This window comes from Gorilla gorilla, chromosome 6 (genome assembly GCF_029281585.2).
Source record: "Gorilla gorilla gorilla isolate KB3781 chromosome 6, NHGRI_mGorGor1-v2.1_pri, whole genome shotgun sequence".
In the NCBI taxonomy this organism is placed as follows: Eukaryota; Metazoa; Chordata; class Mammalia; order Primates; family Hominidae; genus Gorilla; species Gorilla gorilla.
Genome location: NC_073230.2, coordinates 74116159 through 74188247, shown reverse-complemented (window position 1 = coordinate 74188247; position 72089 = coordinate 74116159). Strand labels below are relative to the sequence as shown.

Sequence of the window (72089 nt, the reverse complement as noted above, 5' to 3'; positions counted from 1 at the left end):
AGATGAGGGATGAGTTGAGAAAATCAAAGCCCAGCAACACATTTCTTATTTTTTATCATAGATAAAATCTGTAAACTTCTAAAAAAAAAAAACCAAAACCTTCAGAGAAATTGAATGTAACAGAGTCTAAATTAACAAAGAATGATTTGCAAATCAGGCAGCCTGTGGGCCCAGAATAGGCTCAGAGAGACTCCAGCACAGCAACATAGTAAAAAACTTGATGAACAGAAAAAGCAAAGTGGCATACAGAAAATGAAATTGAGGTACAGAAACAGCCAAATTGATTACAGCTTGGGATTTGCCTTATTTGAACATGGTTTGAAGAGTTGATGTCCTTTTATTGGCAAAATCACAGTGGCTGGTACAGGAATGGGTTATAATCTATTTACATATCCAGTTAGGTTTCAGTTTACTATGTACCAAAAAAAAAAAAAGAAAAACAAACAGGAAACCTACTGACCAAAATTAAACATGAAAACAGAGAGCTTCAGGCTATAATTTAACAATTTCTCCTTTTTGGTTATCTTCTCAATTTTGAGAGATAGACCAAGTTATCAGCTAAATAAATGGTCTCCTCATTTCAACCAAGCAGCCTGTTTCTTAAACCCCTGTAACTGAATCTCTGTAATACGTGTAATATATTTCTGTATAATCTCTATATTTCTCCATGTGCAACTATGCATATTAGCAACTACACAGATACTTTTCTGTTTATGCAATAAGTAATCTCAAGAAATTCCATTATTTAGCACAACTTTAGTAAAAAAAAGTCTATTGTGTAACCATAGCCTTTGCAGTAGAATCTGCTATAGAGACTATTATGAAGGATAAATGTCTAACCAATGCCTGATTTTTTTACCCTGAACCATGGAAAAAAAAAGACCTAACAAATGATGCTTATTTAGAAGAGTAACGGCCAGGCAATGCTCTGAAACTTATTGTGAATGAGTTCTTTTTAACTTCTGAAGTAGGTTAAGAGCAGTGGACCTATATTCTGTGTTTCTGATATTATGAGGCAACAAATGTCCCATTAGAACTTCTCACCCACATTGACCCTTCATCTTGTACCTATCAAGGCATAAGTTTGTTCATATATAAAGTTGGCTGCAAAATTCTCTAGAGAATTAGAGAATTAGTAGAGACGGGGTTTCACCATGTTGGCCAGGCTGGTTTCAAATGCCTGACCTCAAGTGATCCAACCGTCTCATCCTCCCAAAATGCTGGGATTACAAGCACGAGCCACCGTACCCAACCTAATCCCAGCACTTTAAAAAGCCAAGAAACAAAGACTGTTTAAGCCTAGGAATACAAGTCCAGCCTGGGCAACATGGCAAAACCCTATGTTTACAAATAATACAAACATTAGCTGGGTATGGTGGCCCGCACCTGTAGTACCAGCTATTTAGGAGGCTGAGGAAGGCGAATTGCCTGAGCCCAAAAGGTCAAGGCTGCAGTAAGCCGTGATCAAGCCACCGTACTTCATTCTCGGTGACAGAGGGAGACCCTTTCTAAAAAAAATAAAATGCCAAAGCATATAAACTTAAATTTATGGAGTTTTCTGTGTTTTTTGTTTTTATCATTATTATTTCAATAGTTTTGGGGGTACAGGTGGTGTTTGGTTACACGAATAAGTTCTTTAGCAGTGGTGTGTGAGATTTTGGTGCACCCATCTACAGAGCAGTGTACGCTGTACCCAATGTGTAGTCTTTTATCCCTCAACCCCACACTGCCCTTTCCCCCAAGTTTCTAGAGTCCATTATGTGACATAATTCTTATGCCTTTATATCCTCATAGTTTAGCTCTCACTAAAAAGTGACAACATGCCATGCTTGGTTTTCCGTTTCTGGGTTACTTTACTTAGAATAATGATCTCCAACTTTATCCAGGTTGCTCTGAGTGCCATTATTTTGGTTTTTTGTTTGTTTTGAGACAGAGTCTTGCTTCGTCGCCCAGGCTGGAGTGCAATGGCGCGATCTTGGGTCACTGCAACCTCCACCTCCCAGGATCAAGTGATTCTCCAGCCTCAGCCTCCCAAGTATCTGGGACTACAGTCATGTGCCACCACGCCCAGCTAATTTTTTGTATTTTAGTAGAGACAGGGTTTCACCGTGTTGGCCAGGCTAGTCTCCAACTCCTGACCTCGTGATCTGCCCGCCTTGGCCTCCCAAATTGCTGGGATTACAGGCATGAGCCACCGCACCTGGCCTATTTTTTTATTTTTTAATTATAGCCATTCTTGAAGGAGTAAGGTGGTATCACATTGTGGTTTTAATTTGCATTTCGCGATAATTAGAAATGTTGAGCATTTTTTTCATACTTTTTTTGGCCATATGTATATCTTCTCTTGAGAATTGTCTATTCATGTGCTTAGCCCACTTTTTGATGAGATTATTTGTTTTATTCTTGCTGACTTGAGTTTCTTTTTTTTGAAACAGGGTCTTGCTCTTGTCACCCAGGCTGGAGTGCAGTGGTGAGATCTTGGCTCACTGCAACCTCCGCCTCCCGGGTTCAAGTGATTCTCCTGCTTCAGCCTACTGAGTAGCTGGGATTACAGGCACCTGCCACTACACCCAGCTAACTTTTGTATTTTTAGTAGAGACAGGGTTTCACCATGTTGAACAGGCTGGTCTTGAACTCCTGACCTCAGGTGATCCACCCGCCTTGGCCTCCCAAAGTGCTGGGATTACAGGCGTGAGCCACCACACCCGGCCTGAGTTTCTTGCAGATTCTGAATATAAGTCCTTTGTTGGAAGCGTGGTTTGTGAACCTTTCTTCTCACTCTGTGGGTTATCTATTTACTGCTTGAATTATCTCTTTTGCTGTGCAGAAACTTTTTCGTGTAATTAAGTCACGTTTATTTATCTTTTTTTGTCGCATTTGGTTTTGGGTACTTGGTCACAAACTTTTTGACTAAGCCAATGTGTAGAGGAGTTTTTTCTATATTATCTGCTAAAATTTTTATAATTTCAGGACTTAGACTTAAGTCTTTGATCCATCTTTTGTTGATTTTTTAAATCTTTTTTTGTTTGTTTGTTTGTTTGAGGCAGAGTCTCGCTCTTTTGCCCAGGCTGGAGTGAAGTGGAACAATCTCAGCTCACTGCAATCTTTGCCCCCCAGGTTCAAGCGATTCCCCTGCCTCAACCTCCCAAGTAGCTATGTAGCAGGATAAGCCGCAGACAAAACTCCTCAGACACCAGATTAAAGATGGAAGAGTTTTTTATTTGGCCGGGAGCGTCGGCAGACTCACGTCTTAAAAGCCAAGCTCCCTGAAAGAGAAATTCTTGGCCTTTTTAAAGGCTTGCAACTTTAAGGGGTCCATGTGAAAGGGTCGTGATACATCAAGCAAGCATGGGAAACGTGACTGGGGGCTACATGCATCAGCTAACAGAACAAAAAGTTTTACAATGCTTTTTTCATACAGTGTCTGGAATTTACAGATAACACAAGTAGTTTAGGTCAGGGGTTGATGTCATTATTGTTACTTTTTTTAACTCCTAGGGCTGGGTGGTGGTGCCAAGGTTGTCTGGCTATTTATCTTACTTTTGTTTTTTTTTCCAACTTTTTGCTTTTTCTCTCCTCCTGTCTTGTGAACTAGGCAAAGTGTGGGGAGGAGGGCAGCAGGAGTAGTAGTGGTCTCCTTCCTTAGCTGGAATTACAGGCACTGGCCACCACACCCGGGCTAATTTTTGTATTTTTGTATTTTCTTATTTTTTTGAGACGCAGTCTCGCTCTGTTGCCCAGGCTGGAGTGTAGTGGTGTGATTTGGGCTCACAGCAATCTTCGCCCCTGGGGCTCAAGCGATTCTCCTGCCTCAGCCTCCCAAGTAGCTGGAATTATAGGTGTGGCCACCATGGCCAGGTGAATTTTTGTATTTTTGTATTTTTTTTATTTTTTTGAGATGAAGTCTCACTCTGTTGCCCAGGCTGGAGTGCAGTGGCACGATCTCAGCTCACTGCAACCTCCATCTCCTGGGTTCAAGCAATTCTCTTGCCTCAGCCTGCCGAGTAGCTGGGATTACAGGCACGCACCACCACACCCAGCTAATTTTTGTATTTTTAGTAGAGACGGGGTTTCTCCATGTTGGTCAGGCTGATCTCGAACTCCAGACCTCATGATCTGCCCGCCTCAGCTTCCCAAAGTGCTGGGATTACAGGCGTGAGCCACCCCAGCCAATTTTTGCATTTTTAGTAGTGACAGTGTTTCGCCATGTTAGCCAGGCTGGTCTGGAACTGCTGGTCTCAGGTTATCTGCCTGCCTTGGCTTCCCAAAGTGCTGGGATTACAGGTGTGAGCCACTGCACCCCACCTTGAATCATTTTTTTTTTAGACAGTCTTGCTCTGTCACCCAGGCTGAAGTGCAGTGGCAGGATCTCAGTTCACTGCAATCTCTGCCTCCAGGGTTCAAACAATTCTCATGCCTCAGCCTTCTGAATAGTTAAGATTACAGACATGTGGCACCATGCCCAAATAAATTTTGTGTTTTCTAGTAGAAAACGGGGTTTCACCATGTTGGCCAGGCTGGTCTCGAACTCCGGACCTCAACTGATCTGCCTGCCTCAGTCTCCCAAAGTGCTGGGATTACAAGCATGAACCATCGTGCCTGGCCTTGAGTTAATTTTTTTATAAAGTGAGAGATAAAAATTCAGTTTTATTCTACTACATGTGGCTTTCCAATTATTTCAGCACCATTCATTTAATAGAGTGTTCTTTCCCCACTTTGTGTTTTTGTTTACTTTGTTAAAGATCAGTTAGCTGAAAGTATTTGGCTTTATATCTGGTTTTGCTATTCTGTTCCATTGGTCTATATGCCTATTTTTATACCAGTACCATGTTGCTTTGGTAACTATAGTCTTGTAGTGTAGTTTGGAGTCAGATAATGTGATGCTTCCAGATTTGTTCTTTTTGCTTAGTCTTTTTTTTTTTTTTTTATTGATCATTCTTGGGTGTTTCTCACAGAGGGGGATTTGGCAGGGTCATAGGACAATAGTGGAGGGAAGGTCAGCAGATAAACAAGTGAACAAAGGTCTCTGGTTTTCCTAGGCAGAGGGCCCTGCGGCCTTCCACAGTGTTTGTGTCCCTGGGTACTTGAGATTAGGGAGTGGTGATGACTCTTAACGAGCATGCTGCCTTCAAGCATCTGTTTAACAAAGCACATCTTGCACCGCCCTTAATCCATTCAACCCTGAGTGGACACAGCACATGTTTCAGAGAGCACAGGGTTGGGGGTAAGGTCACAGATCAACAGGATCCCAAGGCAGAAGAATTTTTCTTAGTACAGAACAAAATGAAAAGTCTCCCATGTCTACCTCTTTCTACACAGACACGGCAACCATCCGATTTCTCAATCTTTTCCCCACCTTTCCCCCCTTTCTATTCCACAAAACCGCCATTGTCATCATGGCCCATTCTCAATGAGCTGTTGGGTACACCTCCCAGACGGGGTGGTGGCCGGGCAGAGGGGCTCCTCACTTCCCAGTAGGGGTGGCCGGGCAGAGGCGCCCCTCACCTCCCAGACGGGGTGGCTGGCCGGGCAGGGGGTGACCCCCCCCACCTCCCTCCTGGACGGGGCGGCTGGCCGGGCAGAGGGGCTCCTCACTTCCCAGTAGGGGCGGCCGGGCAGAGGCGCCCCTCACCTCCCGGATGGGGCGGCTGGCCAGGCGGGGGGCTGACCCCCCCACCTCCCTCCCGGACGGGGCGGCTGGCTGGGCGGGGGGCTGATCCCCCCACCTCCCTCCCGGACGGGGCGCCTGGCTGGGCAGAGGGGCTCCTCACTTCCCAGTAGGGGCGGCCGGGCAGATGTGCCCCTCACCTCCCGGACGGGGCAGCTGGCCAGGCGGGGGGCTAACCCCCCCACCTCCCTCCCGGACGGGGCGGCTGGCCGGGCGGGGGGCTGACCCCCCCACCTCCCTCCCGGACGAGGTGGCTGCCGGGCGGAGATGCTCCTCACCTCCCAGACGGGGCGGTTGCCAGGCAGAGGGTCTCCTCACTTCTCAGATGGGGCGGCCGGGCAGAGACGCTCCTCACATCCCGGACGGGGCGGCAGGGCAGAGGTGCTCCCCACATCTCAGACGATGGGCGGCTGGGCAGAGACACTCCTCACTTCCAGGATGTGATGGCGGCCAGGAAGAGGTGCTCCTCACCTCCCAGATGGGATGGCGGCCGGGCAGAGACGCTCCTCACTTTCCAGACTGGGCAGCCAGGCAGAGGGGCTCCTCACATCCCAGACGACGGGCGGCCAGGCAGAGACGCTCCTCACTTCCCAGACGGGGTGGCGGCCGGGCAGAGGCTGCAATCTCCGCACTTTGGGAGGCCAAGGCAGGCGGCTGGGAGGTGGTTGTAGCGAGCCGAGATCACGCCACTGCACTCCAGCCTGGGCGCCATTGAGCACTGAGTTAACGAGACTCTGTCTGCAATCCCGGCACCTCGGGAGGCCGAGGCTGGCGATCACTCGCGGTTAGGAGCTGGAGACCAGCCCCGCCGACACAGCGAAACCCCGTCTCCACCAAAAAAATATGAAAAACAGTCAGGCGTGGCAGCGCGCACCTGCAATCGCAGGCACTCGGCAGGCTGAGGCAGGAGAATCAGGCAGGGAGGTTGCAGTGAGCTGAGATGGCAGCAGTACTGTCCAGCTTCGGCTCGGCATCAGAGGGAGACCGTGGAAAGAGAGGGAGAGGGAGACCATGGGGAGAGGGAGAGGGAGAGGGAGAGGGACAGGGAGAGGGAGAGGGAGAGGGAGAGGGAGAGGGAGAAGGAGAGCCAGAGCCTTTTTGCTTAGTCTTGCTTTTGCCATGCATGCTCTTTTTGGTTCCATATAATTTTAGGGTTTTTTTTTTTCTAGTTCTGTGAAGAATGATGATGTTATTCTGATGGAAATTGCCTTGAATTTGTAGATTGCTTTTGGCATTATGGTCACATTCACAATATTGAGTCTACCAATCCATGAGCATAACATGTGTTTCTATAATTTCTTTCAGCAGTCTTTTGTAGTTTTCTTTGCAGATATCTTTCACTTTCTTGGTTAGGTATATTTCTATTTATTTATTTATTTGCAGCTGTTGTTAAAGGGGTTGAGTTCTTGATTTTATTCCCAGCTTGGTTACTATTGGTGTATAACAGTGCTGCTAATTTGTATATTTATTTTGTATTCTAAAACTTTGCTGAATTCATTTATCATATCCAGGAGGATTTTGAACTAGTCTTCAGGCTTTTCTAGATATACAATCTTATCACTGAACACTGACAGTTTGACTTCCTCTTTACCAATCTGAATGCACTTTATTTCTTTCTCTTGTCTATTGTTCTGGCTAGGACTTCCAGTACCATGTTGAGTAGAAATGGTGAAAGTAGGCATTCTTGTGTTTTTCCAGTTCTTAGGAGACATGGCTTCAACTTTTCCCCATTCAGTATAATGTTGGCTGTGGGTCTGTCATAAATTGCTTTTATTATCTTAAGTTCTGTCTACTCTATGCCAATTTTGCTGAGGGTTTTAATTATAAGGGGATGCTGGATTTTGTCAAATACCTTTCCTGCATCTATTGAGATGATCATATGATTTTTGTTTTTAATTCTGTTTCTGTGGTGTATCACATTTTTAAACCATTCCTGAATCCCTGGTGGTAAAATGCACTTGGTAATTGTGTATTTTTCTGATATGCTATTGTATTTGGTTATCTAGCATTTTGTTGACAATTTTTGCATCTATGTTAATCAAGAATATTGATGTGTAGGGTTTTTTTGTTATATCCTTTCCTAGTTTTTGTATTAGGGTGATATTGGCTTCATAGAATCATTTAGGCAGGATTCCCTCTTTCTCTATTTTTTGGAATAGTTTTGGTAGAATTGATACCAATTTTCCTTTAAATGTCTGATAGAATTCAGCTGTGAATCCATCTGGTCCTGAATTCTTTGTTGTCAACAATTTTTTTTTTTTTTTTTTTTTTTTTGAGACAGAGTCTCACTTCTTCACCCAGGCTGGAGTGCAATGGAGCTATCTTGGCTCACTGCAACCTCCACCTCCATGGTTCAAGCAATTCTCCTGCCTCAGCCTTCCAAGTAGTTGGAATTACAGACATGTGCCAGCACACCCGGCTAATTTTTGTATTTTTAGTAGAGACAGGGTTTCATCATATTGGTCAGGCTGGTCTTGAACTCCTGACCTCAAGTGATCTGCTCACCTTGGCCTCCCAAAGTGCTGGGATTACAGGCGTGAGCCACTGTGCCCAGCCATCAGCAATTTTTTATTACTGTTTCAATCTTGCTACTTGTTATTGGTCTGTTCAGAGTTTATATTTCTACCTGGTCTAATCTCCGAGAATTGTGTACTTCCAGAAATTTATCCATCTCCTCTAGGTTTTCTAGTTTTGTATGTAAAGGTGTTCATAGTAGTCTTGAATAATCTTTTGTATTTTTGCGGCATTGTTTGTAATATATCCTGTTTGTTTCGAATTGAGCTTATTTGGATCTTCTCTCTGCCTATATTGGTTAATCTCACTAGTGGTCTATCAATTTTATCTTTTCAAATAACCAGCAATTCTCTCATTTATCTTTTGTAATTTTTGTTTTACTTAGTTGTGTGCGATACTTGTAACATATTTTCTCCTGCTAAGTTTGGGTTTGCTTTCTCCTTGGTTTTCTAGTTCCTTGAGGTATGAGCTCAGATGTTTTATTTGAGCTCTTTCAGACTTTTTGATGCAGGCATTTAATGCTATGAACTTTTCTCTTAGCACTGCTTTTGCTGTATCCTAGAGGTGTTAATAATTTGTGTCACTATTATCATTAAGTTCAAAAATTTTTTTTAATTTTCATCTTGATTTCATTGTTGACCCAAAGATCATTCAGGAAAAGATTATTTAATTTTCTGGTATGTGTATTTTTGTTTGTTTGTTTTGTTTTTTTCTCTGTGCTCTTATAATCACATACAGACATTGCATATATACGTAGACAAATACAAGACGTTTTAGTCGTTTCATAAAGTGGGATCATACCATACATACCTTCTTTTTTTTTTTTATTGATCATTCTTGGGTGTTTCTCACAGAGGGGGATTTGGCAGGGTCATAGGACAGTAGTGGAGGGAAGGTCAGCAGATAAACAAGTGAACAAAGGTCTCTGGTTTTCCTAGGCAGAGGACCCTGCGGCCTTCCGCAGTGTTTGTGTCCCTGGGTACTTGAGATTACGGAGTGGTGATGACTCTTAACGAGCATGCTGCCTTCAAGCATCTGTTTAACAAAGCACATCTTGCACCGCCCTTAATCCATTTAACCCTGAGTGGACACAGCACATGTTTCAGAGAGCACAGGGTTGGGGGTAAGGTCACAGATCAACAGGATCCCAAGGCAGAAGAATTTTTCTTAGTACAGAACAAAATGAAAAGTCTCCCAAGTCTACTTCTTTCTACACAGACACAGCAACCATCCAATTTCTCAATGCCTTCCCCACCTTTGCCTGCTTTCTACTCCACAAAACCGCCACCGTCATGATGGCCCGTTCTCAATGAGCTGTTGGGCACACCTCCCAGACGGGGTGGTGGCCGGGCAGAGGGGCTCCTCAATTCCCAGTAGAGGCAGCCGGGCAGAGGCGCCCCTCACCTCCCGGATGGGGCGGCTGGCCGGGTGGGGGGCTGACCCCCCCACCTCCCTCCCTGACAGGGCGGCTGGCCGGGCAGGGGGCTGACCACCACCTCCCTCCGGGATGGGGTGGCTGCCGGTCGGAGACGCTCCTCACTTCCCAGATGGGGTGGCTGCCAGGCAGAGGGGCTCCTCACTTCTCAGACGGGGCGGTTGCCAGGCAGAGGGTCTCCTCACTTCTCAGATGGGGCAGCCGGACAGAGACGCTCCTCACCTCCCAGACAGGGTCACGGCCGGGCAGAGGCGCTCCTCACACCCCAGGTGGGGCGGCGGGGCAGAGGCGCTCCCCACATCTCAGATGATGGGTGGCCGGGCAGAGATGCTCCTCACTTCCTAGATGGGATGGCGGCCGGGCAGAGATGCTCCTCACTTTCCAGACTGGGCAGCCAGGCAGAGGGGCTCCTCACATCCCAGACGACGGGCGGCCAGGCAGAGATGCTCCTCACTTCCCAGACGGGGTGGCGGCCGGGCAGAGGCTGCAATCTCGGCACTTTGGGAGGCCAAGGCAGGCGGCTGGGAGGTGGAGGTTATAGCGAGCAGAGATCACGCCACTGCACTCCAGCCTGGGCACCATTGAGCACTGGGTGAACGAGACTCCGTCTGCAATCCTGGCACCTCGGGAGGCCGAGGCTGGCGGATCACTCGCGGTTAGGAGCTGGAGACCAGCCCGGCCAACACAGCAAAACCCCGTCTCCACCAAAAAAATACGAAAACCAGTCAGGCGTGGCGGCGTGTGCCTGCAATTGCAGGCACTCGGCAGGCTGAGGCAGGAGAATCAGGCAGGGAGGTTGCAGTGAGCCGAGATGGCAGCAGTACAGTCCAGCTTCGGCTGGGCATCAGAGGGAGACCGTGGAAAGAGAGGGAGAGGGAGAGGGACAGGGAGAGGGAGAGGATGTATTTTTTTGTATCAGAACCATGTTATATTGGTTACTGTAGCATGTAGTACAGTTTGAAGTCATCTAATATTAGGCTTCCAGGTTTATTCTTTTTAAGAATACCTTGGCTATATGGGCTCTTTTATTCTTTAATATGAATTTCAAAGTTTTTTTTTCTAGGTTCACCAAAAATGGCATTGATAGTTTGATAGAAATAACACTTAATCTGTGTGGGTTGCTTTAGGGAGCATGGACACTTTAATTATATTGATTCTTCAAATTCATGAGGATGGAATGTTTTCCTTTTTTCTTTTTCTTTTTTTTTTTTTTTTTTTTGAGACAGAGTCTCGCTCTGTTGCCAGGCTGGAGTGCAGTGGCACAATCTCGGCTCACTGCAACCTCTGCCTCCTGGGTTCAAGCGATTCTCCTGCCTCAGCCTCCCAAGTAGCTGGGATTACAGACACGCGCCACCATGCCCAACTAATTTTTGTATTTTTAGTAGAGATGGGGTTTCACCATGTTAGCCAGGCTGGTCTTGAACTCCTGACCTCATGATCCACACACCTGGGCCTCCCAAAGTGCTGGGATTACAGGCATAAGCCACCGCACCCAGCCATGTTTTCCATTTCTATGTGTTGTCTCTGATTTGTTTCAGTAGTGTTTTGTAGTTCTCCCTGTGGAGATATTTTACCTCCATGACTTAATGCATTCCTAGGTATGTTAATTTTTTGGCGTGGCTATTTTAAATAAAGCTGTGCTCTTGATTTTATTGTCAGCTTGAATGTTATTGGTGTACAGAAATGCTACTAATTTGTGTATGTTAATTTTGTATCTTGAAACTTTGCTGAAGTCATTTTTTAGACTTAGGAGTCTTTTGGTGAAATCTCTAAAGTTTCCCTGGTAGAGAATTAAATTGACTTTCTTTTCTCCTATTTGGATGACTTTTATTTCTTTATCTTGTTGGATTGCTCTGGCTAGGACTTCCAAAACTATGTTGAATAGGAGTGTTTAGAGTGGATATTCTTATTTTTATTCTTATGAAGAATGCATCCAGCTTTCACCTGTTCAGTATGATGTTGGCTGAGAATTTGTCATAGATGGCTCTTATTATTGTGAGATATGTTTCTTCAATGCCCAGTTTGTTGAGGATTTTTGAACGAATATTGGATTTTCTTGAGTGCTTTTTCTGCATCTATTGTTATAATCATCTGATCTTATGAGTTTAATTATCTTCACATGGTGAATCACACTTATTGACTTGCATATAATGAAATATCTTTGCAGTCATAAAATAATACTCACATGATTGTGGCAAAATAACTTTTTGATTTGTTTATGAACTCAGCTTGCTAGTATTTCAGGAAGGATTTCTGTTTCAATGTTCACCAGGAATATTGGCCTGTAGATTTTTTTGTTGTGTCTTAAGCAGCTTTTGGTATCAAGATGATACTGATTTCATATAACAAGTTAGTAAGGAAACCCACTTTCATTTTTGGAATACATTCAGTAGAATTAGTACCAGATCATATTTGTATTTGTGGTAAAATTAGGCTGCAAATTCATCTGATCCAGGGCTTGTTTTATTTTGTAGGGTTTTTTTAATTACAAATTAAATTTTATAATACATTTAATACATTTTTGCTCTGTTTAAGACTTCTCTTTTTTCCTGATTAAATCATGGGAAGTTGTGTATATTGACACATAGGCCAATGGAGCAGAAAAGAGAGACCAGAAGTATATTCATGTATTTACAGTTAACTAATTTTAGATGTAGGTGAACATTTTCTAGGGAAAAAACAGTATCTTCAACAAATGGTGTCAAGAAAACTTTATATCCACATGCAGAGAAATAAAATGGGACCATATTACACTATATATAAAAATCAACTCAAAATAAATTAGATACTTAAATGTAAGGCCTGAAACTCTGAAACTACTATGAAAAATATAGAGTGAAATCCCCATAACATTGGTCTAGGCAGTGACTTTTTTAACTTAACCTCAAAATCTCAGGGAATCAAAGAAAAAATAGATAAGTCAGACTATTTCAAATTAAAAAGCTGCTGCACAGAATCTGATACGACCAACAGGATAAGACAACTAAAAAATGAGAGAAAATGCTTGCAAATCACATGTGACAAGGGGTTAATATTAAAAAAAAGCTTAAATGACTGTACAACAAAAGACAAATAACCATTAAAAATGAGCAAAAGGCTTAAATATTTTTCAAGGAAAGACATACATATGGCTAAGAGATATTAAAAAAATGCCAACATCAATTATCAGAGAAAAGAAACCAAAACTCTTTGAGGTATCAACTCACTCCTGTGAGAATTACTCTTATTACAAAGAAAATACGTTGTGAAGAAAACGGAATGCTTGCACACTGGTTTGAATGTGAATGAGGACAGCCATTATAAAAAACTAAATAAGATTTCTCAAAAAAAAAAATTAAACTACCATATAATACAGCAATTTCAGCCAGGTACAGTGGCTCATGCCTGTAATCCTAGCACTTTGGGAGACTGAGGTGGGTGGATCACGAGGTCAGGAGATCAAGACCATCCTGGCCAACATCGTGAAACCCCGTCTCTACTAAAAATACAAAAATTAGCTGGGCGTGGTGGTGCATGCCTGTAATCCCAGCTACTCGGGAGGCTGAGGCAGAAGAATCACTTGAACCGGGGAGGTGGAGGTTGCAGTGAGCCAAGATCGCACCACTGCACTCCAGCCTGGCAACAGACCTAGACTCTGTCTCAAAAAAAAAAAAAAAAAAAAAAAAAATTTCACTATTGTTTATATATCCCAAACAAATGAAATCAGAATGAAGAAATAATTGCACTTCTACACTGCTTGCAACACTCCACAATTCCCAAAATATGGAATCAACAGTTCAACATTTAACGAATAAAGACAATGTGGTACATACTATGGAATACTATTCATCTTCAAAAAAGAAAATTCTATTATTTTCCATCACATAAATTAAACTGGAGGACATTATATTTGTTGAAATGAGCCAGGTACAGAAAGATGACCATTTCATGATTTCACGTACACATGGATTCTAAAAAACATAATCTCGGCCAGGTGTGGCGGCTCATGCCTGTAATCCTAGCACTTTGGGAAGCCAAGAGGGGTGGATTGCCTAAGCTCAGGAGTTCGAGCCAGTCTGGGCAATGTGGCAAATCCCTGTCTCTACTAAAAATACAAAAATTTAGCCAGAGGTGGTGGTGAATGCCTGTAATCTCAACTACTCAGGAGGCTGAGGCAGGAGAACCAATTGAACCTGGGAGGCGGAGGCAGGAGAACCACTTGAACCTGGGAGGCGGAGGCTGCAGTGAGCTGAGATCGCACCATTGCACTCTAGCCTGGGTGACAGAGTGAGGCTCTGTCTCGTAAATAAATAAATACATAAATAAACAAAATGTAATCTCACTGAAGTAGAGAGTAAACTGGTGACCACCAGAAGCCAGCGTATTTAGAAAAAAGGGAGGGTGGAAAGATGTCAAAGAATACATAATTATAGTTGGATAGAAAGAAGTTCAGGAGGTTTTTTTTTTTAAAGCATGGTGACTATAGATTATAATAATATATTAGTATTTTTGGAAAATGCTGACAATGTCATCTGCTCTCACCACAAAAATGTTAACTCTGTGAGGTAAAACTTTAATGACCTAAAATTAAGCATTTGACAATGTATATATACTTCCAAACATAATGTTTTACAGAACAAATACACATTTATTTATTGCAGACAGTAATGGTATGAAAGACACTGAAAAAGAGGTGTTTCTTATGGTCTCATGACTAACTACTCTGTTAACACAGTAAACAAGTTTGCATGCAAAATAACAGAAAACGTTTTAATCCAAAAGCTGCCATTATCTCCAAAAGTTTTCCATAGAAAATAAGAAGTTGGCTAGTTAGGTGACTAAGAATAAAAACTGTAGACTAAACTTCACTTATTAAAATAATTATATAAAGTAAGAGTGAGAAATTTTTCTGAATTGTACCTATCAATATAGAAAAGACATAGTATTCCAAATATTGAATCAACAGAGGTCATATTACTTTGCAACCTTGAATATTCACACTTTAAAATAGAAGATTCTGAAAAAAAAAGTATGCTGTGCTATATCATGGAAAATTAAATTTAAAATTCTTCACTTACCATTAGTTCTCTTAAAAATTTAATTTCTAAGATCTATTTTCTAGTAAATTTAATATTTGCCACACTTTATGTAAGAATTTAATAAGATGCTCCTTTTAAAAACAGGGGAAAACAATGCTGATTTAATCCTCTCACCTGTGGACATTACATGCCTTTTATCTTAACTAATCTGAAAGTTATATTGATAAGCAAACTCTCTAGTTATAACCAATTTTTCAGTGCATTAAAAAATACCAACTTTCTCATCAAAGCCTACAAAGTACCATGTGAATTGACATGGCATGAAGACAACAGTGAGAAAACTGTGGCAATAACACAGAAAAAGAAGGACTGTGTTGAATACACTGAAGACACATAAGATAAACAAAACTGAAGATAATTAGGAAATTTAAAAAAAAACAGAGCAAAGATTCAGCTTTGCAGCCTGAAAAAAAAGTTCTCTCCACATAAAAAATCAATGTTAGTTCTTCACTATTAATATTTTCCATCTCTGACTTGAAGTTAGTCAGAAATACATATGGCTCATTATGGAGCATCTGTTACACCATAAGCAATGTCATGTTTGTTTGCTACCATCTATATATAAAAACATTTTCATGACTTATGAAGTCTTTCTAGTTCTTACCTGAACTGACTCAATAAATAAACTTATGTCATCTATAACAAGACAAAAGAATACTAACTAAGGAAAAGTAGGCTTATATAGGATTCTGCAATGGAAAGAAGAAATAGAATGTTCTAACTAAATAAAATATAATACACAAATTTTGGAAACACATCTAGAAGTTATTTTGTGTGTACTCCTAAACTTTATAAAAATCATTCTTATAATCCATGACCAGCTCACATGATGAATACCTGATAAATTATAAAAGAAAAAAGCATAAGTAACAAGAAAATTAAAGGTGTAGCATGAGTATCACGCAAGTATAAACAAAAACTCTGCATGGGGAGATTCTAAATCGTAAGCCAGATTTTACAGAAATGAATTCAATGCAAAGCAGAGGGTATAGATTTGCTTTCAGCATTTTTGAGGTTTTCAGTTGTCTAGTAAATTAGTCACCTTTTAAAAATTATTAGTTTTGGCCGGGCGCGGTGGCTCACGCCTGTAATCCCAGCACTTTGGGTGGCCGAGGCGGGCGGATCACGAGGTCAGGAGATTAAGACCATCCTGGCTAATGCGGTGAAACCCTGTCTCTACTAAAAAATACAAAAAAATTAGCCGGGTGTGGTGCTGGGCGCCTGTAGTCCCAGCAACTCGGGAGGCTGAGGCAGGAGAATGGCGTGAACCCGGGAAGCGGAGCTTGCAGTGAGCCGAGATCGCACCACTGCACTCCAAGCCTGGGCGACAGAGCAAGACTCCGTCTCGAAAAAAAAAAAGATTAGTTTTGTTCCAATATTGCTCTTGTCCTCTGAAAATAGGTACAAGCTAATACACAAACACACTTACTTGCTCCATAATTTTCTCATACCTAAGGTTCATTTTTAGAGTAATATATGTGTATAGTTAAGTGTATGTAAATCAAAACTAAAATGCTGTATGTTTGCAGGCAGAGAGGTCACATGTTCAAAGAAAAATATATAACATTTTTTAAATGTTTATTCAGAACTCAGAATTTTCTCATGATTTATTTATACTTGTATATAATTTTTATTATAACCATAAAATGACCCTGTAGTAACGACTGTACATTCTAAAGTATCTAAAAGTGCAGAATTGGTTTGTAATACAAAGGAGAAATGCTGGAGTTGATGGATACATCTTTTGCCCTGATGTGATTAATACATAAAATTATATGCCTGTATCAAAATATGCCATACATGGCATGAAGATATACACATACTATGTATCCACAAAAATTAAGAGAAATGTTTAAATTTTAAAAAGAATAAAAATCTAACCTATGGGAACAATATTCTTTATTAGCAGTTTAAAGCCACTAGCAAAAATAATTATTAGAGATGTTAGCCCATTATGGTATCAAGTAGTATACTGTTACCCTCTTTTACCTAAACCCTTGAGTAATGTGGGATAGGTAAAGTCAGCGGCATGAAAACACTTCATTGAATGCACAATAGTTTTAACATGTTAAAAAAAGTTTAATTAAAAAACTAAGTTCACACATAATCCAAAAATTTTTAAACACATTGCATTTTATTACATAAAAGTACAAATAGTAAAATGATATACTACTAATTCACTTTAATTTTAACTAAGATTAAAAATGGTTTTCTCTTACTATAATGCAGAATATCGCTCTGAAAACCTACTTCATGGATCACTCAATATTATAAGTTAAACACAAACAGCCTCTTCACTCAGGTTTTCATCATGCATCTTACACTTTAATGTCCTTATTCTTTCATAGAAAGTGTCATAAATACCGACCTAACAGAAATGATTTCTCATATCTTTGATGCATGAAAAATTAATCACATGCTTTCACATGTGAATACAATAGGAATGAAGAGCATGAAGTAATTTGAGAGTTGAATTACATCATTTGCTTTTCAAAAAACTAATTTTTTAAGAAAAAATATAATTTGAATGTAATTATACATCTACAAAAAAATTCTACTTCTTTTAAAGTTATAGACACATTATTTACCTACCAACTTTAGTTTTAAATTATTTTCTATACTCAGCATTCTGATTTAGTGCAATGTCTGAAGTGTCAGTACCTTAGATATTTCTACTGTGAATTCTCTGATATTTATATAGACTTAATTTTGGATTAAATTATTTTTATATTTACTGCACTTGCAAAAATATATTTTAGTATGAGGCCTCTGGTATTTTCTAAGCTGTAGTTTTTTTAAAAATGTTTTCACAAATGCATTACATTTACAGTGTTTTTCTCCAATATAAATTTTCTGGTGTTGAACAACATTTGAGCAACTGCTTCATGGTTTTCCTCTAGTGCAAAATGGGTACAAAAGTATCTGTGATACAAGTAAAGGTACTACAACCCTCTTTGTATTTGTATTGTTTGTTCTCAAAATGAATACTCTTTTTTTGTTTTGTTTTTGAGACGAAGTTTTTGCTCTTGTTGCCTTGGCTGGAGTGTAGTGGTGTGATTTCAGCTCACTGCAATCTTCGCCTCCCAGGTTTGAGCAATTCTCCTGCTTCAGCCTCCCAAGTAGCTGGGATTACAGGGGCCTGCCACCACACGCAGCTAATTTTTGTAAAATTTTTAATAGAGATGGGGTTTTGCTATGTTGGCCAGGCTGGTCTCAGACTCCTGCCCTCAGGTGATCCACCCACCTTGGCCTCCCAAAGTGCTGGCATTACAGATGTGAGCCAGCACACCTGGCTCCTCTTCTTCACTTTAAAGGCTTATATTTTCTGAAAGATCTCTTGACAAAAATTGCATTTATAATGCTTTTATTACGTACTAACTCTCTAATGTTGAGTAAAATCTGAGCAGATAATAATGGCTTTTCCACATTCCTTGTATTTGTACAATCTTTCTGAAGTATAAATGCTTTCCTGTGCAATAAGGGGTGAGCATTTATTAAAAGTGTTGCCACATTTTTTACACTTCCAGGAGTTTTCTTCAGTATGGATTATCTTACCTACAATCAAGCGTGACAACCATTTAAAGGCTTTGTGATATTTTTCACATTTCTAGGATTTTTCACCAGTATGATTTATGTTAGAAAGTTCGAGGTGTTGTCAAAATTATTGTCACATCATTCAGGTTTGTAAAGTTTTCAGTATTATCTTACGTTTAGTGAGGTTTGAGGATTGGTTTAAAGTATTGCCACATTATTCACATTTGCAGGGTTTCTCTCAAAGTATAAACTGTCTTATGTGTAGCAAGGTGTGAGGACCAGTTAAAGGCATTGCCACGTTTTTTACATTTGTAGGGTTTCTTTCCAGTATAAATACTCTTACATGTAGTAAAAGTTGAGAATCAGTTAAAAGCTTTGCCACAGACTTCACATTTGTAGGGTTTCTTTCCAGTATGAATTTTCTTATCTACAGTTAAGGGTTAAGGAAGGTTAAAAGCTTTGCCACATTCTTCACAATTGTAGGCTTTCTCTCCAGTATGAATTTCTGTATAGTAAGGTATGAGGATTGGTTAAAAGCTTTGCCACATTCTTCACAATATAGAGTTCCTCTCCAGTATAAATTATCTTATGTGTAGAAAGGTGTGAGGACTGATTAAAGTCATTGCCACATTCTTCTCATTTGTATGGCTTTTCTCCAGTATGAATTACCTTATGTTTAGTAAAAGTTGAGGACCAGTTAAAGGCTTTGCCACATTTTTCACATTTGTAGGATTCCCTCCAGTACGAATTTTCTCAACGTTCAGTAAGGTTTGAAGATTAGTTAAAAGCTTTGCCACATTCTTTACATTGTAAGGTTTCTCACCAGTATAAAATACCTTGTGTGTGTAGAAAAAGTTGAAGACTTGTTAAAGGCTTTAACACATTCTTCACATTTGTAGAGTTTCTCTCCAGTATGAATTTTCTTATGTGTAGTAAGCTTGCAGGATCAATTAAGTTTTGCCATATTCTTCACATTTGTAGGGTTTCTCTCCAGTATGAATTTTCTTATGTGTAGTAAGATTTGAGGATAGGTTGAAAGCTCTGCCATAATCTCCACATTTGTAGGGTTTCTCTCCAGTATGAATTATCTTATGTATATTAAGAGATGAGAACTGGTTAAAGGATTTGCCACATTCTTCACATTTGTAGGGTTTCTCTGAAGTATGAATTTTCTTATGTGTAGCAAGGTTTGAGGATTGGTTAAAAGCTTTGCCACATTCTTCACATTTATAGGGTTTCTCTCCAGTATGAATTTTCTTATGTGCAGTAAGGGTTGAGGATAGGTTAAAAGCTTTGCCACATTCTTTACATTTGTAAGGTTTCTCTCCAGTATGAATTATCTTATGTCTATTAAGGGTTGAGGAGCAGTTAAAGGCTTTGCCACATTCTGCACATTGGTAAGGTTTCTCTCCCGTATGAATTCTCTTATGTATAGTTAGGTTTGAGAATCGGTTATAAGCTTTTCCACATTCTTCACATTTGTGGGGTTTCTCTCCAGTATAAATTATCTTATGGTTAGTAATGTTTGAGAATAGGTTAAAAGCTTTTCCGTGTTCTTCAAATTTGTAGAGGTTCTCTCCAGTATGAATTATCTTTTGTGTAGTAAGGTTTGAGGACTGGTTAAAAACTTTGCCATGTTCTTCACATTTGTAGGGTTTCTCTCCAGTATGAATAATTTTATGTATAGTACGGTGTGAGGACTGTTTAAAGGCCTTGCCAAATTCTTCACATTTGTTGAGTTTCTCTTTAGTATGAACTATCTTATGTCTAGTAAGTTGATAGGATTGATTAAAGGCTTTTCCACATTCTTCACATTTATAGGGTTTTTCTCCAGTATGAATTCTCTTATGTTTAGTAAGGGTTGAGAATCGGTTAAAAGCTTTGCCACATTCCTCACATTTATAGGGTTTCTCTCCAGTATGAATTTTCTTATGTTCAGTAAGGTTTGAAGACTGGCTAAAAGCTCTGCCACATTCTTCACATTTGTAGGGTTTCTCTCCAGTATGAATTTTCTTATGTCTAGTAAGGGTTGAGGATCGAGTAAAAGCTTTTCCACATTCTTCACATTTGTATGGCTTCTCTCCAGAATAAATTTTCCTATGGTTAATTAGGTTTGAGTGTTGGTTAAAAGCTTTGCCACATTCTTCACATTTATAGGATTTCTCTGCAGTATGAATTTTCTTATGTTCAGTAAGGTTTGAAGATTGGTTAAAAGCTTTGCCACATTCTTTACATTTGTAGGGTTTCTCTCCAGTATGAATTATCTTATGTCTAGTAAGAGTTGAGAACTGGTTAAAGACTTTGCCACATTCTTCACATTTGTAGGGTTTCTCTTCCATTAGAATTTTCTTATGTGCAGTAAGTTTTAAGGATCGGTTAAAAGCTTTGTCACATTCTTCACATTTGTCGAGTTTCTCTCCAGTATGAATTTTCCCCTGTTTATTAAGGTTTGAGGATACGTTAAAAGCTCTGCCACATTCTTTACATTTGTAGGGTTTCTCCCCAGCATGAATTCTCTTATGGTTAGTAAGATTTGAGAATAGGTTAAAAGCTTTTCCACATTCTTTACATTTGTAGAGGTTCTCTCCAGTGTGAAGTATCTTTTGTGTAGTAAGGTGTGAGGACTGGCTAAAGACTTTGCCACATTCTTCATATTTGTAAGGTTTTTCTCCAGTATGAATTATTTTATGTATAGTAAGGTGTGAGGCCTGTTTAAAGGCCTTGCCACATTCTTCACATTTGTTGGGTTTCTCTTCAGTATGAATTATCTTATGCCTAGTAAGTTGTGAGGTCTGGTTAAAGGCTTTGCCACATTCTTCACATTTGTAGGGCTTTTCTCCAGTATGAATTCTCTTATGTTTAGTAAGAGTTGAGAACCAGTTAAAGGCTTTTCCACATTCTTCACATTTGTAGGAATTCACTCTAGTATGAATTCTTCTATGCTGAGTTAGTTGCGAAAGCACGCAAAATGATTTGCTACATTCTTTACATTTGAAGTGTTTGTTTCCTGTATGTCTTCTCTTATATCTATTTGAATTTGAAAATTTATCAAAGACTTTCACATATTTATTACACTGGAATATTTTGCTTGGGGTAGCTGTCAAACATTGGTTAACTGTATTATGACCTCCTTTGTGCCCCGTACACTCATCCACATGTTTACAGCCTTTTCTTAACTGTAAATTCTCATATTCACATTTTCCGTATCTTCTCAGTGTCACTTTCTGGAAAGAATCTTTTATGTTCTGCTCTGGCCAAAGGTCTTGGGCAAAATGAAAAGACATTACTGAAAGAAATAAAAATAATAAATTACTCCACTTGCTAGACTCAGACAAATGTACTTTACAAATCTAATCTATAAAATTATACAAACTACATAAGCCAGATTGCATAGCAAAATACCACAGGCTCTAATTTCTTCATAGACATATAAATGTAACAAAAACATAATGACCAAAATACATTTGTGGAAAATTTATAAATGAGTTCAGTGTGTGCAGTGCCCTAGGTGAGCACAACGCAAAGAGCCACATAGAAGAAAGAGACAAGTCTGTTTTATTTACCCAACAAAGCTCTTTCTGTACCCCAATATAACATAGTGCCTTTAGAAGTAAATTGCCAACTCTTAGTGTTTTTTTTTTAAAGACAAGAAAAATAATAACAAACATATACATCTTTATTTCTGGCTTCTACGTGCCTTTGCAGATATTGGTTTCGGTCTCCCATGACATAGAGGGCTGAAAGAAATGGTGGTATACTTTGGAATGACATTTTGAGTTGCTGAGATCAAAGGTAAATGTTACAGCAGTGAAGAGACTGCAGTACTACAGACAGGTAACAGTTGTAGCAAGTGATTACCGACTATCAAGAAGAAACATGAACAAACTCTTTTAACTGAAAAAAAAAAAAGCTAGAAAATTTCAGACAAGACACATCCTAAGAACATGTCTGAAAGACTCTCAGAATCACTACTCAAGACAAATGGTTTCCAACTATGCCAGGACAAAGCTACATTATAAAGATTGTGAGGGACAACTTGTTTTTAATTTCCAAATTTCAATTAAAGATTACAACATATAAAAAATATTAGGGCAATACAGCCCCGCAAAAATTATAAAATTTTCAGAAAGCAACCATTAAAAAATAAAAATATACAAATTAATTTTAAAATTTTAAAGTAATTTGAATAACACTCCATGAGTGAATAGGAACACAAACAGCTATTGAAAATCAGAAAAATGAGAATACCAACAAAAATATTAAAAATAGCAAAAAACAGAACTTGTGGAGGTAAAAATACAAAAACCTTAAAAATATAAAAGAAAAATTAATGTAAAAATAAAGACAACAAACTAGAATACACACGAAGATATTTATAAAACATATATAAGCAAAATTTCAAAAGTCACAGACAACAGAATCTTGCGAACTGCAAGATGAAAGTGATATGTCATTTATAATAATAGGCTTATAAGATAGCCAGTGAATACGTCAAGAAAATTTTGCAGGTCAGAAGGGAAGTATGATATAGTCTAAGTGCTGAAAACAACAGCTGTCAAGTGAGAATAATACCAACAAGTGTCCTGCCAAATAAAAGAAAAACACCTTCCAAAATAACAAAATTTGGCTGGGTGCGATGGCTCACGTCTGTAATCCCAGCACATTGGGAGACCAAGGCGAGTGGATCACTTGTGGCAGGAGTTCAAGACCAGCCTGATCAACATGGTGAAACCCCATCTGTACTAAAAATATAAAAAATAATTAGTGAGGCATGGTGGTGCACTCCTGTACTCCCAGCTACTTGGGAAGCTGAGGCAGAAGAATCGCTTGAACCCTGGAAGTGGAGGCTGCAGTGAGCCGAGGTCACACCACTACACTCCAGCCTGGGCAACAAGAGTGAAACTCCATCTCGAAATAAATAAACAAAAAACAAAATTCTGAAAATGTATTTTGGCGCTGCCTATGCCCTACATATCAAAGATACTGAAAGGAGTTCCTTCCACTGAAAATAACATGATGCAAGAAAACAGCACATAATCATATGAAAATATATGACTTTCAGCCAGGCGCGGTGTCTCGTGCCTGTAGTCCCAGCACTTTGGGAGGCTGAGGCGGGCAGATCACAAGGTCAAGAGATTGAGACCATCCTGGCAAACATGATGAAACCCTGTCTCTACTAAAAATACAAAAATTAGACAGGTGTGGTGGTGCATGCCTGTAATCCCAGCTACTCAGGAGGCTGAGGCAGGAGAATCACTTGAACCTGGGAAACGGAGGTTGCAGTGGGCCAAGATCACGCCACTGCACTCTAGCCTGGCGACAGAGTGAGACTCCATCTAAAAAAAATAAATAAATAACTTTCTGGGAAAGATATGCACATACACAAAAACAGAATTTCACAGCATTATCATAATGGCGCACAAAGCATTTTTAATTATTATCTAAAATGTGAAAAATAAAAGCACAGGAATTATTATAAACACCTGCTAATGAATATACAACATATAAATATGTAATTAACATCAATGACAAAGTTGAGGGCAGACGTAATGAATAAGAATTTTTGTATGCAAATAAAGTTGATTTTTTTTACTAGATTATAATATACTGTTTTATCTTGTAGAGGTTTTATGTAATCCCCAAGGAACCACAAAGAATATATCTGTGTAGATACACAAAACCAAATAAGAAAGAAAAGCATATAAATACAAAAATCAAAAGACACAAAGGAAGAAAGAAAGACAGAAAATAAGGGACAAAGATACAAGAATCAAACTAAACAATAATGTTAGCAAGTCTTTCTGTTTCAGAAGATTATTTAAATATATATATAATTCACTTTATTTAAATATCTATAAAATCAAGAGACAAACTTTTGGCCAGGCACGGTGGCTCAGACCTTTAATCCCAGCACTTTGCGAGGCTGAGGCAGGTGGATCACCTGAGGTCAGGAGTTCAAGACCAGCCTGGCCAACATGGTGAAACCCCATTCAATTGAAAATACAAAAATTAGCTGGGCATGGTGGTGGGTGCCTGTAATCCCAGCTACTCAGAAGGCTAAGATAGGAGAATTGCTTGAACCTGAGAGGTGGAGGTTACAGTGAGCTGAGATCATACCACTGCACTTTAGCCTTCAAATTATCTTTCAATCTAAACGTTTTGCTCCCACACAAAAATATGGATTCAAATATAACTAAATGTTGAAATTAGGAGAATTTTTATGACTGCTCACCTAGACAAAATTGAACAACCATTCACAACAAACCTGTGCCAAGAAAAATACAAATCATAAAAAAACAGGGATAATATTTATACAAACAGATAATTACATTGGCAGTAGACAATGAATATGGTTAATTCATAGTTGATTTTGCTCCACACTGTCTTAAATTGCAGAGTTAAATATTGTCATACACAATTAAAATATAAACTAAAATATCAAAATACAATTAACTGGTGTGAGGTGGCACATCCTAAAATATATAACACAAAAATATTAAATTGCAAAACAAAATTAAAGCATGGAATGTAAAACTTATCGAATGCCATCAAGTATGTCGATATATTCAAGAAAGAAATATTAGAAGAAGAATATAGAAGAAAATAGAAAGGTTACTTGAAGACATAAAAGGCGGATAACTTCCCAAATTTTGATGTAATAAAAAAATTTTAACCAGTAAGACTTGATTCAAAATTATTTTACTTCAAACACAAAATATAAATAAAGACTTCCCAAAAAAAGACGTAGGCTGGGTGCGGTGGCTCACGCCTATAATCCCAGCACTTTGGGAGGCTGAGGCAGACAAATCACCTGAGGTCGGGAGAGTTCGAGAACAGCCTGACCAACATGGAGAAACCCCGTCTCTACTAAAAATACAAAATTAGCTGGGTGTAGTGGCACATGTCTGTAATCCCAGCTACTCCGGAGGCTGAGGCAGGAGAATCGCTTGAATCTGGGAGGCAGAGGTTGTGGTGAGCCGAGATCGCACCATTGCACTTCAGCCTGAACAAGAGCGAAACTTTGTCTCAAGAAAAAAAAAAGTACATGAAAAATGAAATATTAATCTGTTAACAAATACACAATATAAAATAATTTGTAATATCAACAACTGAAAAATATAGAGGTTTAGTTTTTGTATTTAATTGAAGTTGTTAAGAGTTTAAAAATATTAGCCGGGTGTGGCGGCTCACGCCTGTAATCCCAGCACTTTGGGAGGTTGAGGCGGGTGGATCATGAGGTCAGGAGTTCAAGACCAGCCTGGCCAAGATGGTGAAACCCTGTCTCTACTAAAAGTACAAAAATTACAGTGTGCCTGTAATCCCAGCTACTTGGGAGGCTGAGGCAGGAGAATCACTTGAACCTAGGGGGGCGGAGGTTGCAGTGAGCCGAGATCATGCCACTGCACTCCAGCCTGGACGACAGAGCGAGACTCCGTCTCAAAAAAAAACAAAAAACTTTTAACTTTAAGATGTTTTATGTAATCTCCATTTTTCATGACCATTATGAAAATATTTATAGAATGTATGAAAAACATTTTATAAATAAAGTATGTCACTACACAATTAAAATTTAAATTGAAGAAAACAGAAGAAAAAACATATCTACAGGAAACACATAAAACAATAATAATAAAATGATAATAGTAGCTTCATTTATTTAAACAATCATTTTAAATATAAATTAACTAAACTACTTAATAAGAAGAAATGTAATCCCAATATTTTGGGAGGCCAAGGCGGGCTGAACACTTGATCCTAGGATTACAAGACCAGCCTAGGCAACATAACAAAACCCTGTCTCTACAAAAAATACAAAAAATCTAGCTGGGTGTGATGGCACTTACTTGTAGTAGAGATACTTGAGAGGCTGAAATAAGAAGATTATCTGAGTTTGGGAAGTTAAGGCTGCAGCGAGTTGTGATTACACCACTACAAGCCAGCCTGATTGACAGAGTGAAACCCTATCTTAAATATGAATGAGTAAGTAAATATATTTAAAAAAAAAAGAAAATACCTGAATGACTTAAGAAAAAAGCATACAATATGCTGCCTATAAGAGACTAATTTTAGGCCTGGCACAGTGGCTAACACTTGTAATCCCAGTACTTTGGGAGGCTAAGGCCAGCCTGGCCAACATGGTAAACCCTGTCTCTACTAGAAAAAAAAAAAATACAAAAATTAGCCAGGCATGGTGGCACACCCTTGTAATCCCAGCTACTCAGGAGGCTAAGGCAGGAGATCACGTGAACCTGGGAGGCAGGGGTTGCAGTGAGCCAGCCTCGGTGACAGAGCAAGACTGCATCTCAAAAAGAAAAAAAAAACGAAAACTCATATTAGCATTGAGTCAAATAGGTTGAAAATATCAGAATGGGGAAAATATCTTTATTCTATGCAAATAGTAACCACAATTGGGTGAGGTAGTCATAATTATATTAGACATAATATGCTTTAAGTGAAGTATTAGCATGAGACAAAGATTGATATTATATAATAGTAAAATGGGTTAATTCACCAGGAACATGTAACTATTATATTTATCTATATGTACATGTATATATAACAATAGGGCTTCAAAATATATAAAGAAAATACTGACAAAAATGAAGCAAGAAATACATAGCAACATAATTGTAGACATCAAGACCCTATTTTCAATAACAGTTCAGATAAAAGATCAATAACAGCAAACTTAGAAAACATTATAGACTGTATTAATTTTTTTACATATAGAATAATACCTGAGAGCGGATAACTTATAAAGAAAAAAATGGCCAGGCATGGTGGCTCACGGCTGTAATCCCAACACTTTGGGAGGCAAAGGCGGGTGGATCACCTGAGGTCAGGAGTTCAAGACCAGCCTGGCCAACATGGCAAAACCTCATCTCTACTAAAAATACAAAAATTAGCCAGGCATTGTGGCAGGCACCTGTAATCCCAGCTACTCCAGAGGCTGAGGCAGAAGAATCACTTGAACCCAGGAGGTGGAGGTTGCAGTGAGCTGGGATCACGCCACTGCACTCCAGCCTATGCCACTGCACTCCAGCCTGGGCAACAGAGGAAGACTCAGTCTCAAAAAAAAAAAAAAAAAGGTTTATTTGGCTTGGTTTGACAGACTGCACCTGTACAAGAAGTGCATGCCAGCATCTGCTTCTGGTGAGGATCTCAGGAAGCTTACGATCATGGTGGAAGGCAAAGAGTAACTGAACATACACATATCACATGGTAATAGACAGAGGAAGTATGAGGTGAAGGAGCTAGTTTATTTTAATGAATCAGCTCTCATTTGAATTAACAGAGTATAAACTTTTTGATTACCAAGAGGATGACGCCAAGCCATTCATGAGGAATTTGGCCCAATGGCCCAAATACCTGCCACCAGGTTTTACATCCAACATTGAGGAGTACATTGCAGCATGAGGTTTGCAGAACATGGACATGCAAACCATATTACAGACCAACTAAGCTTAACAGACATGTATAAAACTTTTCAGTCAAAAGCAAGAGAATGTACAATATTCTTTTTTTTTTTTTTTTTTTTTTTTTTTTATAGCCGCGGTGGCATGATCTCGGCTCACTGCAAGCTCCGCCTCCTGAGTTCACACCATTCTCTTGCCTCAGCCTCCCGAGTAGCTGGGACTACAGGCGCCCGCTACCAAGCCCGGCTAATTTTTGTATTTTTAGTAGAGACGGGATTTCACCATGTTAGCCAGGATGATCTCGATCTCCTGACCTAGTGATCTGCCCGCCTCGGCCTCCCAAAGTGCTGGGATTACAGGCGTGAGCCACCACGCCCGGCTGAGAATATACAATATTCTTATTTGCACCTGGCGTATTCTGTTAGGAATCATACCAAGTCTTATGAAATTTAAAAATACCAGTGAACTGCAGGAGCTCATGAGACCAACGTGGGAGGATTACTGGGGCCAGAAGTTTGAGACCAGCATGGACAACTTAGTGAGGCCCTGTTCCTACAAATAATAAAAATATTATCCAGACATGGTGGTCCCACAGTATGTCTGTAGTCCCAGCTACTCAGGAAACTGAGGTGGAAGAATCACTTGAGCCCAGCAAGCTGAGGCTGCAGTGAGCCAGTCATGCCATCATGCCACTGCACTTTAGCCTGGGTGACAGAGTAAGATCCTATCTCAAAACAATGACAACAACAAATAAATTTAAGAAGACCAAAATCATACATTCCATGTTTTCTGACAAAACTGAATAAACCTACTAATTAAAAGCAAAAGTAAAGCTGGAAAACTCAAAAATATATTAAAATAAAACACACTGTTCAACATATTCTTGCTCAAGAGTAAAAAAATTTAATTTTTAAAAGATGTCAATATAACATACAGTGGTGAACAAATTCAATATAATTTTTATAAAAATCTTAATAGCACAATTTTTTACAGAAATATTATTTAAAATTTTAAATTTTTATTATAAACTATAACACCCATGGAAAAAAACAAAGAGGCATTATACTTCCTGATTTCAAAACAATTAAAAGCTATAATAACAAAAACAATGTGGTACTGACACAGACAGATAAACAGATGAAAGAACAGAAGAGACCAGAAATGAACCCATCTGTATATAATCAAATGATCTTCTACAAAGTTGCCACGAGTACAAAAGAGAGAAAAGATAATCTTTTCAAAAAATAATGTTGAGAACTGGATATCAACACTGATGAAATAAAGTTGGATCATTTCTTTGAACCATTCTCTTTGAAAATACAAAAAATATTTTAAAAAAATACTTAGAAATAAAAAATAACAAATCTCTTAGAAAAGAATATAAAGAAAATACATGACATTGGTCTTGGCATTACTTTCTTAAATACAACATTAAATGCAAGAGCAACAAGCCAGGCATGGTAGCTCACGCCTGTAATTCCAGCACTTTGGGAGGCTGAGGTGGGCAGATCACCTGAGGTCAGAAGTTCAAGACCAGCCTGGGCAACATGGTGAAACCCTGTCTCTACCAAAAATACAAAAATTAGCTGGGCATGGTGGCAGGAGCCTGTAATCCCAGCTACTGCAGAGGCTGAGGCAGAATGCTTGAACCTGGGAGGCAGAGGTTGGAGTGAGCTGAGATCACATCACTGCACTCTAGCCTGGGCAACAAGAGCAAGACAGTCTCAAAGAAAAAAAAAAAACAGAAAAATTCAACTATACTATATTTAAAATTAATGCACATCACAGACAACATTCAACAGAGTGACAACACCTCTTAGGAAATGAGTGAAAATATTTGCAAATCACATGTGATAGAAGTTAATATTACGAATATACAAACAACTCTTAAAACTGAACAATAAAGTTGAATTACTTCATTTAGAAATGGACAAATAATTGAATTAAATTTTCATCAAAAAAGATACACAAATTAGAAAACACAACTGAAAGAACACAGTAAATTATCATTTGTAGAGAAATGCATAAAAATCACAGTGAAAAACAAAATCACCTCACACCAATTAGAATGGCCATTATCAATTTTTTAAAGACACCAAATCTGTTGATGATGCAATAAAAATGAAACCCATATTGACTTCTGGTGAAAAACAAGAATGCAGCCATTGTTTTAAAATGTTATGTTTTACCGGCAGGGCGCGGTGGCTCACGCTTGTAATCCCAGCACTTTGGGAGGCCGAGGCGGGTGGATCACGAGGTTAGGAGTTCGAGACCACGGTGAAACCCCGTCTCTACTAAAAAATACAAAAAATTAGCCGGGCGTGGTGGCGGGCGCCTGTAGTCCCAGCTACTCGGAGAGGCTGAGGCAAGAGAATGGCGTGAACCCGGGAGGCGGAGCTTGCAGTGAGCTGAGGTCGAGCCACTGCACTCCAGCCTGGGTGACAAAGCGAGACTCCATCTCAAAAAAAAAAAAAAAAAGTTATGTTTCTAAAATAATTAAAAATAAAATACTGTATCAAATAATAAATCCTATTTCTTAATCTATATCCAAAATATGCAAAACAGGACCTGAAAGACATATTTGAACATCTATGTTTATTGTACCAGTATTCACAAAAGCCAAAAGGCTGAAGGAACCCAGGTGTTCCTTTACTTATAAACACATCAAAAAATTTAACATATACATACAACAGGTGCTGGAGAGGATGTGGAGAAATAAGAACGCTTTTACACTGTTGGTGGGACTGTGAACTAGTTCAACCATTGTGGAAGTCGGTGTGGCAATTCCTCAGGGATCTGGAACTAGAAATACCATTTGACCCAGCCATCCCATTACTGGGTATATACCCAAAGGATTATAAATCATGCTGCTATAAAGACACATGCACATGTATGTTTATTGTGGCACTATTCACAATAGCAAAGACTTGGAACCAACCCAAATGTCCAACAATGATAGACTGGACTAAGAAAATGTGGCACATATACACCATGGAATACTATGCAGCCATAAAAAAGGATGAGTTCATGTCCTTTGTAGGGACATGGATGAAGCTGGAAACCATCATTCTCAGCAAACTATCGCAAGGACAAAAAACCAACACTGCATGTTCTCACTCATAGGTGGCAACTGAACAATGAGAACACTTGGACACAGGAAGGGGAACATCACACACTGGGGACTGTTGTGGGGTGGGGGCAGGGGGGAGGGATAGCATTAGGAGATATACCTAATGTAAATGACGAGTTACTGGGTGCAGCACACCAACATGGCACATGTACACATATGTAACAAACCTGCATGTTGTGCACATGTACCCTAAAACAAAGTATAATAAAAAATAAAAAATAAATAAATAAAAAAATCTTGTCACATTTTAAGACAAACTTTGAGAATATTATGTCACTAAAATAAGCTAGTAAAAAACTGATGGATACTACATGATTCCACTTACATGAGATAACTTAAGTAGTCACACTCATAAAAACCAAAAGTGGAAGGGTGTTTGTCAAGAGCTGGAAAAGGGGTAAAATGGGCAGTTGTTACTTAATGGGTATTGAATTTTAGTTTCACAAGATGTGAAATTTCTAGAAGTCTGTTAAATAACAATGTGAATATACTTAACATGCCTGAAATGAACAGTATATTTTTTTGAGACCAGGTCTCACTCTGTCACCCAAGCTGGAGTGCAGTGGCACAATTATCACTCACTGTAGCCACTAACTCCCAGGCTCAAGTAATCCTCCTCTCTCAATCTCCCAAAGAGCTGGGAAAACAGGTGCACACTACCATGCCTAGCTATTTTTTTAAAAAAACTGTAGGCTGGATGTGGTGGCTCATGCCTGTAATCCCAGCACTTCGAAAGGCCGAGGCGGGTGGATCAGGTCAGGAGTTCGAGACCAGCCTGGCCAGCATGGTGAAACCCCGTCTCTACTAAAAATACAAAAATTAGCCAGCCATGGTGGTGCACACCTGTAATCCCAGCTACTTGGGAGGCTGAGGCAGGAGAATCACTTGAACCTGGGAGGCGGAGGTTGCAATGAGCCAAGATCATGTTTAGCTGGGCAACAGAGCGAGACTCCATCTAAAAAAAAAAAAATTGTAGAGAGGGAATCTCCTTATGTTTTCCAAGCTGGTCTCAAACTTTTGGGCTCAAGCGATCCTTTTGTCTTGGCTTTCCAAAATCCTGGGATTATAGATGTGAGCCACCACCATGCCTGGCCTTGAAATGTACACTTCAATAGATTTAAAACTGTATATTTTATGTAATGAGTTTTTACAACAATATTTTAAAGAAAAACTGAAAAAAATATAGAATTATAAATCTTTTCAAAAATTGCCTCAAATCACAAAACTGTTTCTCTCACACAAAGGAAATATAAATTCATCGTTAAACACACAGTGAAAAGATGATTTCCATGACTACTTAGACAAGCTAAAACCACCATTTAAAATCAGCTAAGAAAGAATATAAACAAGATAAGCCATAACCAAAATTTGGGTCATATTTATATATAAAACACGCACATATATAATCTGATTGTAATAGACATATGGCTAATTTATTTTTTAAACCCCACATTGACTTAAAAGTGTACAAACAGAATTGCAAATTATCTAAAATTACATAAATAAAACAAAACACAATAATCTGATGTTAAGAAACCTACACTGAAAAACCACACTAATATGGAACTACAAAACAATAAGAAAAATGTTTATTCATGAAATCTTTTTTGCAATATTGATGTACTGTTAAGAAAGAATTTGTCTAGATAACTGCAATATTTAAGTGTATACTCATGGAAGACAGGTATTTTGAATCACTGGCATGTGTTGTGTGGCAGTAAAAGTTCAGAGAAAATGCAGTACAATCATAAATAGAAGATGCTAATGAGAAAATTTTAATAAATGAGTATTTAAAAGGAAGTGGAGATAATTCTGATATTTAAAATATATGCTATTCTTACACAAAATAAAACTTCTGTAACCTTACTTTAGAAGCAAAGAATACCCTTACATTGCTAAAGAGAAAATATATGTGTATGTATATATATATTTATTTGTGTATGTAATATATATTTATTTGTGTAAGTATGTGTGTGTGTGTGCACAGAATATGGTTAGAGTCTCTAATATATAAAAGTATTTGAGAATAAGTTATATTATTATTTAGATATAGGCTGAAGAAAGTGGGTGAAAATCCTATAATTTGTTTATAACGACAGCTAGCTCAAATTTGTAAGTAACTATTTTAGTAAATATAGAATGCCTACTAATTATCTAATTTATTTTAGGCATAACTTGTAAATTCTAGTACATTGCCCTAAATGTCTGAATCTGAAGTTATAGACAAATTTGAAGTAGAAAATAAAAAACAAAAATGTATACAGAGTGACATCAGTAAGATGGCAAAATAAAAGGTGCCCTATTTTCTTATATCCCAACAGCAAAAACATTTATCACCCATCCCTGACCAAAAAAAATGTGTTTATGAGAGAGCCAGGCATCATGTATCACACCTGCGATGACAGCTAAATGGTATATTCAGGTTGAAGAATTGCTTGAGACCAGGATTTAAAGACCAGCCTCAGTTATAAAGCAAGAACCCATCTAAAAAATAAGTGCCTTTAAAAAGAAAAAACAAACCAAAAAAAAAAACAAAAAAAAAGAAAATAAATAAATAAATAAAAAATAAGTGCCTTTAAGAGAGCTCCGAGATCCAGGAAGGGAGTTGTGAAACTCTGCTAGAGCCAAAGATTGAGAAGTGTTCCTTTTCAGAAGGCGGGTCCTTATTCAGGAGGCAAACTACAAGACCCCTGTACTTGGCTACAGACCAGGAAATGGCCCTCCCAACTTGGTCCCACTAATTCTGAACTCTGTCATCACCTCAAACTTCTCCCAGCCACAGTCTGCGAGAGGTCCTGTCTTTCCAGAGGCCTGGAGGAGAACACCCATTTGTAGCCATGCAGGCAGACCTGCAGACCTTGGCCTCTACTGTGGTCCCTGAAACAGTTCAATGACTCAGTTCCAGCTCCCTGATCCACAGTTCATGGTCAGTTCTGCCTACATAGAAACCCACACAGTGGCTGGGTGTGGTGGCTCACGCCTGTAATCCCAGCACTTTGGGAGGCAGAGATGGGTGGATCACCTAAGGTCAGGAGTTCGAGACCAGCCAGACCAACATGGTAAAACTCTGTCTCTACTAAAAATACAAAATTAGCCAGGCGTGGTGGCACACATCTGTAATCCCAGCTACTTGGGAGACTGAAGCACGAGAATCGCTTGAACCCGGGAGGCAAAGGTTGCAGTGAGCCGACATCACGCCACTGCACTCCAGCCTGGGCAAGAAAAGCGAAACTCCATCTCAAAAAAAAACAAACAAAAAACCCACACAGTGACCTGGAAAAATCCTCTCTGGTATTCAGTGAAAACCATACTCATCCACATCCTGATATAAGGCCTACCATATGCAGACCCGACTGCAAAAACATGCCCTAATATCTGCCCTGCAGAGCAACATCCTGAAGGACATTCAGTCTATCCAAAACTAAAATGGGAATTAAAACTACCCAAGCTTCTAGTAACAAGCCAATAAAGGTGGACCCTAGTGCAGACCCAGCATCCTTGTGACTAAGCTACAACCCCTCTCCACTACAAACCCAGAGGGCATCCCATCACCTGGGGGCTCAACAAAAGATCTTTACCTCCTAAAATTAGTTTATAAAAACTTAAAGAGGTTTTTGCTCTTTCAAATTCACAGACACCAGTGCAAAACTATATTGTGCCCATTGTCAATGCTTTTATCATAGCACTGAAAGTATGTGGCAAAAGAATTAGTTAAGAAAAAAAAAAAAAAACTGGCCAGGCGCGGTGGCTCACGCCTGTAATCCCAGCACTTTGGGAGGCCGAGACGGGCAGATCATGAGGTCAGGAGATCGAGACCATCCTGGCTAACATGGTGAAACCCCATCTCTACTAAAAATACAAAAAAAAAAAAAAAATTAGCTGAGTGTGGTAGAGGGCGCCTGTAGTCCCAGCTACTCAGGAGGCTGAGGCAGGAGAATGGTGTGAACCTGGTAGGCGGAGTTTGCAGTGAGCCGAGATCACGCCACTGCACTCCAGCCTGGGCGACAGAGCAAGACTCTGTCTCACAAATAAATAAATAAAGAAAAATAAAATAAAATAAAACAACACTGAAATTGAAGACAAGTAAAAAGTTGCTGGTTGCAGATCATATACTCTTACATATACAAAACCATAAACAGTACATTAAAACCCATCAAAACTGATAAATATACTTAGCAAATTACCAAAATATAAAATTAACATACAAGTATAAATTATCGTTCCATCCACTCAAAACAAACTATCTGATAAAACAGAGGAAGAACACAATCCTATTTATAATACCATTAAGATAATATATTCTTGAGAACAAATTAAACCAAGGAGGTAAAAAAAATTTACAATGAAAGAAATTAGAGAAGACACAAATTTTAAAATATTTTATGAATATGGATTGAAATAATAAATATTGATAAAGCCCCATGTTTTCCAAAGTGATCTACAGATTCAATAAACTCCCTATTAAAATTCCAGTGGCATTATTTTCACAGTAATGAAAAATACAATTCTAAAATTTACATGAAACTACCATAAACTTTGAAGAGCCAAAGCAATTTTGTGAAAAAAGAACAAAGCAGAAGAACATCATAGTTTATAATTTCAAACTATATTTCAAGACTATAGTAATAACAACAGAATGGAATGTGCAGAAAAATGAACAAACAAATAAAAGAAAACCCAATGGAACAGAAACCACTACTCACATATTTCAGATATGATGCAAAAAATAACTTAAAAAAGTTTAACATACAGGTTTTCAAAATTATGCAGATGTATGTGTGTCCCCCAAAACAATAAAAAAGAGTCAGATTGTGCAGTCTCTTATATGCCATGAAAAGAACTTTGGCTGTCACTGTGAACTTGAAGGAAGATCACTGAAGGGAAAGTAGAATCCTTAGAGAATTTAAAAGCATAAGACAGAAGATGCCCTATGTGACAGCAAAAGAAAAAAAAACTCAGGCTTTCCAGAAACTATTTCCTTTGGAACACAGCTTCCCAAATCATATTTTAAGGACTGGCTTTTTCTTTGACCTTTGACCTTTCATCTTTGTCATCTGTTGTATTCACTTTCACTCTCACCTACCTGGGGGTTTGGCTACCATCTCATGTCTTTTTATATTCCAGGGCTCTTTTTTTTGCTCCAGACAGGTGATCAGATATGGCTTAGAGACAGCAATACCTGTTTTATTGAAAATAAATATATAACATGAATCTTAATCATATTCTCCAATTACTAATCCAGTAAGGTGCTCAATAAAGAGGATGTAATAGAATAAATACTAATTTATAACATATATTTCTAAATATTTAGAAAATATTTTAAATGTGTAGGTTTTAAATTTTACTATCTGGTACTATTGAATCAAAAATTGGTGTTGGAAATTAGATTTTAAGGCGTGGGCAACAATATTTCATGCCACTAAATTTCTGGAATTATCACTAATCTAGAGTGAAAAATACAGATTAGCTCACTAATGTGAAAAGTTCAGGTCAAGATGAAATATCTTGAAGGAATTATTTTCTACACAAAGAAATCTCAAGGATTGTCTTGAAAACAGAGATCTGAAACTCATTTATGCAAAGCATAAATTACCAGAAAACAGTCTACAGAAATAGAGAAATAAAACTTTAAGGGTATTTTAGGAATTGTGTATTGAAGTTATCCTCACCCAAAAAGACCAGGTTTCTGTAGTTCTCTAACAACACATTCCTATATAAATCCCGCTGTGCAGTATCCAGGCATTGCCACTCCTCCAGAGAGAATTCTATGGCGACATCTTTAAATGTCAGTGGTTCCTGAAAAACACAAACACACACACATTTACCAAGCAGCCATAAGCTGTCATTGAATTTTTAAAAAAATGTATAGGATAGTCGGGTACTGTGGTTCATGCCTGTAATCCCAGCACTTTGGGAGGCCAAGGCAGGCAAATCACAAGGTCAAGAGATTGAGACCATTCTGGCCAACATGGTGAAACCCCATCTCTACTAAAAATACAAAAATTAGGCCGAGCGCAGTGGCTCACGCCTGTAATCCCAGCACTTTAGGAGGCAGAGGCGGATCACCTGAGGTTGAAGAGTTCGAGACCAGCCTGACCAACATGGTGAAACCCCGTCTCTACTAAAAATACAAAATTAGCAGGGTGCAGTGGCACATGTCTGTAATCCCAGCTACTAGGGAGGCTAAGGCAGGAGAATTGCTGGAACCCAGGAGGCAAAAGTTGCAGTGAGCTGAGATTGCTCCACTGCATGCCAGCCTGACAACAGAGTGAGACTCCGTCTCAAAAAAAAAAAGAATAAAAAAATGTATAGGATAAAAGCTAAATATAGACAGATGAGAGGGATACAGAAAAGAACAGTTTAATGTGGTTTACAGAAATTTTCACTGTTTATTTTTTTGTGACTTGTGGGAAACTACTGGATCTGCAGGAATAGAAAACACGTTGCTAAATGGAATGTCTCTGCAAATACTGGTTTTCATAAAAAATTTTAAAAATTAGGACCCTAAAATGCATACCTTTTTTTCCCATTTATCTCCTTGTGGAATTCGGGAATTGTTAGCAACCACTCCAGAAAGGCACCAGCCAAAACTCTGATCTCTTCTAATCAGTTCTGTGAGGCAAGACTCCAGGGTGGGGCCAGACCTAAATAAAGCCTCCAAAAACGGTGAATCTGAACAGAACTGCAGCTGGGAGTAAACCCTATATATTACTCTGCTCAACCCATCAACTGTGTAAATATACTAATTAGCCATTTAAACAAATCTCCTGGGGTTTTCTAGGGTAATTTTATTATAAGATAAATATGTATTCTTAGCAAAGTAAAAGAAATAAAAATATTTAAAACTCTTGTGGTCATAAACATTCATTCAAATCATGACCTCAGAAGTCACAACGATATAAAGAAAGTGGCCCAAATAAAGCCCACACGTTTTCCCACACATCTATTCACTTTGCCAACCATATGATGCTTAATTCAACCACGTATTCAGTTGCTAGTCTAGACTAACAGTTCCTAGATGGTAGGGACCATGACTGCTTTATCTATCTTTCTAATGGCCATATGAAATGGTAGCAATTAATTTATCTGCTTGAGTCTCCAGACCTCCTCCTTGTTTTTCACCCAACTACCAGGAAACTGGGAAACTCTCAACTGGATACCAACCAAAGACATCTCTTGTATGAGGGGAGGAGCAAACACAGGATGTCTCATTTCTCTTACACTGAGACATAGGCAGAATTAACCACTCTTGTCAGCCTGACACAATTCTGCTCTGGACATCCTCAAATATCTCAAAGATGCCTAGGTGATTGTGAGAGAGTTCCCAGTGATCCTGGGCTGATGGCCCAAGGATAAGGCAGGCAGGAGAGACTCAGGCTGATTCTAAATAGAAAGTGGAACTGCCACAGTGGAGCTCCAGATTACGGGTCCTGATTAGCTAGCTCTTGGGCAAAAGGAAAGACAAAAATACTCTAGTCCAGTATTACATTTTACGGGTAGGTATAATTGTGATCATGACTCTCCATACTTTGTGGCCTTCATCTCTCACCCCTAAGATGCTTGTTTACGCTTACAGAATCTGTCATCAGATTCTATTTACACCTGGATCCTCTCACATAACTGTAGCAGGTCACTGAACAAGATCTGAAAAGTTCGAAGAGCAGCACTCTCAAAAGGAAGCTTTAAGATGTCTATGTTGACATCTCACAATGCAGAAAATGTCTCCTGTTGGTTTTCTGTACATTCTCAAACCAGAGTCTGGCCCTGTCTTGTAAATTCCAGGGAGAGGCCAGACCTTATGTACAGATTCTAGGTGGGAGCAGCCTGCCTCTGCATTTTTGGGTGTTACAGCAAGTGGAGCACAACCAAAGGAGAGATCGCCTCATAGAGGCTGCTCTAGCACATTCTAAATAATATGTCTACTTGAAAGGAAAAAGCTGAAGCTACATGAATATAAGTAGAGAGTTTATTTGAGCCAAGATTGGGAATTGTAACCTGGGATCAAAGATTCATGTTGCCAGGAATCTACACTTTGATTAGCGCAGCTGCAAGTGGATTTGTAAAGGCAAAAAGAGAGGGAAAGAGGGTGGGCTGATACAAAGTTGTTTGTCAGAAACTCTCATTTGTTTACAAAAAAAAACATTGATTATTGATTGGATAAACATTGTTAAGCTATAGGGTGTGGGTTACAGGATCCAGTGTGTCATTATTAGTTTAATTTATACCTACTTGTGGCAATAGCAAGCACTTTCAAGAGATAAATTCTTAGCTCAAAGAACAGAGAAATACATAATTGTGGTATTATTTTAATGTCTCTGAACCTTATAACTAAAAGAATTTGCATTTCTCAGATAAAAGGTTTTATTTTTTCCCAAATCTTAAGACCCTGATTCAGAATTTGGAGCTGCAAATCTAGTTCCTGGATGGGTGCAGTAGCAGTAGGTGTCATCCGCACATTTGTGGGTATTTTAAGAAGAGGAAGAAGGGGTTGGGTGTGGTGGCTCATACCTGTAACACCAGCACTTTGGGAGGCCGAGGCAGGCAGATCACCTGAGGTCATGAGTTTGAGACCAGCCTGGCCAACATGGTGAAACCCCCCCTTCCACTAAACATACAAAAATTAGCTGTATGTCTTGGTGCACGCTTGTAATCCCAGCTACTCAGGAGGCTGAGGCAGAAGAATCATTTGAACCCAGAAGGTGGAGGTTGCAGTGAGCCGAGATCATGCCACTGCACTCCAGCCTGGGCAACAGAGTGAGAACCCATGTCAAAAAAAAAGAAAGAGGAGGAAGGGAAAAAATATGGAGATTCTCATGTCTACTTAATGCACACATTACTCTGGGTTTCTGGGTCCCATGATCTCTGAAGCAGTTTCTGGTCTAAAGATACAAGAGTCATTGAAAGAGGTAAAATGGTTAACTGCTGCCCTGTGAAGTATGTAGAAATCTGGCCTAGCTCTCTAGAGGTGACTGTAGAGGACTATAACACCAAATAGCCAGAGACACAATTCTGCCTGCATATTTAGGGGACAGCATGCATTTTGCAGCACAATTGTGAGTTGACTGGAAGCCTGAAAGGAAAAGCCTCCTCTGGATTAAAGCTTGGTTGGCACCTTATATGTTTATATCATGTGTGGTAATTCTAGACAGTGTTTGGAAAATATAAATAAAAGAAAAATTTTCTCCAGCTCCAGAGTAACTCCACAATGATAGAACAGAAAGAAAACCGTTTTATTACACAATTCAACCAGAATGTGACATGCATCACAGTCAATCTGCTTAAGAGATTGCAAAGACAGAAAGACGGTCACAATAATTAGTCCACAAGTAGAAAAATTTACAGCACATGTCATATATAGTTCATCATAAATTCACCTGGTAATTTGGGAGGTCATCCATATATGCTAATTGGTTATAATCAATGACAAAATACACTTTTCACATCTTCATGACAAAAGGTAATTTTGCAACTTAAAGCCAGGTGCCTCCTGCTTGCCGTCTCCTGGTAGCTTGTGTCCTCTCTTGACTCCTACCATCTGCCACTGAGGCAGAGCCCCCAGCACACAGCTCACACCTGGCACCCTATATATAACCCCAACTGCCACAGCAGCACTTCAATGCCACATCAAAGAATGAAGCCTGAGTTGCAGGAGGAGAGCCTGCAGGCCTCCTGGGTAGAATTGCACCTTCACAATAATGGGAATGGGTGCAGTGTTTAAGCCTCAGTTTTTTATTTATAATGGTGACATGGAAATCACTCTGCTGGATTTCCAGCATGAGTCCATATAGAGATAGCTCCAAGAGTTCTCACTATGACAGCCCACCTCATTAACAGACACCATGGGATAGTAATAGGACTTCCAAAACAGACACCCAATGCATTCAAGAGAAAAACAGCTCACTCTGAAAATGATTATATTGAGAGGGAAAAAAAAAGAAAATAAAAGCATCTTAAGAAAAAAACTCAGATTAGATATGATTGAACAAGTCAGCCAGAAAAACTTCCCCTAAAACACATTTCTCTGTAAAAACCCAAAGTGCACAGCTACCCTCAGTATGAAAAACATGAGCATTATGAATAACGGGGGACATATTCTCAGCAGAATTTTGTAAGTGTGTGTTACAGCGTGGTCTGGATTGAAGACCCAAGCAGACTTTGTGTGAGCAACAAGGCCGTTTATTCACTTGGGTGTTAGTGGGCTGAATCGGAAAAGGGAGTCAGCCCGGAGGTGTGAGGGAGAGCAGTCTTTACAGGGCAAAGTGGCGGGTGGAAAATTACAACATGGTTTTGGGACTTGTTGACTCAAGAAGTTGATCAACCAGTTGGAACAGAAACCCGTTGTTCTTCTTTTGTGGTTTTTGGTTGTTGCAGGTTTTCTGGCTCCAGGAAGTCTGGAGGCATATGTGCTGGTCACAGAGTTCTTAATGGCCCACCGTCAATAATGGCCTGCTGGCAATAATGCAGCCATATTTGTGGGATATGACATTCCTGTCTTTTTGTTTTAATAAGAAAAGAAGTGGACGGGGTGACGTTTCTCAGGGATTCTTCGAGCGGGACTTGGGGCGGCATGGACTCCTAATTGGGAAAGAGATCTTGGGGTGGGGGTGACATTGAGGGGCAGTTAGGAGTAGCATTTGTCGCATAGATTGATTGGTAATAGCTTGAATGAGATTTTATAGGAACTGAGAGGCTAAATGGAAGAGGCAGGGTCCAAATAGGAGAAGGAGAATGATGGAAATGAGGGGCCCAGCTATAGGGAGAAGCCACAACGCCCAGCTCCAAAGATTGGTGTTAAGAGTCTGAAAGACGTTGTCTGATTTTAGAAGCCTTTTCATTTAACTGCGAGGCAGCATCTCGTACTAGTCCAGACTGGTTGGTGGAAAAACAATCTTCCCCTAAAAAGGTGCATAGCCCACCTTTTTCGGCAGTTAGGAGGTCTAAGCCACGGTGGTTCTGGAGAGTTACTGCTGCTAAGGAGTCTATTTGGGATTGGAGAGTAAGGGTGGATTTTGCTATGTCTTGTAGGCTGTCTGAGAGATCCTTTGAGAGTGTATGATAGTAGGACAGGGAAGGGGACAAACCTGCTATTCCGGTTCCTGTGGCATTGGTAATTCCTAGTCCTATAAGCAAGGGTATTATCTGCACAGCCCTATGCTGATGGACTTGGGCTCTGACAGGGACTGGTAAGGTTTGGTTTCCAGGGGCAATGTCAGTTTTGGGGCTTAGGAAGATTAGGGTACAGGTGCTTGTCCAGTTAGTGGGGAGGCAGACATAGGTTGAAGTTCCACACAAGAAGAATATGCCTTGGCTGGGTAGGCAGAACTGGCTGTGTATGTTAAAAAGGTGTGTGAATTTGTTTTCATTTTCCCACACCCCTAGGGTACTTGCCAAGGCGGCCCCGGTGAGCGGCTGAAAAGGGATGTTTGGGATAAGCTGAGTGTCTCCCTGTGTTTTATTTTCCCATTGGAGGAAAAATCATTTTGTATCTACTAGGAGCCACTCAGAAGGGTAATCAAAAGAGGGGATAAGGAGGCATTCGTCAGTGGTGGGAGTGCTGCTGCAGGAGGTCCAGGGGTGAATGGTCATGCAGCGCGTATGCCTGCCATTACAAAACCCGGATTGTTTGTTAAGCAGAGAGGTGCTGATGACCTCTGGGGGCTTTGAGAAGCGGACAGGCTGTTTGAATGTAGCTGTTTGGGAGACCTGGAAGTTAATATAGTCAGTTGGGGCTTGAAGCTGCAAGGCGTAGTTGCACTGATGAACAGTAGGTGACCTAGAGGTAGGCCTGATGACAGGTTGTGTTGGACGCATAAAGGGGCTTGGAAAGTTACGACAGCGTTTGTAGTCACAGGGCCGTGTATGGGCTTTTCATTACTTGTGTAATGGGTGAGGCTGGACACGTAGGATCGTAAAAGTTGAACTGCACGTCCTGTCAGGGTATTTTCAGTCATTTCATTGATGGAGAAGTTGGCCAATGACCGCATATGTAGGAGTTAGAAGGGGCTTTTTCCTTCATTACGAGGGTGGTAGGTTAAGCTAGTAACTACCCAGTTTTTTGTGGGAATCAGAGTGGCAACGTAAGTGGTAGCTGATAGAGAAATGCAAAGCCAGCGTCCTTTGCCAAAGAAGGATTGGACTGGTTTAACAGAGAGTGGGTTAAGTTGAGAGTTTTGTAGAGGTAATTAGGCATTACTGGAAGTGGGAGTGCGGCCATGCCAGGTAGCCAAAGGAGCAGGAGGGATAGATAAAGAGTGAGTAGGAAGGTAAACAGAGGCGTCTCATCTGGGAAGAAGTTATACAGAGTGCCCTAAAAGATGAGATCATCTATCCAGTTTAAGAGAGAATCTAAGGTGGGAGTTTGGGGATGAAACCAGGAGATGTCTTGGCAAATAGAGTGGAGGAAGAGGGTGAAGAAGCAGGGTGGACAGGAGCAGGACATTTAAGTTTCTTCAGGGATTTGGGTGAGTTTTAATGAGGTCGGGGAGAGTACTTGCGACTTCCAAGAGGAGGAAGAAGGGTCAGGCTGAGTGTCAGATGGACACAGCTTTACTCTGGAAGGGTGAATCCACTGAGGAGGATCTTGTAAGCGGACAGCTGTTGGGGTACCATAAACGACCAGGAAGGGTCCTGTCCACTGAGGCTGTAGAGATCAGGGGGTTAAGCTCTTTATCAGGATGGGCTGTCTGGCCAGAGTGTCCTCATATGGCTGGGTATCTGAGGTGGGTAAAAGAAGGTTAGCAGCCTGACAGATTTCATTCCTAGCCTGTTGGAGGACTGGTGTCTGGGATGAGGTTGGGCCCCAGTAGAAAAGTACTACCATATAAGAGTTCGAATGGGCTATACCTGGTAGGTTCATAGGCGGTGGCTCAGATCCTGAGAAGCACAAGTGGTAGGAGAACAGTCCAGTCCTTTCGGAGTTGGAGGGTGAGTTTTTAAGAGGCCGTTGGCTCTTTCAACCTTTCCTGAGGAATGAGGATGGTATGGGGTGTGGAGATTCCACTGGATGCCAAGGGCCTGGGAAACTGCCTGGGTGATTTGGCTAATGAAGGCTGGACCACTGTCAGATTGGATGGAAGTAGGGAGGCCGAAACAGGTAATAATATCTGTCAGAAGAGAGGTAAAAACTGCTGCAGCCTTTTCAGATCCAGTAGGGAAGGCCTCGACCCATCTGGTGAAGGTATCAACCCAAACTAGGAGGTACTTATATTTTTTGACACGAGGCATATGAGTGAAGTCAATTTGCCAATCTTGTGTAGTAGTAAACCCTCAGGCCTGATGTGCTGGGGAAGGAGGGGGCCTAAGAAAACCTTGGAGTGGCAGATGGAACATTGAGAAGTGATTGCTTTAAGGACGGACTTCCACGATGAGAAAGAAATAAGGGGCTCTAGGAGGCGAGCCAAAGGCTTGTATCCTACATGGAAGCGGTCATGGAGGGATGAGAGAATAGATTGCGCTTGTGAGGCAGGAAGAAGGAACTTTCTATGATCCAAGAACCACTTGCCTTGTGAGTTGGAAAGGACTAGCAGAGCAGGTTTTCAGAAGAAGAGTAGTAGGTAGGGATAATAGATGAGAAAGAAACATACTGGTCTTTTGGAGCAGAGACTGGAACGTCTGCAGACACTGAGGTGTTTGCCACCTCTTTTGCTGTTTTACTGGCATGGGCATTTCCTTTAGTGATAGGGTCTGTTGGTTTTTGGCATCCTCTGCAGTGGACAACTCCAGCCTTGGCTGGCAGAAGAGCAGCCTTAAGGAGGGCCTTTATGAGAAAGGCATTGATAATGGAAGACCCTTGTGTGGTTAGAAAACCTCTTTCCACCCAGATGGCAGCACTGTGATGAAGGATGTGGAAAGCATACTTGGAATCAGTATAAATATTGACGTGCATTCCCTTAGAGAGAGACAGCGTGAGTTAAAGCAATTAGTTCAGCTTGCTGAGAGGTGGTGGAGGGTGGAAGTGCAGCAGCCTCGATAACAGATGTGTGGGACACAACAAACAGCATAACCTGCCTTGGCTGGCGAAAATTGGTTGGGCCTTGAAGAACTACCATCGATAAACCAAGTGTGGTCTGGGTTTGGGACTGGAAAAACAGAAATGTGAGGAGAGGGGGAGGATGCCATGTGTATTAAGGAGATGCAGTCATGTGGCTCAGGACATGTGTTGGGTGCTAAGTGAGAGGCTGGGTTGAAACTGGGTCCAAGAGTAATGGTTAGCATGGGGTTTAAAATAAAGAGCGAATAAAGCTGGAGGAGATGGGAGGAGAGTAGGTGTGTGAGGTGAGAGGAAGAAATGAGACTCTGGAGGTTGTGAGCACTATAGAGGGTAACTGGGGTGTAACCAGTGATTTTGAGGGATTCTAGGAGTATTAGGGCAGTGGCCGCTGCAGCATGTAAACAGGGCAGCCAGCCTAGGACTGTGAGGTCAAGTTTAGATAAGTAGGCCACTGGTCATGGGCCTGGCCCTTGTGTTAGGACCCCAACTGCACATCCCTTTACCTCTGCCATGTAGAGACAGAAGGGCTGGGTGGAGTCGAGGAACGCCAGTGAGGAGGCTGTCTCAAGAGCTTTTTTCAGGGAGTGAAAGGATGAATGAGGGAAGGTTTGAGGTCTATGGGGTCAGCTAGGTTGCCTTTTGTAAGCTTATAAAGGGGTTTTGTTAAGAGGGCAAAACCAGGTACCTAGAGGTGGAAGTACCCAATGATGCCTAGGAAGGAGAGAAGCTGCTGTTTTTGAAGGGACTGGGGTCTAGGAGATTAGGTGAATACGGTCAGTGGGGGGAGTGCGGGTGTGCTGATGGAGAATTATGCTGAGATAAATAACAGAAGGGGAAGAAATTTGAGCTTTAGAAGGGGACATTCGGTACCCTTTAGAGTCTAAATGCTGAAGGAGTAGGAGGATATTCTGTTGGGAGGATTCCTAGGAGGGACTGCAGAGAAGATCATCGACATACTGGATGAGGTAGGAAAAGGAAGGCTGAAAAGAGAGTAGGTCGCAGGCAAGGGCTTGGCTAAAATAATGAGGGCTATTCCAGAAGCCCTGGGAAGAATGGTCCAAGTTAGTTGTTGGGACTGATGGGTGTCAGCGTCAGTCCAGGTGAAGGCAAAAAGAGGTTGAGAGGAGGGATGTAGGGGAATGGTGTAGAAGGCATCTTTTAGGCTGAGAACAGAATAATAGGTAGTGGTGGGAGGTATTCTGGACAAGAGAGTATATGGGTTTGGCACTATAGAATGGATGAAAAGTACAATCTGATTGATGAGACGAAGGTCTTGAACTAATCTGTAGGACTTGTCTGGTTTTTGAAAGGGAAGGATGGGAGAGTTAATGGGTACTAAGAGGCCATGTTGTAAAAAGTGGGTAAAAAGGCTTTAGGCCTTTTAGGGGTGGCATAGGGATAGGATACTGGCATTGGGCAGGGTAAGGATGGTTTGGCCTTAAAGGGATGATGAGGGGGGAGTGATCTGTAGCAAGGGAGGGAGAGATGATATCCCAGACCCTGGGGTTGAGGAAGGGAGACGTTAGAGGAGCTTGTGGGGATGGCGAAGGGTTGGGGAGAAGGGTGGCAAGGAGGTGTGGCTGTAGCCTAGAATAGTGAGGGAGGCAGACAGTTTTGTTAGGATGCCTCGGCCGAGGAGAGGGACTGGACAAGTGGGGATGACTAAAAGGAGTGCAAAAAGGAGTGCTGATCTAGTTGACACACGAGTGGAGTCTGGAGAGGTCTGGAGGCTTTGCCGTCAATTCCCACAACAGTCATGGAGGCTAGGGAGACAGATCCCTGAAAGGAGGGCAGGGTGGAGTGGGTGGCCCCCATATCGATCAAAAGGGGGATGGACTTACCCTCCACCTTAAGAGTTACCCGAGGTCCATGATGGTCCATGGGGCCTCCGAGGTGTTCGGGCAGTGTCATTCCTCAGCCACCAAGCTGAGGAGATCAGAGAAGGAGTCAGCCAGGGGGCTGTGGGGTTAAGCTCCAGGAGCTCTAGGGATGGCAGCTTGAGTTGGACAGTCTGACTTCCAGCGAGGGCCTGCACAAACAGGGCATGGCTTAGAAGGAACCCCAGGCTGCAGGCATTCCTTGGCCCAGTGACTATTTTTATGGCACTTGAAGCATGGCCCTGGAGGGGCTGCTGGGCGCTGCGGTCTGGACGCCTTGAAATCCCTACAGGCCATTGGTGTGGCTGGGGTTCGTCTTACGGCTGAGGCAAGCATCTGTAATTCAGAAACACGCTGCCACCAGGTAGCCTCCTCCCTGTTACTGAACACCTTAAAGGCAAGGTTAATTAAATCCTGTTGTGGGGTTTGAGGGCCAGACTCTAATTTTTGAAGTTTTTTTCTAATGTCGGGAGCTGACTGGGTAATAAAATGCATGAGTCGGCCTTCTGGTCCCTGGCCCTTCAGGGTCTAAAGCTGGATTTATGGCCAGATGGGCCATAAACTGGGCTGGATTTTCGTCCTTGCCCTGAGTGATTTCTTTTAACTTATCATAATTGACAGCCTTATACGCAGCTTTTTGGAGTCCCTCTACTAAGCAAGTGATCATATAATCTCGCCCGGCCATACCAGGAGATCCTGTTTGATAGTTCCACTGGGGGTCCTCACGGGGGACCTCCCTGGCACCTTCCTGGAGACCTGGCTCAAGGCGCCAGTGGTCACCTGCATAGGACTGAGCTAGGGCCCAAACACCCTCCCATTCTTCAGGAGTGAGTGTAGAAGTGAGGATGACATTTAAGTCACTCCAGGTGAGGTTATAAGACTGAGTTAAATATTGAAATTCCTGGATATATTTAGTGGAGTCTTATGGAAAAGAACCTAAACACTGGCTGACCTGAGACAGGTCAGACAGGGAGAAAGAAACATGAACTCGGACTATCCCTTCAGCTCCAGCCACCTCTCAAAGGGGAAATAGTGGGGTGGGAGGAGGGGGATTAGAAGTGGGACCAAATTGTCAGCCAGTTCGGGTATGGGGCAGAGTAGGGACAGAAGGGATATAGGGAGGCATGGTATGGGTAGAAGGGGGACTGGGGTCTGGAGAAGGGTTGGGACCGGAGTCGGACGGGCAGGGAGGAGAAATATCGGAAGGGTCTGTGGACAAGAAGGACTCGCTGTCGCCAGAGGGTGGTAGGGGAGCAGATGGGAGGGACAGAAGGAGAATTTGAGACAAATTGCATTGGGAACAAGGGCTGGGGAGGGACCGAAGTGTAAAACATGCCTGGATGTATGGAACCTCAAACCATTTGCCCATTTTGTGACAAAAGTTGTCTAAGTCCCACAAAATAGAGAAATTGAAAGTGCCATTTTCTGGCCACTGAGAGCCACTGTCTAATTTATATTGGGGCCAGGCCATATTACAGAAGAAAATGAGATGTTTAGGTTCCAAATCAGGTGAAAGACGGAGGGGTTTTAGATTCCTAAGGACACAGGCCAAAGGACAAGAAGGAGGAATGGAGGGTGGAAGGGTGCCCATAATGAACAGCGGAGGACTGAAGAAACAGAGAGACAGAGAGAGAGAAACAAGGAGGAGAGCAACCACAAGGACCTTCAGCAGGTGTCCCCATCTGGGTTGTGCAGTGGATGAGTGGCCAAGGCACATGTCCCTGTGGTTGACCAGTCACCTAGGGAAGCCTGTCTTCCCAGAGATAATCCATGACCAATGTTAGATTTAGGAAACACGGACAGTGAGTGTCCTCTCCTCTCTAAGAAAAGGAAAGTTTGAGAAAGGATGGAGGTCTCTTACCTATCCGAAGGCAGAGGCGGGGCTTTTACAGAGCTGGTCCGAGGTACCGAGGTCACGGGTGGGTCTCTTCAAGAAGTCGGGGGAAGGGGCTAGGGGACACGACTCCCAAAGGAGTTCCCCTATCCCGGATTTCAGCATCAAATGTGTGTTATGGCGCAGTCTGGATTGAAGAGAAAACCCAAGCAGGCTTTGTGTGAGCTCGCACCCAAGTGAATAAATAGCCTCACTGCTCACACAAAGCCTGCTTGGGTCGTCTCTTCAATCCAGACTACACCATAACACAAAGTAAGGTTCCTCTTTCATCTCTGCTGCTCTCTTATCTTCTAGCCATTGAATGGGAGATCTATACCGGAATATGCCTGACAATTTCCACCAAAACATTTTGATGAACAATTGGAATATGACTTTGTTAATATAGTGGAATATATTTGAGCTTGCATCATGGCTAAGTGAAGAGCTATTATGGTTTTTGAGTGGCCACATCACCCTTATTTGTCTTGTAATAGCAGCATTCCAATTTAGTGAAATAAAAGACACTAAAATCATGCTTCCCTAATATTATCTCTATTGAATAAACTAGTAAGCATATCATACTAATATCTACTATAATAATTTGGCAGTAAATTTTCTTTCACATTGGATAAAATTCCTAAGTATAAATAATTTTAGTGTACTAGTCATAATGTACGTAGGATTTTAAAATATTGTCTGTAACCATAATTCAATTAAAACACTTTATGTTTTGAAAGTATGAATAACAATATTAAAATGACTAAGGGATTCATTCAAAGTAAATATTGTGGCCTTATATTTATACTAGTGTAGAAAATACTGTTCAATTGATATGAATGCAGTTTGTCTACAAATGCTACACCTAACTATGCTAATTGTTCTGAAGTAATAAATAGAAACCAAAGAACAACTACATACTCCACTGTTCAGTTCATACACTGAACCTCGCTTTTGCAATGGAAGTATTTTAGCCTGCAAATATTAGATAATTACGTTGGATAGTCTGTTTTCTGTCAAAGGAATTTACTCAGCATTTTTTAGTCCTCATTATTCTGTACTGCTAAATTTAATACTATCTTTGTGCTCAACTTTTGTGTGCTCTTAAAATGAGTTTTGATTTAAACAAATCTGTGTCTACTTTAAAAGATTAAAAAATTTTTAAAAATTTGCCAAAGCAAAAACAAAGCAATAAACCTGAGGTCTCAGATAAAGACAATCCCAAATCAAGAACAATGACCAAAAATTTATTTAGCTATTAATATAATTTATGTATCGTTCAAAACAACAAAGACAAAAATTTACGTACAATTTAAATCCTTTAAGAAAAAAGAGATTAGCAAAATATCCTCCCTTATTTTTCACATAGGAGAATAAAGCCTCTTATTTCTAATTTTTATTTTCTCCTACAACAGACAGGTCTCTGGACATGTTTTTGAACTCCTGGACATCTTTTTTTTTTTTTTTTTGAGACAGAGTCTCGCTCTGTCGCCCAGGCTGGAGTGCAGTGGCTTGATCTTGGCTCACTGCAAGCCCCGCCTCGCGGGTTCACACCATTCTCCTGCCTCAGCCTCCCAAGTAGCTGGGTCTATAGGCACCCACTACCACGCCCGTCTAATTTTTTGTATTTTTAGTAGAGACGGGGTTTCACCGTGTGAGCCAGGATGGTCTCGATCTCCTGATCTCATGATCCGCCCGCCTCGGCCTCCCAAAGTGCTGGGATTACAGGCGTGAGCCACCACGCCTAGCCGAACTCTTGGACATCTTAATTTTGCACACTGTGTGCAACTGAAAGAATGTTATCAGAAAAAAAAATAGAAGAGAGAAAGGTGTTATAAAAAAAAAATCCGGCGAGGTGCGGTGGCTCATGCCTGTAATCCCAGCACTTTGAGAGGCCAAGGCGGGTGGATCACCTAAGGTCATGAGTTGAAGACCAGCCTGACCAACATGGCAAAACCCCGTCTCTACTAAAAATACAAAAATTTGCCAGGCATGGTGATGCATGCCTGTAATCCCAGCTACTTGGGAAGCTGAGGCAGGTGAATGGCTTGAACCTGGGAGACAGAGGTTGCAGCGAGCCAAAATCATGCCACTGCACTCCAGCCTGGGCAACAAGAGTGAAACTCCATCTCAAAAAAAAAAAAAATCCATGGGTATGTTAATCAAGAAAAATGACAAGACAAATCTCAATCATTTTAGGAGGTTTTTTGCCAAAGTTAAGGATGTGTGCCCTGGAGACAAGTCTATGTCTTTCTTCCAAGATCATTTTGAGGACTTCATATTTAAAAGGAAAAGGGTGGGATGTTGGTAAGTATACAATTTTCATGTAAGAAGAGGATAGAAAAATACAGTCATTCATGCCTTTGTCTGGCTCAGTGAATCTGCATTTTTTTTAACATAAGATGACACAGACAAATAGGGCAGAAGAAAAATGCAGGGAACCTGAATTTTTACATAAGATAACATAGACAAAATGGGGCAGAGGAACAGATAGGCATCTGTGTCTGATGGAAAGGGGAGTGACTGAACCTATAAACTATCAATTTACATTTCTATGATAAAATTTTAACAGAAACACCTTGGGGTAGAGATCTGCAGCTCACCAGGAATTTTACTGTGGACACATATGGGGGGAGGTATGCAGCTTTTCATCTTTTAACCATCTTATTTAGGAACCAAAAGGGAAAGGCAGGTTTGTGTGACCCAGTTCTCAGATTAACTTCTCTCTTTGGCTTAATGAGTTTGGAGTCCCAAGATTTAATTTGCTTTCACAGGTGCACATGAATAAAGCAATTTCTTACAGATTTATAAAGAGACTTAGATTCTGACACAATAATAGTGGGAGACTACAACACCCCACAGACACTAATAAATCACTGAGGCAAAAAATTAACAAAGATATCAGGACCTAAATGTAACACTTGACCAAATAGTCCTAATAGACAGCTACAGAACTCTTCATCTACAAACTACATAATATACATTTTTCTCATCACCATATGGCACATACTGTAAAACTGACCACAATCAGAAATAAAACAATTCTCAGCAAATTCAAACATCCCAAAATTATACCAACCACAAACTTAGATCACAGCCTGATAAAAATATAATTGAATACAAAGAAAACCACTTGAAACCATACAATTACATACAAATTAAAAAACCTGGGCTGGGCATGGTGGCTCATGCCTGTAGTCCCAGCACTTTGGGAGGAAGAGGCAGGCAGATCACTTGAGGTCAGGAGTTTGAGACCAGCCTGACCAACATGGTGAAACCCTGCCTCTATTAAATATACAAAAACTAGCCGGGCGTGGTGGTGCATGCCTGTAATCCCAGCTACTCGGGAGGCTGAGGCACAGAATCACTTGAGCCCGGGAGGCAGAGGTTGCGGTGAGCTGAGATTGTGCCACTGCACTCCAGACTGGGTGACAGAGTGAGACTCTGTCTCACAAAACAAACAAACACCTGCACCTGAATGACTTTTTGGTAAATAATAAAATTAAGGGAGAAATCAAGAAATTCTTTGGAACAAATGAGAACAAAGTACTGCAACACAGCTGACACAGTGTAAAGAGGGAAATTTATAGCACCAAATGTTCACATTAAAAAGTTAAAAAGATCTCAATTTAACAAACTAGCATTATAAATAAAAGCATGAGAGCAGCAAGAGGAAACCAACTTCTAAACTAGCAGAAGGCAAGAAATAACCAAAATCACATCTGTACCAAAGGAAATATAGACATGAAAAACTATACAAAAGATCAAGAAACCTAGGAGTTAAATCTTTGAAAAAATTAATAAATAAACCACTAGTTAGATTCATGACAAAGACAAGATCCAAATAAACACAATTAGAAATGACAAAAGAAGCATTACCACTGACCCCACAAAAACACAAATAACTGTTGAAGTCTGCTATGAACACCTCTATGCACACAAACTAGAAAATCTAAAAGAAATGGATAAATTCCTGAACAAATACATCCTCCCAAGACTGAGCAGAAAAAGAAACTGAATCCCTGAATAGACCAATAACAAGCTCCAAAACTAAATTACTAATAAATAGCCAAGCAACCAAAAAAGTCTCAGGACCAGAGAGATTTACAGCTGAATTTTACCAGATGTACAAAGAAGAGCTGGTACCATTTCTTCTAAAACTATTCCAAAAAATTGAGAAAGCACTCTTCCCAACTCATTATATAAGAACAGTATCATATGATACCAAAACCTGACAGAGATATAACAAAAAAAGAAAACTTCAGGTCAATATCCTTGATGACCATTTATGCAAAAATCATCAGCAAAATACCGGCAAATTGAATCCAGCAGCACATCATAAAAGCTAATCCACTATGATCAAGTAGACTTTATCCCTGGCATATAAGGTTGGTTCAACATACACAAATCAATAAATGTGATTCATCACATAAACAGAAATACAGACAAAAACCACAAGATTATCGCAATAGATGCAGAAGAAGCTTTCAATAAAATTCAACATCCTTCGCATTAAAATAATTAAAGGCCCTCAACAAAGTAGGCACTGAAGCTACATACTTCAAAATAATGAGTTATCTATGAGGAACCCACAACCAACATATGGAATGGACAAAGCTAGAAGCATTTCTCCATGAAAACTGGCACAAGACAAGGATGCTTTCTCTCACCACTCCTATTCAACATAGAATTGGTAGTCCTCACTAGAGCAATCAGGCAAGCGACAAAAATAAAAGGCATCCAAATAGTAAGCAAACAAGTCAAACTATCCCTGTTTGCAGAAAACATATCTAGAAAAGCCTATAGTCCTCACAGAAAAGCTCTTTAAACTGAAAAATAACTGAAGCAAAATTTCAGAATACAAAATAAATGCACAAAAATCAGTAGCATCCCTCTACATCAACAACATCCAAGATGAAAACCAAATCAAAAACACAATCTCATTCACAATTGCTACAAAAAGAATATTTAGGAATACAGCTAACCAGGAAAGTGAAAGATCTCTACAACAACAATTACAAAACACTGCTTAAAGAAGTTAGATATGACACAAATAAATGGAAAATCATTTTATGCTCTTGGATAGAAAAGATCAAAATTATTAAAATGGCCATACTGCCCAAAGAAATGTACAGATCTAATATTATTCCCATCAAACTCCCAAAAACATTCTTAGCAGAACTTAAAAAAAAAAACACCTATTTTAAAATTCATATGGAACAACAAAGAGCTCAAATAGCCAAGGCAATTCCAAGCAAAAAGAACAAAGCTGGAGGCATTGCATTACCTGAATTCAAACTATACTTCAGGGCTACAGTAACCAAAGAAGCATGGTAGTGGTATAAAATAAATAAATAAAAATAAAACAACAACAACAACAACAAAAAACAGACCAATAGACCAGTGCAACACAATAGAGCCCAGAAATAATGCCACACACCTACAGCCATTTGGTCTTCTCACAAAGCTGACATGAGAAATGCGGGAAGAATTCCGTATTTAATAAACGATGCTAGAATAACTAGCTAACACTATGTAGAACATTGAAAGTGGATACCTTTCCTACACCATATATAAAAATCACTCAACATGAGTTACAGGTTTAAATGTAAAACTTAAAATTATAAAATACCCTGGAAGACTAACCTAGGAAATACCATTCTAACATAGAAACTGACAGAGATTTCATGATGAAGATGCCAAAAGCAATTGCAACAAAAGCTAAAACTGACAAATAGGATGTAATTAAACTAGCTATTTCACAGCAATGGAAACTATCAACAGACAAACTACAGAATAAAATAAAATATTTGCAAACTATGCTTCTGACAAAGGTCTAATATCCAGCATCCATCAGAAACAAACAAATTTGTAAGAAAAACACAAACAACCTTATTAAAAAGTAAGCAAAAAACATGAACAGATGCTTTTCAAAAGAAGACATACATGTGGCTAAAAAGTAAATTTTAAAAATGCTCTCTCAGGCGCGGTGGCTCATGCCTATAATCCCAGCACTTTGGGAGGCCAAGGCGGGTGGATCACGAGGTCAGGAGTTTGAGACCAGCCTGACCAAGATGGTGAAACCCCATCTCTACCAAAAATACAAAAATTAGCCAGGCACGGTGGCAGGCACCTATAATCCCAGCTGCTCGGGAGGCTGAGGCAGAAGAATCACTTGAACTCAGGCGGGAGAGGTTGCAGTGAGCCAAGATCGTGCCACTGCACCCCAGCCTGGGCGACAGAGTGTGACTCCATCTCAAATAAATAAATAAATAAATAAATGCTCATCACTAATCATTAGAGAAATGCAGAGAAAAACTACAATGAGATACCATCTCATACCAGTCAGAACGGCTGTTCTTAATAACAGATGCTGGCAAGGTTGAAGGGAAAAGGGAATGCTTATACACTGCCTGTGGGAGTGTAAATTAGTTCAACCATTGTGAAAAGCAGTGTGGTGATTCCTCACAGAACTAGAAACAGAATTACCATTTGACCCAGACACCTCATAATTGGGTTTACACCCAAAGAAATATAAATTATTCTATCACAGAGACACATGCACATGCATGTTCACTGCAGCACTATTCACATAGCAAAGATATGGAATCAACCAAATACCTATCGATGGTAGACTGGATAAAGAAAATATGGTATGGCAGGGCACGGCACGGTGGCTCACACCTGTAACCACAGCACTTTCGTAAGCTGAGGCATGCAGATTTGCGGAACTCAAAAGTTCAAAACCAGACTGAGCAATGTGGAAGAACCACGTCTTTACAAAAAATACAAAAAGAAAAATTAGCCGGGCATAATGATACACATCTGTAGTTCCAGCTACTTGGAGGGCTTAGGTAGGTGGATTGCTTGAGCCAGGGAGGTTGAGGCTGCAGTGAGCCAAGATCACACCACTGCACTTCAGCCTGTGGGACAAGATGAGACCCTGTCTCCAAAAATAATTATAATAAAAATAAAATAAAACAAAATATTTAATACAAACAAAATACGATACATAAACATCATGGAATACCATGTGGTCATAAAAAAGAACAAGAGCACGTCCTTCGCAGCAACATGGATAAAGCTGGAGACCATTAGCCATAGAAAATTAATGCAGAATAGAAAACCAAATATATTTTCTCACGTGTAAGAGCTAAATAATAAGAACACATGGACACAAAGAGGGGAACAACAGAGGCCTAGTTGAGGGTGGAAGGTGAAAGAACAAAAAGGGTCGCCAGCCGGGCGCGGTGGCTCACTCCTGTAATCCCAACACTTTGGGAGGCCGAGGCGGGTGGATCACAAGGTCAGGAGATCGAGACCATCCTGGCTAACACGGTGAAACCCCATCTCTACTAAAAAATACAAAAAAAAATTTAGCTGGGCTTGGTGGCAGGCACCTGTAGTCCCAGCTACTCGGGAGGCTGAGGCAGGAGAATGGCCTGAACCCGGGAGGCGGAGCTTGCAGTGAGCAGAGATCACGCCTGGGCAACAGAGCGAGACTCTGCCTCAAAAAAAAAAAAAAAGAACAAAAAGGATCAAAAAAATACTTGTTTGGTGCTATGCTTAGTATCTCAGCGATAAAATAATCTGCACACGAAACCACCCTGACACAATTTTACCTATATAACAAACTGCACGTGTACCCCAAAACAGAAATAAAAGTTAAAAGGAAAAAAATCCATGGGTGGGGGAGAATGCCATGTAGGTGGGAGGAATGGTCTGTGCTACAGATAGTGGCCCAGATGGGGCTGTCCTCTGATTTATTTGCGTCCATGCAGGCAGATGAGATTATGAACAGGTGGTCCAGAATCCTTGGTTGGTGGAGAGAGCAGGCTGCTGCTGCAGATTCAGTGTCTGGGAATAGGAATATGTCAAGAGACTTGTAGACACTTTGGTGGGTTTTTGGCAAAAAACACTAGAATAAAAAAATGCTGTAGTGAAATTCCTAAGGGCGGTGCCTAGTCCTGGGAGGGGTGTGGACACATCAATGTATAATGGGTATGTTTGTGAGTGGGTGGAAATTCTGGGATGGCAGCTGCGAGAAAAGGGGGTCTATAATCAGACCTCCTTTCCTCTAAGTTTTCAGTCCTCTCTCACCATGGAAGGAGACCTGGAATCACAGGACAATGGGCAGTGTGACAGTCTGTGTACAGGAGAGTAGAGCGTCGCATTCCCAGACACCCAGAGTTCCACTCCAGGCCAGGCCTCTGTGATATCTTTCTTTTGGCACCAAATCTGTAAAGTTTGCTTAACACCAAGCAATTCTCCAAAACTAACACATTGTTTAACATTTGAATTCTGACCCCAGAGTCAGCAGACCCTGATTCAGGGCTCAGTCCCACAACACTGTCCTCACTGCAGATGCCAGTCAAAAACCATATGGGCCCATCTGTGCTTCTAAACTACTGTTTGAAAATTTAGAATTCCCATAACTCCCTCAAGTTCAATAATTTGATAAAGCTACTCACAGAACTCTGCAAAACACTGTGGTTATGTCGACCAGTTTACTATACAAGATACAACCCAGGAAAATTCAAATGGAAAAAATGTATAGGACAAAGAAAAGAGATGGGGAAAGATGAAGCACATAGATAATCCTGGTAAATAGCTGTGATTAATAAAAGTCCCCATCCTTTGTGTTCTCCAGGAACAGTTTATGAAAAGAAACACCCTTCCCATTATGACTTAGATGGTACTCTTTTTCTTAACTATTTAATAACCAAACACTCACTCTGCATATTTTCTTTTTCATATTAAAAAATTCGCTGAATTTTTCTTCAGTGGTCAAAAGAAAGTTCTTCTTAATCAAACTTCACTTAAGTTTATCTCCTTTCCACAGGCTCCTGAACTTTGAGGTACCCTCAGTCTGAGCCAACATACAACCCCATTTTTTGTCCCTCCTAAAGACTTGATGAGTTCAGGATAAAAGTGTTCTAATCTAGTATTTGATTTTTTTCACCCTCCATTTGCCATTCCCCTGTGACCTTCTTTCTAACCTTCTTTGCTCCTCCCTAAAAAAAAAAGTCTTTGTCTGCCTAAACTTTGCAATTCTTAAAGATCTTTTAGTTGGTATTTCCTTCTGTTGCAATACTCCTTTAAAATTCAGAATTTTTTTTACAGAAACCTCATTCTGTTTTCACAAAAAGTAAAATACTGCCTCAAAACGATAACAACTTCATCTTTAGTAAGACTCTCTCATTCCCCTTCCATCTTAACATTAACTGCATCTGCCTGTGGGTCCCCCGACGTCCAGGGCTCTGTAGCTTCTCTCAGAATAAAGCCTTCTTCCATGGCTGGGGTGAGCAGGGGAGGCTTCCAAGAAAGAACTAACTGGGCCTTTAATAACCTCCCTTCCCTTTGCAGGCTCAATATTAGCCTTAGCTTGGAATCACTGGGCACAAGCTTTAATTTCCATGTCAAGGTTATTCACTTGGGTTTTGAAACTGCTTTAAAAATTCGGCAAAATTATGCACAGTATTTATATATGGGAAGGAATTTTTTTTCTTTTTTTTTTGAGACAGAGTCTCGCTCTGTTGCCCAGCCTGGAGTGCAGTGGTACACTCTTGGCTCACTGCAACCTCTGCCTCCCAGATTCAAGCGATTCTCCTGCCTCAGCCTACCAAGTAGCTAAGACTACAGGTGCCTGTCACCCACACCTGGCTAATTTTTCAGTAGAGACCGGGCTTCACCATGTTGGCCAGGCTGGTCTTGAACTCTTGACCTCAGGTGATCCGCCTGCCTCAGCCTCCCAAAAGTGCTGGGATTACAGGCGTGAGCCACTGCACCCAACCAAGGGAAGGAAATTTTAAGGTGCTTACATTTCATACCTCAGTAAGAAATGCAAAGTATTTATTTCTTTCAGACGATAAATGTATTATTCTATTATTTTCATTAAAAATTAGGTAGTAATCAATTAGTCATATGGGATTAGTAATCAAGAAGTCATACTTCTAGGAGGTACCAACTTTCATCTCACAAAATTTAGCATTAACCAGCTGGGTGCAGTGGCTCATGCCTGTAATCCCTTGGGAGACCAAGGTGGGCAGATCACTTGAGGTCAGGAGTTCAAGGCCAGCCTGCCCAACATGGTGAAACCCCGTGTCTAATAAAACTACAAAAATTACCTGGGCATGGTGGTGCATGCCTATAATCCCAGCTACTTGGGAGGCTGAGGCAGGAGAATTGCTTGAGCCCGGAAGGCGGAGGTTTCAGTGAGCTGAGATCGCACCACTGCCCTTCAGCCTGGGCAACAGAGTGAGACTCCATCTTAAAAAAAAAAAAAAAAAAAAAAAAAAATTAGCGTTCTCCTCACAAATCAAGATGATAGGATATAGAACAGAGGTATCCTCACAAATCAAGATGATAGGATATAGAACAGAGGTATTCACTGTAACAAAAGTGCCCTGCAAAAAGAGGAACTGATGCTTTCATAAATCTATGTAATTCATCAATTATCTACCACATTTTCTTGTAAAAATGTATTCATTTTCTACAGCCAAAATGGAAGAGAGGTTTTTTTCCTTTTTGTTTCCCTGCTAGCACTCTAAAAACTAAGCCTTGGAATACCGTTGGACATCACCCAGCCATAAAAAACACACCTGAGTAAATTCCTAAACTAAGTCTGGGAAAGAAAAAGGTAAATGAGAATTCTTAATAAATGGAATATATGATTAGATATTATTTTTCTCTGAAACTCACCTCTTTTATGCTCTGTAAATATTTTCTTAACTTTTAAATCATACTAATAAAATGCAAGTTACAGTTATAAAACTGAAATCACAATAAGTGAACAAATCTTTTCAAGGTGACAAACCCAGGGAGTGGTGGGGCTGATTAGAAAACAGATGTGTCTGATGAGTTCATGTCCTTTGCAGGGACATGGATAAAGCTGGAAACCATTATTCTCAGCAAGGACAAAAAACCAAACACCGCATGTTCTCACTTATAGGTGGGAACTGAACAATGAGAACACATGGACACAGGAAGGGGAACATCACACACTGGGGCCTGTTGTGGGGTTGGGGGAGGAGGGAGGGATAGCATTAGGAGATATACCTAATGCTAAATGACGAGTTACTGGGTGCAGCACACCAACATGGCACATGTGTACATATGTAACAAACCTGCACGTTATGCACATGTACCCTAAAACTTAAAGTATAATAATAAAAAAAAAAAGAAAACAGATGTGTCTGACTCATGTGTCAAGTCAGGCCACCCAAACACTAGATTCTCCTACCCCATCCTGCTCACTTAAGTGCTCAATGACCACCCTCTCTGTAGACACTGCCCTATGCCTCAGTGACTACTCCAAGTGCATTTCATTTTGCAAGTTGTTGTACCATCTCACTGGGGTCAAGTTTGATTTTTTTTTTTTTTTTGTCTTCTGGAATACTATTTTTTCTTTCACAAATCTTAGAGAATCCAGAGGGCAGAAATTATTTCTGAGTTTTCCTCTCAATACCAGCATCTGATTGGCTGACCAGCAATGTACCTCTGAGAAATGGAAGTCGGGTTGAGTGAACACAATCTTAATGCCTCAAAGGGTTAGCTTTCCAAAGGAAGGGTATACCAGGAGATTCCTCTCAGCCCCAGGGCATCCACCTGCTCCCTTAAGAGGCTACACTCCAACCTCAGATTGTCCTATGTCTCCCATTCCCAGATACCCAGAGTTCCATTCCAGGCCAGGAGCTGAAATTTACTAGAGATTCTAGCATACACAGCCACAGTTGATATCTTGATTTATCCCCAGACAGTACTGAAACCCAGGACCAGCAGAAAACCGAAAGGTGGCTGAGGACACATCACCCTGTAAAGTTTCCAAAGGGAAACCTTGACCCAAAAACATTCTGATAAGATCTCTGCGCCTAGGGAAGATAAAAGGAAAATAGGCACAGACTTTTTTTTACAATACAGTGTCAGGAGATTATTTTTTGTTTTCTTCTCATTGAAAATATTTTCAAACAGCAAACAATTTGTTTAAAGTGCCACCCAATAATTTGTCAACAATGATTAATTAAAATACAGTATCTAAAATGTACACTAAAGGACAAATAGTTGATAATGTGAATTAGGGAGGGGAAGTTGGCATTTGGGAATGTCAAAGGAAACTGGAAATTTAGCATTTTACTGAAAGTCAGTTAGGCTAAAAGAATGGGGAATAGGGAGTAGTCTTGAGACCCTGCTTGAGACACGTGAAAGTTGCAGGGGAAAATCTGTCCCCTGTGGAGTGTGAAAATAACTAAATGGCAGGCAATTAGACTGAGGTGGCTCTAGTCCCAGGGTTTTTACTTTTTAAAAAATCTAACTCAAATGCTTTCTTTTGTAAATTACTACATTGGGGAAAACAAAATTTAGACTTAATCAACCATGAACTGCCAATTAAGCTCTGATTACGTGACCAGAAAATTTCCACCTTCATCTAAAACTAAGAAACTACGTAACTCTACCTAACCAATTATTGAGTTTGCTTTCCTTTATCATGCACCTTATAAAAGTCTTTTCTTCAAGCCCCTCCCATGGAAAATAAACTACAAACCACAGCTGGGTGCTCTATAATTCTTCAATTACTCTTTGATTAAATTCTTTAATATTTTTGTGGTGACTTCCATAGATTTTTAAGAGAAAAAAGATGGACTAGGAACCCCACAGACTAAAGCTTTTCCCATTCATGAACCCCGCATCCCGAGTCAGGATTCTCCCCTGATGACCCTCCCGGCATCCCTGCACAATCGGGGAGAGATGCCGCGCTACGGGTGCAAAGCCGCCCGGAGTGGGCTCCAGGCCAGGGCACAGTCACTGCTCAGGGAGGAGACAGGACGCCCAGGGTCCCGGCTGTCAGCCCAGCCGCCATCTTACGGCTGAAGGGGACTGAGGACCGAGCTGCGCCAAGGAGAACTCGGGGCCGCGGGGGACTGAGGGCCGAGCTGCGCCAAGGAGAACTTGGTGCCGCGGACTTTGGAGGCCCGAGTCCAGCCACAGCCACTTCCGATCGGTTCCAACCAGCCCCTCCCCCTCTCTCGGGATGTCGGACCCAGCACTCTCACCATTTCTAGGCTTCCACGGGGTCCCGGCGTCTTAGCTGTGCATCTCCCAATATCTGCAGGTCACAGGGACACAGAGGCTGGGCCTCTAGCAGCAGAGGACACAGAGCAGTGAAGAGGAGAGCAGGAGCTCCGGCTGCAGCCAGAGACAAAGGCCCCGCCAAATCCCGGAAGCCGTCCTGTCCGCTCCAGCTGCGTGCCTGATTGGACGGTTCCCAGCCCAGCGGTCCTGATTGGATAACGTTTGCTGCCCTGCTCCCTCAGGCCCTGAGTGACAGAAGCTGTGCTCAGATGCTGGGCTGGAAGAAGATAAAGGGAAACCTAAGCTGCAGCCTTTTCAGGCAGGGCTCCTCCCTGAGTTGAGCCAGGTCCACCCCAGAAGGCATTTGCATTTAACCTGTATATAAAGTCATATGCATTTATAAATAATATATTATGTGGCTATTCACACATGAAAATAATATAACAATTATTTTAAAATTCCAGATTTTATGCCCTTTCTGAATTCTGGTCCTTTGAGCAGGCCGATTGAGAGTTTAAAAAGGAGGCAATCCTCTGAAATAAAACGTGAGCCACATGTGTATTCTAAATTTTCTAGCAGTCAAACTTCAAGAAGGAAGAAGAAGGCCGGGCGCGGTGGCTCACGCCTGTAATCCCAGCACTTTGGGAGGCCGTGGTGGGCGGATCACGAGGTCAGGAGATCGAGACCATCCTGGCTAACATGGTGAAACCCCGTCTCTACTAAAAATACAAAAAATTAGCCCGGCGCGGTGGCGGGCGCCTGTAGTCCCAGCTACTCGGGAGGCTGAGGCAGGAGAACGGCGTGAACTCGGGAGGCGGAGCTTGCAGTGAGCCGAGATAGTGCCACTGCACTCCAGCCTGGACGACGGAGTGAGACTCCGTCTCAAAAAAACAAAAAAAAATGGAAGGAAGAAGAAACAGGTGGAATTCATTCTAACCATTTAATTAACCCACTATATCAAAAATATTATATTAATATCTGAGCAATATGTAATTATTAATGAAGTGTGTATATTTTTGGAACTAAATCTTTAACTCTGTATTTTACCTTTCTAGCACATCGCAGTTCAGACCAGCCACATTCCGGACACCCAGTAGCCATACATGGCCAATAGCTGTCACATTAAAGTGCAGCTTTGACAACAGGGGTTTGAAGGGACTGAACATTCCTTTTCTGCCAGAGGTGAGGGAAGAGCCTCTCCCTACCAACATCTCTCTTCAGTTCTGAGGTGGAACAGACCGTGGCCATAAAAAGAGCAGAGGACAGCAGGAATAAAATAACCTAAGGTTGTTAAGAATTAATGTAATTAATATGTATATAATTAAAACTACTAGATGTATGAAAAACAATTCTGCATAGAGAATGTATAAACAAAAGCAAAATATGCTTTTAATGAAGAAAGTTAGAAACATTTTATCTAGTTTGAAATTACTTAATGATTGTTTCAAATTGAAAAAAGAAAAAACCAAAAATATAATATAAAAAGTTGAAAAATTTATTATAATAGACTATAACATATTTATGAAAATCTACAGTAGCCAAAAATGACACATTTGATGGATTTATTTATAAGGTTTTATTAAAATTAGCTTTAGTATTAATAATACAGTAATACAAAAGTAAAAGTTCATTTTCTTTTGAACAAAAATTTTACATATCAATATGACATAGTAAAATATTTTTGTCCACCTTTTGAATAAATTTTAAAATAAAGAAAGTAAAAAAGAGATAGAATTTTTCTCATGCTGTCTTTCTCAGGTTTTTTGACTGGAAAACTGAATCTCCTGTATCAAACAGTAAATGATTTTGTTTTTAAAATCTTTTAATTATCACTTTGGATAAATAAATGACTATTATTTTATGGTGATCTGTGGTCCTATTTTAGTGAAGTGTTTAAACCCTATGACATATTTGACAGGCTTCCCAACATCAAATTTTGCCTTAAAAGTGTCTTTTTTTTACACCCCAAACTTTTGGATGCTATAGAGTGTCAATGCAGCATGCAAAAGAGTGATAAACAGGCAGGGGGAGGAGGGCAGATCACCAGGTCAAGAGATGGAGACCATCCTGGCCAACATGATGAAACCCTGTCTCTACTAAAAATACAAAAATTAGCTGGGCATGGTGGTGAGCGCCTGTAATCTGAGCTACTCAGGAGGCTGAGGCTGGAGAATGGCTTGAACCTGGGAGGCAGAGGTTGCAGTGAGCCAAGATCGCTCCATTGCACTCCAGCCTGGGCAACAAGAGCAAAACTTCGACTGAAAAAAAAAAAAAAAGTTAACTTACATGGAAGCATTATCAAAATAAAAATAATGTTTGCCAGGCGTGGTAGCTTATGCCTGTAATCCCAGGACTTTGGGAGGCCGAGGCAGATGGATCACCTGAGGTCAGGAATTCAAGACCAGCCTTGCCAACATGGCAAAACCCTGTCTCTACTAAAAATACAAAAATTAAGCCAGACGTGGTGGTGGGTGCCTGTAATCCCAGCAACTCAGGAGGCTGAGGCAGGAGAATCGCTTGAATTCAGGAGGCAGAGGTTCCAGTGAGCTGAGATTGTGACATTACTCTCTAGCCTGGGTGACTGAGCGAGATTCTGTCTTAAAACTATATCTATATATTTGACCTCCTTCGACTTATATTTTAATAAATATGTTATTAATATTTATGTCAAAATTGTATGAAATTTCTAAAACTCTAATGCATCTGAGTATATGCTCTTATTCATAATTATGGTTATTATGATAAATTATTGTAGGCAACAGATATAATCAATTTCTTTTAATTTGTTTCTTTATAACCATGTAAAGTCATTTCCACAGTTAATGGCTTAATTCTGATGTAGTTTCTAAAGACTTTAAAAGCATGAAAAATCCTAGAGTACTGTGTATTCAAGGAGGTTCATGAAAAGATGGAAAAGGCCCAGATGAGTTGAGCACAGATTTCTGATAACGTTAGAATTATATTGTTTGAATTAGGTAAAGATTGTGAGAATTTGGCCAGGCACGGTGGCTCATGCCTGTAGTTCCAGCACCTTGCATTTCTGTGGGATCAGTCGTGATATCCCCTTTATCATTTTTTATTTCAACTATTTGATTCTTCTCTCTTTTCTTCTTTATTAGTCTGGCTAGCAGCCTATCGATTTTGTTGATCTTTTCAAAAACACCAGTTCCTGCATTCATTGATTTTTTGAAGGGTTTTTTGTGTCTCTATCTCCTTCAGTTCTGCTCTGATCTTAATTATTTCTTGTCTTCTGCTAGCTTTTGAATTTGTTTGCTCTTGCTTCTCTAGTACTTTTAATTTTGAGGTTAGGGTGTTGATTTTAGATCTTTCCTGCTTTCTCTTGTGGGCATTTAGTGCTATAAATTTCCCTCTACACACTGCTTTAAATGTGTTCCAGAGATTCTGGTACATCGTGTCTTTGTTCTCATTGGTTTCAAAGAACATCTTTATTTCTGCCTTCATTTCGTTATTTACCCAGTAGTCATTTAGGAGCAGGTTGTTCAGTTTCCATGTAGTTGAGCGGTTTTGAGTGAGTTTCTTAATCCTGAGTTCTAATTTGATTGCACTGTGGTCTGAGAGACTGTTTGTTGTGATTTCCATTCTTTTTCATTTGCTGAGGAGTGTTTTACTTCCAATAATGTGGTCAATTTTAGAATAAGTGCAATGAGGTGCTGAGAAGAATGTATATTCTGTTGATTTAGGGTGGAGAGTTCTGTGGATGTCTTTTAGGTCCACTTGGTCCAGAGCTGAGTTCAAGGCCTGAATATCCTTGTTAATTTTCTGTCTCGTTGACCTGTCTAATATTGACAGCAGGGTGTTAAAGTCTCCCACTATTATTGTGTGGGAGTCTAAATCTCTTTGTAGGTCTCTAAGAACTTGCTTTATGAATCTGGGTGCTCCTGTATTGGGTGCATTTATATTTGGGATAGTTAGTTCTTCTTGATGCATCGATCCCTTTACCATTACATAATGGCCTTCTTTGTCTCTTTTGATCTTTGTTGGTTTCAAGTCTGTTTTATCAGAGATTAGGATTGCAACTCCTGCTTTTTTTTGCTTTCCATTTGCTTGGTAAATATTCCTCCATCCCTTTATTTTGAGCCTACGTGTGTGTTTGCACGTGAGATGGGCCTCCTGAACACAGCACACTGATGGGTCTTGACTCTTTATCCAATTTGCCAGTCTGTGTCTTTTAATTGGAGCATTTAGCCCATTCACATTTAAGGTTAATATTGTTATATGTGAATTTGATTCTGTCATTATGATGCTAGCTGGTTATTTTGCCCATTAATTGATGCAATTTCTTCATAGCGTCGATGGTCTTTACAATTTGGTATGTTTTTGTAGTGGCTGGTGCCAGTTGTTCCTTTCCATATTTAGTGCTTCCTTCAGGAGCTCTTGTAAGGCTGGCCTGGTGGTGACAAAATCTCTTAGCCTTTGTTTGTCTGTAAACGATTTTCTTTCTCTTTCACTTATGAAGCTTAGTTTGGCTGGATATGAAATTCTGGGTTGAAAATTCTTTTCTTTAAGAATGTTGAATATTGACCCCCATTCTCTTTTGGCTTGTAGGGTTTCTGCAGAGAGATCCACTGTTAGTCTGATGGGCTTCCCTGTGAGGGTAACCCGACCTTTCTCTCTGGCTGCCCTTAACATTTTTTCCTTCATTTCAACCTTGGTGAATCTAACGATTATGCGTCTTCGGGTTGCTCTTCTCGAGGAGTATCTTTGTGGTGTTTTCCGTATTTCCTGAATTTGAATATTGGCCTATTTTGCTAGGTTGAGGAAGTTCTGGATAATCTCCTGAAAACTGTTTTCCAACTTGGTTCCATTCTCCCCATTGCTTTCAGGTACACCAGTCAAATGTAGATTTGGTGTTTTCACATAGTCCCATATTTCTTAGAGGCTTTGTTCATTCCTTTTTTATTCTTTTTTCTCTAATCTTGTCTACTTGCTCTATTTCAGTAAGTTGATCTTCAATCTCTGATATCCTTTCTTCTGACTGATTGATTCGGCTATTGTACTTGTGTATGCTTCATGAAGTTCTTGTGCTGTGTTTTTCAGCTCCATCAGGTCATTTATGTTCTCTAAACTGGTTATTCTAGTTAGCAAATTGGCTAACTTTTTTTCAAGGTTCTTAGCTTCCTTCCATTGGGTTAGAACATGCTCCTTTAGCTCAAAGGAGTTTGTTATTACCCACTTTTTGAAGCCTACTTCTGTCAATTCATCAAACTCATTCTCTGTCCAGTTTTGTTCCCTTGCTGGCGAGGAGTTGTGATCCTTTGGAGGAGAAGAGGCGTTACGGTTTTTGGAATTTTCAGTCTTTTTACGCTAGTTTCTCCCCATCTTTGTCGATTTATCTACCTTTGGTCTTTGATGTTGGTGACCTTTGGATGGGGTCTCTGAGTGGACGTGCTAGTCCTTTCTGTTTGTTAGTTTTCCTTCTAACAGTCAGGCCCCTCTGCTGCAGGTCTGCTGGAGTTTGCTGGAGGGTCCACTCCAGACCCTGTTTGCCTGGGTATCACTAGAGGAGGCTACAGAACAGCAAAGATTGCTGCCTGTTCTTTCCTCTGGAAGCACCCAGAGGGGCAACTGCCAGATGCCAGCCAGAGCTCTCCTGTATGGGGTGTCTGTCAGCCCCTACTGGGAGGTGTCTCCCAGTCAGGATACATGGGGGTCAGGGACCCACATGAGGAGGCAGTCTGACCCTTAGCAGAGCTCAAACGCTGAGCTGGGAGGTCCGCTGCACCCTTCAAAGCCGTCAGGCAGGGATGTTTAAGTCTGCTGAAGCTGCGCTAAAATTTTTTAGTATGCCATTTGAATAAACTCTGTGGTCCAAGTCAAATCACCTATAAGAACCCCTCATTTATCTGTCCTATGCACCTAATTTGGAGACACAAACTTCGTACTTAAGAGGACATAAATTTAATGTTCATTGTGGACCCATGAAGAACCTAGACAGCCAACAGCCAGTTGTTCATTCCTGAGTTCTTAAAGCTTCTATTATTAAAAAGCTGTGCATTCCATTATCATTATAGAAGAGATAAAATAATCTACATAAAATATAAATTAGGCCGGGTGCAGTGGCTTACGCCTGTATTCCCAGTACTTTGGGAGGCTGAGGTAGGTGGATCACGTGGTCAAAAGATCAAGACCATCCTGGCCAACATGGTGAAACCCCATCTCTACTAAAAATACAAAATTAGCCAGGTATAGTGGCACACGTCTGTAATCCCAGCTATTCAGGAGGCTGAGGCAGAAGAATCACTTGAACCCGGGAGGTGGAGGTTGCAGTGAGCCAAGATCACACCATTGCACTCCAGCCTGAGCAACAAGAGCGAAACTCCATCTCAAAAAAAAAAAAGAAAGAAAAAGAAAATAGTCACATCATCTACATGTTGAGGCCACAGATATGTATATGTATTGATATGTATCAATAACCCTTGTGGGCAGGGACCAGACAGAAGAACCACATCACCTGTGTGCTGGGCTCTGTGATAAGTCACCCTTTATCTGTGGGTATGGCCCAGGTAGAAAAGGCAAGCCAAATCACCTGGTGCAGGGCCCAGAGATGTGTCACAGTGTCTTCCATAGGCAAAGGCCAGGGAACAGAGGAGAGTCACATCAAATAGTTGATGGACCCAGAGATATGTCACAATGTCCCTGTAATCAGGGTCTAGGTAAGAGACTCAAATCACCTTTGTTCTGGGCCCAGCAATATGTCACAATGCTTTCTCCATAGCTGTCATACAAAGAGGAGACCCAGGCTCTTACCTAATTCACTAAGCCTAGCTATGACAGTATCTGTTACATTGGCTGGCTTGTAGGAAGAGGGTCGTCAGCTCTCCTGTGAGCTGGACCAAGATATATGTCATAATCCAGTAGAGAGCAAGCATGAGAGTCATATCACCTGGGTGCTGGGCAAGGGATATGTTACAATCTTCCCTGAGGACAGGGACCAGGCAGGAGAGTCACATTAGCAGGAGAGTCACATTACCTGGGTGCTCAGGGAGGGATCTTATTTGACAATCCCCTCCTGAAAGCAAGGCACAGAATGCATAGTCACATCACATGGGTTCTGGGCCCAGTAATATCTTACGATGCTCAGTATGAGCAACACCCTCTCAGGAGAGGCAGATTACCTTAATGGTGTACCCAGCAATATGTCACAATCTTCTTTGTGGGCAGGATGCAGGAAGAACAAAAGTCACATCTTCTAGGTGATGGATGCAGGGAGATGTAAACAGTCCCTCTGTGGAAAGGGCCAAGGCAGAAGCCTCCAATTCTATAAATGTAGGGCGCAGTGATTTGTCACAATACCTAACATATGCAAAGCCCAGGCAAATAGGAGAGTTATATCACTTAGCTCCTGGGCCAAGTAATATGTCCCAATCCTCCCTTTTGACATGGCCCAGGCAGCAGAAGAAAGTGACATCACCTAGGTAATGAATAAAGAGATATGTCATAATACACCTGTGGACAGGGCCAAGGCAAGAGTCACATCACTTAGATGTTGGTCCCAGCCATATGTCAAAATACACAAAGTATACTGGACCCAGGAAGGAGAGGAGAGTCATGTCACCTTTTTCTGGGCCCAGGCATACATCACAATCCCTACTTGGGCAGAGCCCAAGCAGTAGAAGAGAATTACATCACCTAGATACCGGGTCAAGAAATATGTCACGATACTTTCTGAGGGAAAGAATGAGGCAGGAGATTCACATCACCTAGGTGAGGGGCCCAGAGATATGTCACAATGACCTTTGTTAGTAGAGCTCAGGGAAAAAAAGTTACATAACACAGGTGCTGGGCCAAATGATATGTCACAATTCTAACCATAGATAGATCCCAGTAAGAAGAAAGTCAAATCATCTATAAGATGGACCCAAAGATAAGTCAAAATTACCTCTGTGGGCAGGGACCAGGCAGAAGAATCACGTCACCTGTGTACTGGTGATAAGCCACTTTATTTTGTAGGCATGGCCCAGGTAAGAGAAGAGAGTCACATCACCTAGGTTCTCAGCCTAAAAATATGCCACAATCTCTTTTGTGAGCAAAGCCAAGGTAAGAGAGGAGAATGACATCAAATAGTTGATGGGCTAGAAGACATGCCGCAATGCCACCTGTGGGCAGGGTTTACAGGGAGACTCACATCACCTTGGTGCTAGGTTCAGCAATATGTCTCAATGCCTTTTGAGGGCAGGGCTGAGCAAAAGAGTAACTTCAGCTCTTTTTTTTTTGAGACGGAGTCTTGCCCTGTTGCCCAGGCTAAAGTGCAGTGGCGCAATCTCAGCTTACACAAGCACCACCTCCCAGGTTCAAGCAATTCTCCTGCCTCAGCCTCCCAAGTAGCTGAGATTACAGGCACCTGCCACTGCGCCTGGCTAATTTTGTATTTTTGTAACTTTTAATTTTGTATTTTTAGTAGAGACAGGGTTTCACCATCTTGGCCAGGCTGGTCTGGAACTCCTGACTTCATGATCCACCCTCCTCAGCCTCCCAAAATGCTGGGATTACAGGCATGGGTCACTGCGCCCAGCCAGTAATGTCAGCTTTTTGTTGGGCCCAGCAATATGACACAATCTCCTCTCTTGGCAGGACCTAGGAAGACAAAAAGAGTCACGTCAACTAAGTACTGGGCCCAGTGAAAGATCACAGTCACCTCTGTTAGCAGGAAGAAGGCATAGTCACAACACCTGGGTAATGGGTGCAGAGATACATCACAATGCCCCCTGTAGGAAGAGCCCAGCAGCAACATTAACACTGGTAATGGACCCAGCAGTATGTTACAATGGCCAAGGTGGCCAGGGCATGGCAGAAGAGTCACATAACTTGGGTGAAGGGCCAAGTTATATGTCACAACATTCTTCTGTCACCAGCACCAAGGCAGGAGAGGAGACTCAAATCCCCTGTGTGCAGAGCCCAGCAATGTTTCACAATGCCTCCTGTGAGCAGCATCAAATGCAGGAGAATCGTGTCACATTAAGTAGACGGTAGGTCCAGCCATATGTCACTATTCCATCTCCAGGCTGGGCCTAGGCAGAAGAGTCATTCACTCAGGTGCTGAGCAGAGGTATATTTCACAATCACACCTGCAGGAAAGTCCAGGGACGAGACTAACAATTCCACACATGTCCTGGTTGTAGGTGTGAGTATTAACACTTTCTGTGCTTTTTGTCTAACTACACGAGTTACAATCTCATTGGTAAACTGTATCTGCACATGACAGCCTCAATCCCTTCTGCAGATTTGTGTTGCTTTAGTGGAGTCACAGCCTCACGGGTGTGCTGAATTTGTTTCTGACAGTACCAACTAACCTGGAGATCAGATCCAGGTATGGGAAGAAATTTTAAAACTTTTAACTGCTTAAGGGTCTGAAATTTAGAACCTCAATAGTGGGCTGTGTTCATGTGAAAGATGACAAGTTTTACTGTCAACTTAGTGTGCATACCAGTGTCACAATCTCACCTGTGTGCTGGGCCTTGTTAGGACCTCTCTATACCACTCGAGGGCTTTATATAATATACACGTGAGTCACAATATGCTCTGATACCTTCATGCTGGTACAGACCAATGATTGTAGCTGTGATCCTAGGCCCAGGTATGAGAGTCAGCATCTTTTCAATTGGCTGTGTGAAAATAATAGAGTCATCACCTACCCATGTGGTAAGTTTAGAAGTGAGTCACCATTCAAACTGTGGCCAGATGTTAACAAATGACAATCACAATTCCAATTGTGAACTATGTCTCCGTGTAAGATTCAGGACCTCACTAGTGGGATCTGTCCATGTTTGAGGGTGACAATCCTTATGGTTGGTGGTGTGTGCATATGAGAAACACAATCTCACCTGTGTGCTGGGCTCTGGAATGTCACACTCTACCACCCAAGGGCTTTATATGATATGCAAGAGAGCAGTAGTCTTGAATAACCTTCATACAAAGAGAAGACCGAGGATCTTACCCGTTTTTCTAAGCTAGCTATGAGTAACAGTATCTCTCCTACTGGCTGATTTGAGAGTCATCATTGTACTTGTGACCCGGCCCCAGATATATGTCACAATCCCACCTGTAGGAAGTGAGCAAAATAAGAGTGTCACATTACTTGGGTGCTGGGCTAGGCCTATGTCACTATCTCCCCTGAGGACAGGGACAAAACCCAGAAAACATCTGGGTTTTTGGCCGGGGATATTTTGCAATTCCCTCCTGAAAGCAGGACACAGGCCAGCAGTGTCACATCACCTGGGTGCTGAGCCCAGTGATATTTCACAAAGTTCCCTGTGAGAAAGATCAAGGCAGGAGAGACACACCACCTGGTTATTGGGTCTAGTGACATGTCACAATCTTTCTTGTGGACAGGGTACATGCAGAAAAGGAGAGTCAGATTCTCTGGGTGATAGATGCAGAGATATTTCACAAGGTTCTAGGTCAGCAGAACACAGGCAGGAGTCTTTTATTCCCTACATGTTGGGTCCAGTGATATGGCATAATTCCCAATATATGCATTGCCTGGGGAAA

The 72089-nt window shown here is 40.9% G+C and overlaps 1 protein-coding gene across 3 annotated transcripts; it reads right to left on the bottom strand.

Moving 5' to 3' along the window:
- Positions 1-16256: 16256 nt before the first annotated feature.
- Positions 16257-61759, bottom strand: LOC101128844 (zinc finger protein 107). 3 transcript variants are annotated; one of them, XM_055346940.1, is made up of 6 exons: positions 58640-58781; positions 48504-48663; positions 37293-37419; positions 36445-36571; positions 35859-35954; positions 16257-21515 (listed from the first exon to the last, which is right to left on the bottom strand). In XM_055346940.1, exons 5-6 carry the CDS (start codon positions 35875-35877, stop codon positions 19180-19182), a joined length of 2355 nt encoding a protein of 784 aa, XP_055202915.1. In that variant the 5' UTR covers positions 35878-35954; positions 36445-36571; positions 37293-37419; positions 48504-48663; positions 58640-58781; the 3' UTR covers positions 16257-19179. The 3 variants fall into 3 exon arrangements, with proteins under 3 accessions (XP_055202915.1, XP_055202916.1, XP_018886341.2); XM_055346941.1 differs by lacking the exon at positions 37293-37419; XM_019030796.3 differs by lacking the exons at positions 37293-37419; positions 48504-48663; positions 58640-58781 and adding an exon at positions 61562-61759.
- Positions 61760-72089: the final 10330 nt, after the last annotated feature.

Coding starts and splice junctions, on each gene's coding strand:
- LOC101128844 (XM_019030796.3), bottom strand. Junction 35,955..36,444: donor CAGAAACCTGGTCTTTTTGG/GTGAGGATAACT, acceptor TCAATAAAACAG/GTATTGCTGTCTCTAAGCCA. Junction 21,516..35,858: donor GATGGTAGCCAAACCCCCAG/GTAGGTGAGAGT, acceptor TATTTCTTTCAG/TAATGTCTTTTCATTTTGCC.